The 72089-nt window shown below is 47.4% G+C and overlaps 1 protein-coding gene across 2 annotated transcripts; it reads right to left on the reverse strand.

Moving 5' to 3' along the window:
* Window positions 1–1502: 1502 nt before the first annotated feature.
* On the reverse strand, window positions 1503–42342 carry LOC135229052 (CD99 antigen-like). Of its 2 annotated transcripts, XM_064278817.1 has the most exons (10): window positions 42234–42342; window positions 25741–25773; window positions 23302–23346; window positions 20119–20160; window positions 18947–19015; window positions 16642–16695; window positions 13842–13880; window positions 12788–12901; window positions 3386–3439; window positions 1503–2075 (listed from the first exon to the last, which is right to left on the reverse strand). In XM_064278817.1, the coding sequence occupies exons 1-10, from the start codon at window positions 42292–42294 to the stop codon at window positions 2047–2049; spliced, it is 540 nt and encodes a 179-aa protein (XP_064134887.1). In that variant the 5' UTR covers window positions 42295–42342; the 3' UTR covers window positions 1503–2046. The 2 variants fall into 2 exon arrangements, with proteins under 2 accessions (XP_064134887.1, XP_064134888.1); XM_064278818.1 differs by lacking the exon at window positions 1503–2075 and having other exon boundaries at window positions 3390–6768.
* Between the last annotated feature and the right edge of the window lie 29747 nt (window positions 42343–72089).

Genomic DNA, 72089 nt, shown 5'->3' on the forward strand with positions numbered 1-72089 from the left:
TGATGCATCTTAGATGGCTGCTCGCAAGCTTTTAAGACCGCAGATGCTGCTCACCAAAGTGGGGTGCAGAACATTTTCTTAATAAACTTTGTTTTGCCAATTGACCTAGATGTTCCCTGAAACCATGGTTCCCAGACCCCAGCCCCTGCTACTCTGTCCCTCAAAGTGTTTGGTTGCATTCAGGAAACAGCTTTCGATTTAGTCCAGGGGTGCTGACCTCCCCGTATTGTGTAAAACACACATTTTAAAAGCCTTGCAGTGATTTTTTTAAAAAAAAAAGGCACAAAGAAAAATGACTTTAAATGTGTCGTGCCTGAAAAAATAACATGAAGATGGACTTGGGTCATTATCTGTCAAATTGCCTCATTTTAAATATGCGCTTTGAGGAAAATAAAAACTTCCATGTTCCAACCTAAGTATTAATCTTCATATAATTTCCAGTCGAGTTTACCACACATTTCACATTGACTGATGACTTTTTTCTCATAACGCTTCTCAACAAAAGATTGCTTAAAACAAAGCAAAACAAAAAAAAGTAGCCTTCCAGTATATGTGAGACCTTAAATGGGGAAATGCAGAAAAGCTCTCATTTTAAATGCAGAAGAGTTATAACTTTACTGCCAGGAGCGCAGCATGTATTCAGTGAGCCCCATGCTGTTGGAAGGTCCACAAAGCAAGTGGACTTCATGGTGAAACCAAGCTCCCACTTGGAAGCAGCTGCCATCTTGTACAGACTGTATAAACGCCTCACGGATCCATGACATTCACCCTCTTGACACCCATGGGAATGCAGGGAGAATCTGAACGTGGGAAGTATCTGGGTGCAGGACGCAGGGAGTATCCGTATGCTGAGGAGTATCTGGATACAGGGGAGTATCTGGATGCCGGGAGTACCTGGATGCAAAGGAGTATCTGGACGCAGGGAGTAACTGTATACATGATAAAGGAGAGGATTTGGATGCAGGGAGTATCTGAGTGCAGAGAGTATCTCAATGTAGAAGAATAGCTGTATCCGTGGGAGTATCTGGATATAGACTACTTGGGTGCAGGTGAGTATCTGGATGCAAGATACAGGTGAGCGTCTGCATATGGGTGAGTTTTTGGATGTAGGAAGTATCTGAGTGCAGGAAATGGATGCAGGCGAGTGTCTCAGTGCAGGGAGTATCTGCGTGCATGGGAGTATTTGGATATAGAGGACTACCTGGGCACAGGTGGGTATCTGGATGCAGGTATCTTGATGTAGAGGAGTATCTGGATACAGCTGAATATGTAGGTTCTGGGAGTATATGCATGCACAACGTATCTGGGTGTAGGGGAGTGTCTGCGTGCCAGGAGTACCTGTCCCTGACGTGGTAAGACAGCCAAAAGAAAAAGAGAAAGGACACCTTAGCTTGGAGCTCCATCTTTAAGCCTCCAGGAAGGGAGCAGGGAATCTGCCTGTTAATTTCTACAGCCTTCTTTCGGGAAGTCATCAGAAAGCAAAACACTCACGTAAACGATACTTGGTTTCTACTTTTTCTTTTTTATTAGTCTGGTATGTATCAAAACTCTTAACCAAGAAAACAACTATGGCGGTAACAAATGGAGGACTCGCCTCACTTAAAAACAAAAACAAAAACAAAAACAAAAACCAATGGCATGTAAATTTCAGATGCGTTCAATTTACAGGCAATTTATACAGGAGTACAGGGTCGGGAGTCCCTGAGTCAGGGTGGTATTTGAATGACTGGGACTTTATAATGGTCTGCTTTTCACATCCCACGGGAAACACCCGAGGGCTTTGGAGAAAGAGCCCAAGTTCCTTTTAGATAGAAAATTCCTCGTTAGTAAACATCATTGACCCAGCAGGGCAGCAGGCAAAGCACGTCTTAGGATTAAAACAAACAAACAAAAAAACCCCAATGTGAGCAAAGCGGTGGGGGGACAGGATGGGGCTCCTCCCAGCTTGTCTCTGCCCGTCAGGAGGTGGTGTACTTGGGGAATAGCAGAAGTCCGTCTTCTGACCCGGCGGTGAACACCTGGGTTGTTTTTTGCTGCCGGGACTCTTTAGACTTTGTCTAGAAGACTGTGTTGAACTGCCGGGTCAAAGAGAAAAAAAACAGAATTTAAATAGACAAGAAAAGGGAGTTTTAAAAGTCTTTAAATCCCTCAGGACAAATACTGCATGATTTCAGTGACATATCTAGAATAGATAAATGCATTCTAAACTCCCAAGTAAGATGGGTGGTTGCCAAGGGGTTGGGACGATTCCTCGGATGGTGCGAATGGTGAATCGCTTGACTACTAGCTGAAAGGGTGGAGGTTCGAAACCACCCAGAGGCGCCTTGGAAGAAAGTCCTGGCCATCACCTTCTGAAAGGTGATAGCCTTGAAAACTATACGGAGCACACTTCTACTCAGCACCCATGGGGTCTCTATGAGTCCAACTTGACGGCAACTAACAGTAACAACAACAAAGTGTTGGGAAGACAGAAGGATCATTGCTTAAGGAGTGCAAGTTTCTGCTCGGTGCAATGGAAAAGTTTTGGTTCTACAGAGATGAGAGCTGTACAACACGATGAATGTAATTAACCCCACTGAATTGTGCACTGAAAAACAGCTAAAACAGTAAATTTCACGTCACCTATGTATTAGAAAAATAGCTGCTGTCAAGATGCCTGGCGACCCCGTGTGTGTCAGAGTAGAACTGTGCTCCATGGGGTCTTCAATAGGTGATTTTTCAGAGGCAGATTGCCAGGATTTTCTTCTGTGCCGCCTCTATCTGGACTCAAACCTCCAGCCTTTCATATTAACTGAAGAAAGGTCAGGTGATCTACTTTAGAAAGTGAGCCAGTGAAAACCCTACGGATCACAATTGGTAACCAATTGTGAAGACGGCACAGAACTGGGCAGCCTTTGGTTCTGTGGCGGGTGGGGCCGCAGTGAGTCCCGGCCACTCATAAGCAGCTAACAATTACTGTACTTTTACTCATATGGCGCATATTTGTTTTACGCAAATAGCGCATATTTGTTTGTCAACCACTCCTTCCCCCCAAAGGTATTTTCATAAGCGTGCTATGCTAATTTTTTTTCACAGCAACATGTAAAAAAACTGGCATAGCGGCTTGCAAAAATACCTCGTGGAGGGAAGGAGCAACTGACAAACAAATGTAGAAGGTGCGCGTTATTTGTGTAAAACACGGCAGTTTGGCTCTGAACCTTAAAGCCCCAGATATTGTATACGTGGTCTCCTGAATGCATTCCGTTGAAAACAATGAGGCATAAACACATTTCAAATAATTAAACAGAGTTGAGCAAGTGGACAGGACAGCGGGACCTCAGTCCCATTGGTGGAAATAACACCCCAGCCCTGTGGAGCTTAGCTGGCCTCCTGTGTCCTTCCTTACCACGTGGCTCTGCCTTGTCTTGAATGTTCTCCATGTTCACGTCACCTTGTTCCCCTGAAAACAAGAAGAAAACACCCATATCTGAATGCAACAGAGAACACGTGCCTGCGAAATACATGTAAGTCATCTTATGTTTCTTTGAAGAGACAAAAACCATCTTGTGTGTTAGAATAGAACTGTGTGTTAGAGGAGAACTGTGCTCCACAGGGTTTTCAATGCCTGGTATTTTTCGATGTAGATCTCCAGGCCTTTCTTCTGAGGTGCCTCTGGGTGGACTCGAACCTCAGAGCTTTCAGTTAGCAGCCAGGCATGTTAATTGCTTGCACCACCCAAGAATCTCAGGAAAAGACAGCATAAGTCTAAACCCTAAGACCAAAGAGGTTCTTTTCATCCGTGTTTAGCAGCCAACCATTCTGCTGCTGTGTATGACTACTTGGCTGTATTTTTCCATACATGGTGCAGGAGTAAATGGTATTAATTAGTGGAACCCAAGCAATTTTGTTTTTCACTACATACACAGTAGCTTTCTTCCCCCTGAAAACCGAAGTACAAGCACAAGGAAACCCCCTACATTCAAACATGGACATGTATCTTTGAAAATGGTGACCCCCATGTCACGGAGTACAACTGCCCCCATAGGGTTTCCTTGGCTGTAATCTTTATGAAGCCAGGTTGCCAGGCCTTTCTTCCGCAGCACCACCACGTAGGCTCAAATCACCATCTGTTAGGTTAGCAGCTGATCGCAAACTGCTTGCGCCACCTGGGGAACTGTATTGATCAGATAAAACCAAACCAGTTGCTGTCACGTCGATGGGGACTCATAGCAGCCCTACAGGACACAGTAGAACTGTCCCCCATAAGGTTTCCAAGGAGCGGCTGGTGGATTCGAACTGTCGACCTTTTCGTTAGCAGCTAAGCTCTATATGCATATAAAATTTGTGCCAACCAGGAACCCAGAATCACCCTGAGCGCAATGGGTTTGGATTTTTTGGTTTTCTCTATGAAAAAACCTTACTTGTAACTGTGCCCAGTCCTCCTCAAAAGTCAATAAAGAGAATCTTCGCAGGGTAGTATGTTTCGGCGTCTGGGACAAGCGGACATTTTCCGCTACCACCTGATTGCTATTCTCCGGGGGGAGTTCGGCCCTCTAGCCGTCCTACCCACCTCCCTCAGGTGCAAGCTGAGTGGCAGCGTGTAGACACAGACTGCCCCAAACTGCCCTGGTCATCAGGGGAAGTTCAACCCACAGCAGGCCCTGAAGACAAACACAGAAACCCTCACTGCTGAAATACTCCATACAGCGTCTCCTCCTGTGGGCAGCACAGGACATACTGTGTTGTTCCTTTAATTTCCCAGACCTGAGCAGTGACAGGGTAGGAACCCCGTTGAAACCGAAATTTAAGAAAGTCAAATTTGAAGAAAATCCAAACAGTACTAATAGCTATCTTACAAAAGGGAGAATGTCTGCCCTCTACCCCACCACCCTGTCTGCCCACCCCTCTCCAGGTACAAGCGACTGTTGAGACATCTCTCCAACAAGTTTGCAGGCCACGTTTATACCCCTTGATAAAAACCAGGGCTTAAAGAACTGGAAAATAAATCCAAGAGGCGTGAGAGATTGACAGATAAAACATTTATTTCTTGGCTGCACTGTGGCTAATGAAAACATAAGCTACGCATTTCAAACAGCAGAGAAACCATTGAATACACAACAATTCATTTTCCATTGATGAAACTTTAGTATGTGTGAAGCTGTCCCACTTCTGAGGTTAAAATACCTCCGTGGACACGTGTGTACAGTCTGTGTCACTGCAACTTGTAATTAATTTGGATGAAATGATGCAGTGACGTAACCCCTTCTTCCAACCACGAAATGATGGTTAAATGCTAACGAGTCCAAGGTTCTAAGATAAAAACGAACCGCTGACGAGGAGAGTTCAAAGATATTTGTGAAAACAACCAAGGAGGTGACCGCAGAGGGTATTTTTTTCTGCAGGCAGAGGAGGCGGTCAGCTGTCAACACAGGCAAATTCTAACCTTGCGTTCACTTCATAGGACAAGAATTCCTTCCTAATAGGCACTGTGCAAGGTTCAGAGGCAAAGCCATTCTAACTGGGCTGAGGAAGACGATACAGATCCTGACTATGTTTACGAAAAAAAGCCCATTTGAAATCATAAAGTACCACGAGACCAAAACACAGCTGGGAAGCCTTCACCAGCTTTGCCCGGTCTGTGGCAATAAAGTTGGCGCCCGTTCCCTGCCCTGCTGACCGATGCATTGGGAGGAATGGAACTGGGGGTGACGAGCCTAAACAATACATGGAAGCTAGCCGCTCCATTTCTTCCTGTTGTATTTAAGTTTTTTAAAAAGTGCATTTATCTTCCCTTTCTGAAGCTACTTGTGCATGAATATAATATATATGCAATGTAATCACCTCTCATGATGTAACATAACGTAATGCAATGTAATCACTTCCCATAATGTAACCTAATGGACTTCTATAATGTAACGCAATGTAATGACCTCCCGTAATGTAACCTAATGGACTTCTATAATGTAATGCAATGTAATCACTTCCCATAATGTAACATAATGAACTTCCATAATGTAACGCAATGTAATGACCTTCCATAATGTAACCTAATGGACTTCTATAATGTAATGCAATGTAATCACTTCCCATAATGTAACATAATGAACTTCTATAATGTAACGCAATGTAATGACCTTCCATAATGTAACCTAATGGACTTCTATAATGTAATGCAATGTAATCACCTCCCATAATGTAACCTAATGAACTTCTATAATGTAATCTAATCTAATCACCTTCCATAATGTAATGTAATGCGATGTAATCACCCTCCATAATGTCATTTAATGTAATCACTTTCCATAATGTGATGTGATGTAATGGCCTTCCACAATGTAATGTCATGTAATATAATCACGTTCCATAATGTGATGTGATGTAATGTAATGACCTTCCATAATGTAATGTAATGTTCTTCCCTATGTAATGTAATGACACTGCATAATGTAATGTAATATAATATAATTGCCTTCTGTAATGTAATACAATATAACGTAATCATCTTTCATAATGTAATCGCCCTTCATAATGTAATGTAATCAATTTCCATAATGTAATATAACAAACTTCTTTGCATTAAGAAGGCAGGTAACACACAGAATTCAAAGTATGAAATTTGCTGAGAATCATACCGCTACACTGGTTTTCTAGAACAAGAGAGGAGAGTAATAATTGCAAAGTCTGCTTTAAGGGTAAGGACTCTGAGTCTTGGAGATAAACATTTATCAGGCCAGGTTGGTCTTGCCTCCTGGGCAGGGTTTCCTCCTTGTGCCTAGGTCTTCGACTCATCTGCAATGGAAGGTTGGAAAGAAGAAAGTGAGCTTTGGGTTGGTTGGCTCCAGGTGGGGCTGAGGCTCCAGGAAGCATCAGCTGTTAGAAGGCCATTCCTTGGGCTCAGAAGTCAAGGGATGAAGGCTTAGAGACCCAGGTAAACATGAAGCAAGAACTGGAAGTTCTGAGTGGAAACCAAAACAGAGAAAGGAAGGGAGGGAGAGAGGGAAGGAGGAAGAGAGAAGGGGGAAAAACAAGAGAAAGAGAAGGGAGGGACGGAGTGAGGGAGGGAAAGGGAGGGAGGGACAGAGAGAGGGAGGGAGACAGACAGAGGAAGAGAGATAAATAGACAAGGAGAAATTGAGATAAAGAAATAGAGAAGTATATAAAGAGATAAAGAACAAAAGAGAAAGAACAGAGGGAGGAAGGAGAAAGAAGGAAGGGAGAGAGGAAAGAAGGAGGGACGGAGGAAGGAAAGAAGGAAGAAGGCAGGGATGGAGGAAGGAAAGAAGAAAGGAGGGAGGGAGGAAGGAGGGGAGAGGGAAGTGGGCTAGCCAGAGGCTCATTCCATTAAAGCACAGGAAATCTGCCATCAGCCCTGAGACGCTGTAAACAAGAACCCATCAGCACAACAAAGACAGTGTCATCAGCACCAAGTGGTAACAGACAAAGGCCGGGCTCCACGTGGTCAGCGCCTGCACAGGTTACTTGAAGCAAAAGCCCCGACATGCAGACAAAGCCCAGAGCCCGGCCCAGCAAACAGCCTCAACACGCCAACGTACAGCTCAAGTAAGACCCAGGGGCTCAAACAGAGCAGTGATCGCAAAGCTGCAGTGGACTGGGCAACGTTTCCTTCTGTTCTTCGTGGGGTCGCTACACTCACAGAACTACAAGTTCAAATCTTTAGAAATAAGGGACAGATTGCCTACGAACTCTCCTATGAAACTCGCCTGTGAAAGTTCAGAATCCAGTTTGGGATTATCTAAAAGGCTCATCTTAATGTGCCAAATAGGAGTCCCAGGTGGTGCAAACAGTGAACTGGCTGGCCCTCAAAATGAAAGGTGGGCAGTTCGAGTCCACCCAGAGGCGCCTCAGAAGAGAGACCTGGAGATATACTTCTGAAAAGCCAACCGTTCAAATCCCATGGAGCACAGTTGTGCTCTGACACACCTGGGGTCACCATGAGTCAGCATCGATTCAATTGCAATTGCTTTGGTATTTTTTGGAATGTGTCTAATAACTTGAATTAACATTACAATTTTATCTCTGTTCATAAAGAGATGTAACGGAGTCAAGCATTACATTTATCTTACAACACCAATATAAAAACCAAACTGTGCTTCGGAGTAGTCAGAAGGATACTTCCTATGTCTGAATTTGGTTCTTGGCTTTTTATAGGAGAACCCAAAAAACCCAGTGCCGTCGATTCCGACTCATAGTACAGAGGAGAACTTCCCCATAGAGTTTCCAAGGAGCGCCTGGTGGATTCAAACTGCTGACCCTTTGGTTAGCAGCCCTAGCACTTAACCACTACGCCAACAGGGTTTATAGGAGAGTTATGGCTAATTTCAGTGTGAAGGCTGAGCTGAATTTTAGTGCTGGACACAAAAGCCCTAATTCCTCAAGTTACAATCACCAACCTTCTTCACTCCTTACACCTTGCTTATTTCTTCTTTTGTTTTGCTCTCTGCATTGATCATTGACCTCTTGAAAACTAAAAAGCAAACCAAGACTTAAAAAAAAAAAATCGCACTATATGTTAATTTAGTCTAAGAAGAATGAAAAACTGCAGAAAATATTCCACGAAAATTAACACAGCCTCTCGATAGTGTGTATACGAGTCTCTGGGCAGTGCAAACCATGAATGCTCTCAGCTGCTAACTGAAAAGTTGGAGGTTCAAGTCTACCCAGAGGTGCGTCAGAAGAAAGGCCTGGCAATGTACTTCTGAAAAACGAGCCACTGAAAACTCTATGGAGCACAGTCCTACTTTGACACACGGGGTCGCCGTAAGCCGGAGTCAACTCGATGGCAGGTGAATTGGTTTGGTCGTTTTTCTCTGCTATACAAATTTAATTCCAACTGCCCTGAGCCAATTCTTCTAGAAGAATGCTCTTATCTTTAAAAATTGCAAGGCAATGATTTCTACCCAGAGGGAGCCTTCTTTCTTCATGATCTACCCTCCCTGCAATGGACAAAATGCTTCATTCCCCAAAGATGAAGACCCAGGGGTGGGGGACACTTGGGTTTTTCTTTTCCCGATCCAATTTCCACACTTGGAAGCCAAGCCTGTTAAGATTCTTGGTTCCTTCCCCCAGGTCCTGTGTTTCAGGATTTGACTACAGAATAAACCAGTTTGCTATGGAGTGAACGGTGACTCTTAGCAACCCCATGGGTGCCAGAGCGGAGCTGGGCTCCACAGGGTTTTCAGTGGCTGATGTTTTGGACACAGATCGCCTACTTTTTGGTAGCAGCCGAGAGGGTTAGTTGTTCGTAGCAACCAGAGACTCTCTGATTACAAAATGCTGTTGCGGTTGTTAGGTGCCATCCAGTCGGTTCCAACTCACAGCTACCCTATGAACAACGGAGTGAAATGCTGCCTGGTCCTACACCATCCTCACAGTCGTTGCTGTGCTGAACCCATCGTTGAAACTCCTGTATGATTCCATTTCATTGAGGGTCTTCCTCTTTTTTGCTGACCTACTTTACCAAGCACGATGTCCTTCTCCAGGGACTGGTCCCTACTGAGAACTTGTCCAAAGTACATGAGACAAAGTCTCACCATCCTTACTTCCAAGGAGCATTCTGGTTGTCCTTCTTCCAAGACAGATTTGTTTCTTCTTCTGGCAGTCCATAAGCAAAAAACTAAACCCGTTGCCTTCAAGTCAATTCTGACTCATAGAGACCCTATAGGACGGTGTGGAACTGCCCCATAGGGTTTCCAAGTAGCAGCTGGTGGATTCGAACTGCCGACCTTTAGTTAGCAGCCTGAGCTCTTAGCCACCACTTCTTCCAAGATAGACCTGTTTGTTCTTTTGGCAGTCCATGGTATATTCAATATTCTTTGCCAACACCATAATTCAAAGGCATCAATTCTTCTTCAGTCTTCCTTACTCATTGTCCAGCTTTCCCATGCATATGAGGCAATCAGAAATACCATGGCTTGGGTCAGGTGCACCTTAGTCTTCAAAGTAACATCTTTGCTTTTCAACACTTTAAAGAGGTCCTTTGCAGCAGATTTGCCCAATGCAATGCATCTTTTGATTTCTTGACTGCTGCTTCCATGGCTGTTGATTGTGGATCCAAGTAAAATGAAACCCATGACAACTTCAATCTTTTCTCTGTTTATCATGATGTTGCTCATTGGTCCAGTTGTGAGGATTTTTGTTTTCTTTATGTTGAGGTGTAATCCATGTTGAAGGCTGTGGTCTTTGATCTTCATCAGTAACTGCTTCCAGTCCTCTTCACTTTCAGCAAGCAAGGTTGTGCCATCTGTGTATCGCAGGTTGTTAATGAGTCTTCCCCCAATCCTGACGCTGTGTTCTTCTTCATACAGTCCAGCTTCTCGGGTTATCTGCTCAGCAGACTACAGAACCGCCTAAGTCCCAGACACAAGGTAACTGAACTGTTTTGCAACCGCAGGATACAATTTGGGTTCATCCAAAGATTTCCAACAAGTAACAGATCTGAGACTTGTTTGTTTAAAGCAAAGCCTTCATCGCTGTCTGGGATTTTCAAAGGACCAGGAGCAACTCAAATAAAATAGCATGCAGCCTCCCTTTTGGGCAGCTCCTACACCTGTCCAGTATCAGACTCTACCTGTAGAAGCTTCAGGAAGAGAACAAAAACTATAATGTAAAAGGAAAAACGGTGACAGAGGCAGGAGGGAGGGGGAAGAGGGACTCACTGCTTAGAGGGCACTGAGGTTCTGTAAAATGTGACGGAAAATGATGGAAACGGATAGCGTGACGGTGGCATGACAAAATGAATGTGATCAATGTCACTGACGTGCACACGGAAAAAGTGCCGAAATGGCAAATCCTTTTTATATGTATATCACAGTCCCCGGAGAAGGACATCATGCTTGGTAAAGTACAGGGTCAGCAAGAAAGAGGAAGACCCTCAATGAGACGGATTGACACAGTGGCTGCAACAATGCGCTCAAGCATAACGACCATCGTGAGGATGGTGCAGGACCAGGCAGTGTTTCGTTCTGTTGTGCATGGGGTCACTATGAGTTGGAACGGACTCAACGGCATCTAACAACAACATACATACATACATACGTGTATATATACATATATATACACATACATATATACACACACAAATAAACTCATTGCCATCAAGTAGATTCCAACTCACAGGGACCATATAGGACAGAGAGCGGCTCAATAGGGTTTCCAAGGTTATAATGTTTATGGAAGCAGACTGCCACATCTTTCTCCCCAGGAGCAGGTGGCAGGTTCGTACCTCTGATCTTTCAGTTAGCAGTGAGCACTTAACACACTGTACCACCAGGGCACCTTTATATGTATATATACACTTGACATGATAAATAAAAAAGGAGAAACAAATTTACTTCCACCAATTCTCTATGAAAATGAGGAAGACCCTTGATGAGGTGGATTGACACAGTGGCTGCAACAATGAGCTCGAACATAGCAACGATTGTGAGGATGGCACAGGACTGGGCAGTGTTTTGTCCTGTTGTACATAGGGCTGCTATGAGTCGGAACCTAACAACAACATACACACATATATATACACATATACATATATAGATTTCTCTCAAAAACCCACTACCATCAAGATGATTGCAACTCATAGTGACCTTACAGGACAGAGTAGAACTGCCCCATTGGGTTTCCAAGGCTGTAATCTTTACAGAAGCCAACCGCCACATATTTCTCCCGAGAAGCGGCTGGTGGGTTCAAAGCTCCGACCTTTTGGTTAGCAGCTGGGTGCTTCACCCACTGTGCCACCAGGGCTCCTTCTATATATACATCCCTACATATTACCACAATCAAGCAATCGATCAATAAGGAGAAACAAATGGACTTCCACTGATTCTCTAAGAATTTAATTTCTCAGCTATTTCTAGGGGAAGCACAAGAAAAAGGTGTGTTTCGCTTTTTCTTCTTTTCTCCTCATTCCGATCTTAGGTTTTCCGGAGGCACCTCCTGGAATTTGCTCACCTCTCCATTTGGGAACCACTCAACCCTTGCTCCCAATCCACCAAGTAAACACTGCGTCCCGAGTGCCTGCCAGGTGGAAGACACCAGGTCCCAGGTGGGAAATAGGACTCAATCTGCAGCCTCACGCCTTCACGGAGCCGCAGAAAACCTACAGCGAATGTATCGTGATCCCACCGCTTTGTAAACGCAAACAAGGCTGTGGGGTTCTGGGGTGGAATCCTCACCTTCCATGCGGGAGACCTGGGTTCAATTCCCGGCCAGTGCACTTCATGCGGAGCCACCGCCCACCTGTCAGTGGAGGCTTTCGTGTGGCTGTGAAGCTGAACAGGTTTCAGCAGAGCTTTCAGACTCAGGTAGACTAGGAAGAGAGGCCTGGCGATCGACCTCTGAAACTCAGTGAAAATGCCGTGGATTATAATACTCCAATCCACAAGGGACCCTGGGAACAGGGCAGTGTTTCATTCTGTCGTGCGTGGGGTCGCCACGAGTCGGGGCGGACTCAGCGGCGGCTATGAACAATACACACACACACACACACACACGCGAGCAGTGTCACCCATGGTGGGCAGGTTTCAGTGGAGTTTCTGGAATAAGACTAGGAAGAACGGCCAGGTGGGCAACTTCTGAAAATGAGCCAATGGAAACTCTATGGATCACAACAGTCTGATCTGCAAGCAATCATAAGGAGACCACAGGACTAGGCAGTGTTTCGGTTCACTGAGCATAGGGACCCACGAGTCAGGGCTGGCTCAAAAGCAGCAAACAACGGCAGCAACAATAACCACAATAGCACAGATGTGAAACCCAAGAACTGGAGTGGTTAGTAACTTGGACACCTTACCATTTTCTTTGAAGCACAACTTCTTTTTCTGGTAAGCAATGAAGCTGGAAACAGCCCCGGCCACAGCAACCACTATGGTCCCTATGATCCCAGGGATGACCCCAGGGGAGTCACCTGTGGAAGGAAGCGCAAGGCATCATGATTGGGAGCACTGGTGGGGAGAATATGCCAGGACGGGCACCTGGTGGAGAATCTTGGTCGTGAGAGACACACGAAATAACCAAGGGTTATGGGCTGTATTGTGTCCTTCCCAAAATGTGCTGGAATTGTAACTCCTATACCTGTGGATGTAATTTAATATAACACAATGTAATGTAATGATCTTCCATAATGTAATGTAATGCTCTTCCATGATGTAATGCAAGGCAATGACTTTCCACAATGTAATGTAATCATCTTACATAATATAATATAACCTAATGATCTTCCATAATGTAATGCAATGACCTTCCATAATGTAATGCTCTTCCATAATGTAATGCAATGTAATGACCTTTCATAATGTAATGTAGTCATCTTCCATAATGTAATGTAATAACCTTCTATAACATAATGTGACCCAATGCCCCTCCATAAAGTAATGTAATGACCTTCCATAATGCAATGTAATATAATATAGACCTTCCCTAATATAATGCAATTACCTTCCATAATGTAACCTAGCATAATGTAATGACATTCCATAATGTAATGTAATATAATGTAATGACCTTCCCTAATATAATGTAATCACCTTCCATAATGTCATCTAGCATAATGGAATGTATAATCAATCAGTTGAGGTCATACCAGTGCAGGGTGGGTCCTAAACCTAAAAACCTCTGAGTTATATAAGGAGCAGAACAGACTGAGAGAAGTACACAAGAGGACGACAGAAGCCATGTGACGATCGCCCGGAAGCCAAGGAGTGCCCCACACTGAGTAATCATCCTTCCCGTTGGCATCTCTACGATGATGGCGAAAACTCTAAAGGTTACGTCTTGAACAATTTAAGCCACTTTTCTCAGCATGAACAGGAGATCCAAAGAAAGGCATCAGAACCGCGTATACGTACCCTGCTGGTTCCCGTCATCTCTGTGGCTCCCCCCTCCACCTGCAAGACAGGACGAAGGCTTGTCAACAATGCGCTGGCAAGGCGTTTGGTAAAGACGAACTCATACCAGACGTAGATGGTACCCAATATCAAAGAATAAGGATACGCAAAAAAGTAAACCAGTTGCCATCACGTTGACTCCCGCCCACGGTGACCCCATTGTACGTCAGGGTAGAACTTTGCTCCATAAAGTTTCCAGTGGCTGATTTTGTGGAAGTACATCACCTGGACTTTCTCCGTGGCGCCTCTGAGTGGACTCGAACCTCCAACCTTTCAGTTACTCGTCAAGCGCTTAACTCTTTGCATCACCCAGGGAGTCCACAGTGCAGGAGTATTATTTTACAAGAACAACCAATGGGATAACCCAAATGCCTAATGATGCAGGATTGTTAAATGAATTTTAACATGAAGGGGAAGACTCGGCCTAAGGGGGAAGATGGGAAAGCCATGTGCGAGTGAACTCTTTGCACCTCTCTGGGAAGTCACCTTTGGGAGAGGAACGCACCTCTGTGAACAGCAGGTGACAATGTGAAAAACCTTTACCCCGTTTTATTGCTATTCACCGTTCATGCGCAGTTCTTGAAGAAGAAGAAGACGACAGCCAGGGCTCAGTGATGGAGCAGGAAATCAAGTATTTCCCAGGACCAGTGAAGAAGGCCCAGTTTGTACCTGGGGCACGGGCATCACAGGAGTTAGTGAGATGCACATGTCATTATACCTGCAGGAAGGTACCATTCTTTTTTTTTTTTTTTCAAGGAACAGACATTTATTTCCTCACAGTTTAGAAGGCTAAAAGTCCGGATTTAGGATACCAGCTCTAGGGGAAGGCTCTCACTCTTCATCGACTCTGGGGGAAGGTCCTTGTCTGTCTTCAGCTCCTGTCCCTCAGTTCCTCAGCCATCTCCACATGGTGAGATATCTATCTCCCTCCATCTGTGCTTCCTTGAATCTATGCCTAATCAGCTCTTTTTTTTTTTTTTTGTGCTTTAAGTGAAAGGTTACAGCTCAAGTTAATTTCTCATACAAAAATTTATACACATATTGTTATGTGACACTAGTTGCAATCCCTATAATGTGACAACACACTCCTCCTTTCCACCCTGGATTTCCCCTGTCCGTTCAGCCAGCTCCTGCCCCCCTCGGCCTTCTCATCTCGCCTCCAGACAGGAGCTGCCCACTTAGTCTCATGTGTCTACTTGAGCCAAGACGCTCACTCCGCACCTGTATCATTTTCTGTCTTACAGTCCAGTCTAATCTTTGTCTGAAGAGTTAGCTGCAGGAACGGTTTTAGTTTTGGGCTAACAGAACGTCTGGGGGCCATGGCTTCGGGGGTCCCTCCAGTCTCAGTCAGACCATGAAGTCTGGTCTTTTTACGTGAATTTGAGTTCCGCACCCTACTTTTCTCCTGCTCCTTCAGGGACTCTCTGTTATGTGCCCTGTTAGGGCGGTTACTGGTGGTAGCTGGGCGCCATCTAGGAAGGTACTGTTGTCCTCTGTCCAGGGGAAGGTGGAGAAGAACTAAGTTTAGAATGTAAATAACCCTACCAGGAAGCAGTGGGATCAAGACTGAAGCCCCAAACCAAGGCGGGTGACAATCTCTTTCCACCTCAAGAGAGCTACCCCCAGCTCAAGCTCTCGTATAACCCTGGTAGAGGAGACCCTGAAAAGTTTGTGTCCAGCTACGTGTTCATATTCATCAAGACACTGCTGTCCGCCATCCTGTGGTCAAAGTTCTAGAGAGAGGCAGGAAACCTGCTCTCTATTGTAACGCTGCAGCTGGGGCCGCTTGGGTGGGTCTCTCTTCTCCCGTCTTTGGCCTTCTCTTTCCACATTCATTCAATGAGTATTTAAAATATGAAATATCTCCACACTTAAATTCAGTGAGTATTTAAAATAGGAAACCGTGGCGAGTGCCTCGGTGGTGCAAAAGGTGGACACGCTCGGCTGCTCACCCAAGGTTGGAGGCTCCAGTCTACCCAGAGGAGCCTCAGAAAAAAAGGCCTGGCCATCTACTTCTCAAGAGTTAGCGATTGAAAACACTATGAAGCACAGATCTACTCTGACGCACGTGGGCTCAGGGTGAGTCAGTTGGAATAGACTCCATGACAACGGTTTTTTTTTTTTAAATATTGTTGTTGTTGAGAATATACCCAGCAGAACGTATTCTAACACTTTCTACACGTACAATTCAATGACATTGACGACATTCTTCAAGTTGTTGGACCATTTTCACCCTCCTTTTCTGAGTTGTTCCTCCCCCATTCACATAAACTCACTGCCCCCGAAGCTTCCTATCTCATCTTCTGAGTTGCCGTTGTCAATTCGATCCCCTATAGATAGACCTTAAAAGAGCACGATACCCATGACAGACATTCCTTACTAGTGAAGCTAAACTATTGTTCAGTTTTAAAAAGACTTGAGGGGCTACTTCTGTTTTCAGGTTTAAAGATTATCTCAGGGCAATAGTTTCGGGGGTTCACCCAGGCTAGTGGTGTTTTCTGAAGGGTATCCATCCCGCCGACCTCCATACCCTGGAGAGGGAAGGAGGCCTTCTGAACCATGAACACAGGTCTGGGGCCAGCCTCTGGGGGGCAGATTTTGCATTTCCCAACCCCTAACGCACCTGCATAGACAGAGACCCCACCCCTTGGCTGTGGTGGTTTTCCTGAGGACTAAGAAGGACGAACCTGCAGCAGTTCTGCAGAGCAGCCGGGCCATGTGGCTGGAGGGAAACGACACAGAATGAAGCTAGACACCCTACCTTCGCCGGACGTCCCAAATGTCCCATCAGCGAGGTCAGCATCTGAAAAGCCACCTTTGGAGACAAACCACAGCATCACTGTTCACGTGGAAAGTACCGAGAGGGTCTACATATCATGGGATGAAGGGAAACCATCACAGGACTCAAAAGCAGATTTGGGGTGCTGTGGAATGAATTTGGTCACCCCTCCAAAGTTGTGCTGAAGTCCTAACTCTGGTACCTGAAAATATGACCCTTTTGGAAATCAGGGTTTGTTATGGATTGAATTGTGTCCCCCAGCATATGTCCTGGAATCGTAACCCCTGTACTGGTGGATGTAACCTCATTTGGGAATAGGGTTTTTTTTTTTTTCTCTTGTTACATTTATGAGGCCATAGCCGTGCAGAGGCCAATCACTTTTAAGATATAAAAGGGCAGAGTAGGCACGGAGAGAAGCAAGCAGAGATGGGAAAATAGATGCCACGTGGAGATCACCCAGGAATCAAGGACCAGGCACTGAAAGAGACAAGGACCTTCCCCCAGAGCTGACAGAGAGAGAGTCTTCCCCGAGAGCCAATGCCTTGAATCGGAACTTCTAGCCTCCTGAACTGTGAGAAAACGGATTTCTGTTCTTGGAAGCCACGCGCTGGCGGTGTTTCTGTTACTGGGGCGCTAGAGGACTCGGGCGGGACCCCAACAAAAGTTCTGCAGGAAGGAAGCAGGCTTTCAAATACGCAGTTACAGTGAACCCTGGTCCTATTTTAAAGCTCCTGAAATTCATTCTACCTGAAACTCTGCCACTAAAACCTGAAAAAGATGGGACAGAAAATAGAAATCACAGGCACCTCCTGTTGACGACTATAAATATCAGCAGTAACCGGGAGAAACGGACGCATCAGAAGTCTGAACCCCGTGGAAAAATCTAAATTTTACAAATATGTCAACCACTCTCCCAGTATGTACAAAAGACAGACTTTTTTTTTTTTCCTTATAAATGTTTTCATTTAAATCGACATACGGTATGCTGGAAGGAATGACCACCAAAATGGTAACAGCATTTTTTTTCATCGTATTAGGGTATGGAACACCGTTATATTTTTCTGTGGAAAAAGATGAAAACAAATACATAAGGAAAAAAAAAAAATGGAGGTTTCAGCAGCTGTTCCATGCAAAAAACTGGGGCCATTCAGACTTTCTCTGAGAATAAAGAGTCAGAAAAGCTGATTTAAATGGTCCCCAGCAGCGGGTTAAAACTTACTAACTTCTCGACAGGGTATGTACAAGCTGATACTTTTCTCCATTATCCATTCTACATATTTAAATTCCTGTAAGCCATCTTTTAAAGATTCTACAACACGGAAAGACACCCCTGGTGGCCCAACCATTAAGCGCTCAACTACTAACCAAAAGGTAGGCTGTTCGAACCCACCCAGCGGTTCCTTGGAAAAAAAGACGTGGCAATCTGCTTCTGGTAAAGACCACACCCTAGGAAACCCTATGGGGCAGTTCTACTCTGTAACATATGGGGTCCTTATGAGTCGGAATTGACTGTACACCACCCAATCGTGAACAACAACTATAGAACGTTGGAAATAAAACCAGCAGCAAACTAAACGTCCAACGCAAACCAAACATATCCTTTTGAAAACTAGGTTTTCTATGACTTGAAATTTGTAATTACCTTGTACCAAGAGTTAACCAGAAGCACGTGTGTTTTAGTTACCTAGAGCTGCTATAACAGAAAGACCGCAAGTGGACGGCTTTAACAAACAGAAGTTTATTCTGCCACAGTCTAGGAGGCTACAAGTTCGAATTCAGGGTGCCAGCTCCAGGGGAAGGCTTTCTCTCTGTCGGCTCTGGCGGTAGGTCCCTGCCATAGATCTTCCCCTGGTCTAGCAGCTTCTTAGCACAGGGACCCCGGGTCCAAAGGACTCGCTCTGCTCCTTGCTCTTCTTTCTTAATGACAATGAGGTCTTTCTTTCTCCCTGCCCACCTCTCTCTTTTATATCTCAGAAGACATTGATGCAAGACACAATCTGATCCTGTAGACTGAGTCCTGCCTCGTTAACATAACTGCCTCTAACCCTGCCTCATTAACATCATAGAGGTAGGATTTACAACACAGGATAATTACATCAGATCACAAAATGGAGGACAACCACACAATGCTGGAAATCACAGCCTAGTCAAGCTGATACACATTTTTCAGGGGACACAATTCAATCCATAACAACATACTAATCTGAAATGAACTGCTCTCAGATGAAACAGAAATCAGAGAAGTCCGAGGAACACCCAAAGGGCCCGAGGAAGGAGAGGGTCTTACCGGAGGAGCCGGGCTGGCGAGGGTTTGGCTCCGGCTTTGGTTTGGGTGGATTAGGCTGTGCGGGGTCATCTGTTCATGAAAGATGAACGTTACAATCGTAAGCAATTTGAAATCAAAACAACAAAACCTCAGTTAGATCTCATGCTTTGTCACGGTAGGGATATACATACACATAGCCACTTGCCAGTATATCTCCATCGCCTTGCAGACACAATCAACCCAGTTGTCACTGAGTCGACGCCGACTCATGGTGCCCCATGTATGGGCCAGAGTAGAACTGTGCTCCATAGGGTTTTCAGGGGTGATTTTTCTGAAGTAGATCTCCAGATCTTTCTTCCAAGGTACCTCTGGGTAGATTCAAACTGCCAACCTTTTGGTTGACAGTGAGCATGTTAACCTTTCCAACAGAAACTAAAGCAAAAGTCGGACGAGCTGTAGAATCTGTGGGACCCAGTGAAAAATGAAAAGGTGGGGCTCTTTGTTCAAACTTTATTAAGAATTCCAAGACGGCACCGCAGGGGGGTACCCCAACGCAGGGTCCCCTTCTGGGCGTGAGTACACACATTACGTGGTTATGAAGCTCCCCTTGGCAGTGGTACTCATATTTGCCTTTGTCATTCCACAGCTTGTTAGAGGTTTAACGTTCAAATACGTACATCAGTAAAAATAAAACCACGACAATAACGAAATACCGATTCTCCATGTTTTCAGTGTAGAAACTGATTCTTGATATCATTTAAAACAAATAAGGCTCTTTTGAGGCAGTGCTTGTTCAGTGGTAGAATTCTCGCCTTCCATGCGGGAGACCTAGGTTCAAATCCTGGCCAGTGCACCTCATGTGCGGCCAACACTCATCTGTGGGTGGAGGCTTGTGTGTTACTGTGACGCTGAACAGGTTTCAGCAGGGCTTCTAGACTAAGACCAGGAGGAAAGGCCTGGCAATCAATGTCCAAAACATCAGCCGATAAAAACCCTATGGACCATAACAGTCTGATCCAAGCCAACCACGAGGATAGTGCAAGACCGGGCAGCGATTCGTTCTGCGGCGCGTGGGGTCGGCATGAATCAAGGTTGGCTCAACGGCAGCTAACAACAACAACGAGCCTTTTAAAAATGATAACAGTTTGGTGACAAGGATTTGGTGACATAGAAGAAGTAAACTATATACTCACATTCCCCTCCACTAAGGGCATCTTCTAAATTTAAGTCTTGTCCTAGAGAGGGAAAAGGATTGTTAGTATTGAAGTTGTGAGTGGAAGGAGCGAGGGGTGCCCTCCTGCACAGACGCACCCTGAGTTCTCACATCCCCAGAATATTTTTCTGAGTTTCACTCTGCCCCAGTCTCCAGGTGCTGCTATAACAGAAGTACCATGTCTTAGTCATCTAGCGCTGCTATGACAGAAAATACCACAAGTGGATACCTTTAACAAACAGAAGTTTATCTTCTCACAGTAAAGTAGGCTCTAAGTCTGAATTCAGGGTGTCAGCTCCATGGGAAGGCTTTCTCTCTCTGTTGGCTCTGAAGGAAGGTCCTTGTCCTCAATCTTCCCCTGGTCAAGGAGCTTCTCAGGTGCAGGGACCCCGGGTCCAAAGGACGCACTGTGCTCCCGGCACTGTTTTCTTGGTGGTGTGAGGTCCCCTGTCTCTCTGCTGACTTCTCTCTTTTATATCTCAAGAGATTGCCTCAAGACACAATTGAATCCTGGAGGTTGAGTCCTGCCTCACTAAGACAACTGCCACCCATCCTCCCTCATTAACACCATAGAGGCAGGATTTACACCATATAGGAAAATCACACAATACCAGGAATCATGGCCCAGCTCAACTGATACACACATTTTGGGGGGACATAATTCAATCTGTGACATACCACAAGTGGGGGGCTGTCATGAACAGATACTTATTTTCTCACAGTTCAGGAGGCTAGAAGTCTGAATTCAGGGCACCAGCTCTAAGTGGAAGGCTTTCTCTCTCTGCCGGCTCTGGGGGAAGTCCCTTTCTCTTCAGCTTCTGTTCCTCGGCTCCTTGGTGAAGTCCACGAGGCATCTGACTTACCCACATTTGAACAGGCTCCCTGTGTATCAGACCTGCTCCTTATAACTCAGAAGTCATGAGGGTTAGGACACACCCTACGCTGATATGGCCTTGTTAGCATAGCAAAGAAACCCCTGTTCCCAATTGAGATCACGACCCCAGGTAAACCCGAAACCCGATGCCATCGAGTTGATTCCGACTCATAGGGAAACCCTATAGGACAGAGTAGAATTGCCTTATAGGGTTTCCAAGGAGTTCCTCGTGGATTCGAACTGCCAACCTTTTGATTAGCAGGCATAGCTCTTAACCACTGCACCACCAGGGCCCCCCGGTAAAGGCTACAGCCTTGGAAAGCCTATGAGGGAGGTTCTGCCCATCCTATAGGGTTCCTATGAGTCCGAATGGACTCGACAGCAACAGATTTGGCTTTCTGGTTTATTAACTTTATTTTTTAATCAGATGGAGATAAGAGCTGAGCAACTTCTGGCATTGATTTTACTCCGGGTGGCCAGCTGTTATGCATTGAATTGTGTCTCCCCAAAATATGTATCGGAATCTTAACCCATATACCTGTGGATATGATCCTATTTGGAAATAGGGTTTTCTTTGTTACGGTAATTAGATCATAATTGAGTTAGGTGGGCCCTAAATCTAATCAATTCTGAGTTATACAAAGAAAAGACTAGATATGTGCACGTGCTCCCACCCCTGGGGGAAGACAGAAGCCATGTGAGAATGTTCTGCAAGCCAAGGAACCAAGGATCACAGGGGCTACCTACGAGGAAGGAAACAACATGGCCAAGACCCTGGTTTGGACTTCTAACCTCCAGAACTGTGAGAGCATAAACTTCTGTTCTTGAAAGCCACCCCCTTTTGGTATTTGTGTCATGGCAGCGCTAGGAGTCTAAGACACTAATCAACAATGACCACTGGCACAATTCCATTATCTGTCCATCCCATGGTGCAGTGGTTAAAACACTCCTCGACTGCTAACCAGAAGGATGGCAGTCTGAACCCACCCAGCGGCTCTGCCAAAGAAAGGCCTGACGATCGGCCCCCAGTAAAGATAACAGCCTAGGAAACCCTACAAAGCAGTTCTACTCTGTCATATAGGGTTGCTATGAGGTAGGCTGCTAACCAAAAGGTCGGCAGTTGGAATCCACCAGCCGCTCCTTGGAAACCCTATGGGGCAGTTCTACTCTGTCCTGTGGGGTCGCTGAGTCGGAACCGACTTGACGGCACCTAACAACAGCAACAACGTGAGTCGGAATAGACTCCATGGCAGCCTTTTTTTTTTGGTCCATTCCATTACTGACTTTTATTCGAAAGCGTCAATTATAACAAACAGTATGCCTGTCCTACAAGCTGAGGTCTGAGTTCACGGGTTATACGGGTGCCATCTCCCCAAGTATTCTCTCTGCCGGGAAGTGGACACCCCGAGACAGACTAACTCAGATGCTATTACGGACTGAATTGTGTCCCCTAAAAATGGGTGTCAACTTGGCTAGGCCATGATCCCCAGTATTGTGTGACTGTCCACAATTTTGTCATCTGATATGATTTTCCTATGTGTTGTAAATCCTAACCTCTGTGATGTTGATGAGGCAGGATTAGAGGCAGTTATGTTCATGAGGCAGGACTCAATCTACAGGATTAGGTTGTATCTTGAGTCAGTCTCTTTTGAGATATAAAAGAGAGAAGCAAGCAGGGAGACATGGGGACCTCATACCACCAAGAAAGAAGAGCCAGGAGAATAGCGCGCCTTTGGATGTGGGTCCCTGCACTGAGAACCTCCTTGACCAGGTGAATATTATTGACAAGGACCTTCCCCCAGAGCCGACAGAGAGAGAAAGCCTTTCCTTGGAGCTGGAGCCCCTTGACCAGGTGTATATTATTGACAAGAACCTTCCCCCAGAGCCGACAGAGAGAGAAAGCCTTCCCTTGGAGCTGGAGCCCTGAATTTGGACTTCTAGCCTCCTAGACTGTGGGAGAATAAACTTCTGTTTGTTGAAGCCATCCACTTGTGGTCCTTCCATTATAGCAGCACTAGGTGACCAAGACAGACCCTCAGAATAAAAGCAGCTGAAGAGGCTGTCAAACGACCCCAAAGCACTGCCCAGAGGTCTCTGCATGCATTACGGTCATCTCTGGACACAGGGTCAACATCACGGCACGATTCAACCACCGACCAGGTGACACCAGGCCCCTGTGGCCTCTCTCTTACTCACATTCACCTCAGCCCCACCCTGCTCTCGGGGGACCAGACATGACCGTAATGACCTCATCCCCCTCCTCGCACGCTGAGACCATTTCCTTCTTACCTGGTTGGGGCTTCTTGGGAGGTGCTGTGGGCTTCTTGTCATCCTCTGAAGAGAAAGAAACCCTGGTTAGTAAAACTTGCACCTGGAGAAAAGATTGTCCATTCTCAAGGACATTTCAGGTCCTTAAAAAAGCACCAGGGTTCACGGTAACACTGTTCCCAGTGGCCACAAGGTGGAAATAGCTCAAGTGTCCATCAGCAGAGGAATGAATAAACACAATGTGGAGCATCTATGTAAAATATCCACACAGTGGGATACTAACCCAAAAAAGAAAATGTTTTTTCATAGAGACCCTCTAGGACAGAGTAGAACTGCCCTTAAGGGTTAGTGGAATACGACTCAGTCAGCCTGAAGACTAAGGTGCGCCTGACCCAAGCCATGGTGTTTTCAGTCATCTCATATGCGTGTGAAAGCTGGATGATGAATGAGGAAGACTGAAGAAGAATTGACGCTTTTGAATTGTGGTGTTGGCAAAGAATACCGAATATACCGTGGGCTGCCAAAAGAACGAACAAATTCATCTTGGAAGAAGTGCAACCAGAATGTTCCTTAGAAGCAAGGATGGTGGAACCATGTCTCACATACTTTGGACATGTCATTAGGAGGGACCAGTCCCTGGAGAAGGACATGATGCTTGGTAGAGGGTCAGAGAAAAAGAGGAAGACCCTCAGCGAGATGGACTGACACCGTGGCTGCAACAACGGGCTTGAGCATAGCAAGGAATGTAAGGATGGTGCAGGACCAGGCAGTGTTTTGTTCTGTCGCACGTAGGGTCGCTGTGAGTTGCAACCACTGTGATGGAACCTAACAACAACAACAACTCAGGCATAAAGAGAAACGAAGCCTTGTTGCATGCCACACCATGGATGAACCGTGAAAACGTGATGTGGAGTGAAATAAGTCAGACACAAAAGGACAAATATTGTCTGATCACACTTACACAAAATGTCTACAATAGGCAGATGCTTAGAGACCTGCCCTTTGCAACAAGGTGTAGATTATAAATGAAATGAACGCACTTAGAACACAAAGCGGCCTGCCTTGCTTTACGGTTACCAGTTGCCAGGGAAAATCACAGGTGTTGGCAAGGATTTGGAGAAAACAGAACCCTCCACCACTGCTGTAGGGGTTGTAAAATGCTGCAGCCGCTGTGGAGAGCAGCTTGGTGGTTCCTCAAATAGCTGAACATACAACTACCACCCAAAACCGAACCAAACCAAACCCAAACCCTTGCTGTGGAGTCAATTCCCACTCACAGTGATCCAGCAATTCCATTCCTAGGTATAGACTCAGAAGTGAGAGCAGGAACACAAACAGAAATCTATATACCAATGTTCATTGCAGCAGGATTCACAATACCAAAAGGTAGAAATAACCAACTGTCCAGCAATAGATGAATGGATGAACACCGTGGGGTCCACCCACACAATGGAGCATCACTTGGCCATAAAGAGAAATGAAGTCCCGAGACGGGCCACAATGTGGATGAACCCTGAAAACGTATCCTGAGCGAAAGCAGTCAGTCATGAAGGACCACATACTATGTGATTTCTTTTATATGAAATGCCCAGAAAGGAAAATCCATAGAGACAGAAAGCAGATTAGTGGTTGCCAAGGGCTGAGGGCAGGACAGGGAATTGACTGCAAACAGGCTCATGAGAATTTGAGGTGACGAGGTGATGGACATATTATAAATGTACTAAAAATTGAATCGTACACTTAATCGTACACTTAAAATTGTACACTGCTCACAATAGCCCAAAGGTGGAAGCAACCCAAGTGTCCGTCAACAGACAAATGGACAAACACAACAGGGTCCACCCATACGATGGAGTATTACTCAGCCGTAAAGAGAAATGCAGCTGTCTTACACACCACCACGTGGATGCACCTTGCACTGTGTAGCTAAAAGACTGGCTCACAAAATAAAGACTATCACCCAGAAGTACTGTGCTCCTTTAAAAAAGTACTGAGATGAGACCCAACGGCCAACAATGACTTGAAAACAAAGGTGAGAAGGTAAGGGGGCAGGGAAGCTAGATGAATGGAAACAGGACCACCAGAATGGAAACAGTGAGAAGGTTCACGCATTGTGAGGAACGTAACCGAGGTCGCTGAACAGGTTGAGTAAAAATCGTTAAATGGAAACCTAAATTGCTATGTCAACCTTCATCAAAAACACAATATTATTTGAAAAAAAAAAAAAAACATATATATGTGAACCTTGAAAACATCATGGTGAGTGAAATAAGCCAATCACAAAAGGACAAATACTGTATGACACCATTTATATGAAATATCTTCAACAGGTAAATATACAGACACAGAAATTAGATTGCTAGTTATCCATCAAAAAATTCATGCATCCACATGTGAAAATATATTTACTGCGTTAAAATAAAACACTGTGTTTTCTAAAATGCTCTGATCATGACTTACCACCAAGAGCGTCGGACAAATCAAAATCTTGGCCTGGAAAAAAAAAAAAGAGTTACGTTAGCAATAAGAAAAATAAAAGGAAATTTGAAAATTAAGGAAATAATAAGAAATAGTATGCTGTTTTCCGGGATGTGGGGATTTGTGTGGTATTTATCAGCTTTTAAAAAATTATATAGGCGTTGTGAATTCTTTCCTCATTCTAAATATTCACTTTCATGCCTAAACATAAGACTACCTTTGCCTATTTTCACCATAATTTATTCCCTTGGTATGGCTTCGCAGAAATGAAAACAATGGGATAATCTTTGTGTATTATTCTTAAAAAGTAGATACATAACAATTTGCATACAATGGGAAAAAAAAACACCCACAAAAGGTAAAATGCTTCCTTTTTTTACCAACCTTTCCCTAACCACAAAAGCAAACTGTACTTGCCGTATAAATATTAAGACAATCCAGAAAAGCAGAGAAAGAGAAAAAAAAAGAAAAAGAATCTGTGAGTCTACAGAATAAGAAAACAGCCATGATCACAGTGCTATTGTTTATCTTACTGACATTAGTTGGTTTTAAAAATCCCAGTGTTATTTCTTCAAGGACATTGTTATGGATTAAACGTGTCCCCCAAAATACGTATCAATTTAGCTACGCCATGACTCCCAGGATTGTGTGGTCGTCCTCTATTTTATGGTCTAAAAGAGAGAAGCTAGCAGAGAGACAGGGAGACCTCATACCACCAAGAAAGAAGAGCCAGGAGCAGAGTGCTTCCTTTGGACCCGGGGTCCCTGTGCTGAGGAACTCCTAGACCAGGGGGCGATTGATGACAGGGACCTTCCCCCAGAGCCGACAGAGAGAAAAAGCCTTCCCTGGAAACTGACACCCTGAATTGGGACTTCTAGCCTCCTGGACTGTGAGAGGATAAACTTCCGTTTGTTAAAGCCATCCACTTGGGGTATTTCTGTTATAGCAGTGCTAGGTGACTAAGACAGATATCTTTGAAGGATTAAAGAAAAAGGCAAGCTTAAGGAAAATGTGAAATACCACTTGCACTGTCTGGTGGGTGAAAGGAGAGTGAAGGTCAAGCCTCTCCACCCTCAGGACTAGACGGAGGGCCACCTCTCAGCAAGCACTGGGTGGAAGCCTAACAGGGTGCCTCTGCACATTTGGGTGGCCCCAGTTCTACAGGCATGCTGTGTTCTGTAACTGTGGGTACGCGTATGCACACATGCATGTGAGTTTGTATATATGTGTGCAAGTGTTTGTATGTGTGTGCACGGTTTGAGTGTGAGCATATGTACATGTGTGTATATATGTAAATACACATGGGTGGGTGCTCCTGTACTGTATGTCCTGTGTGTATACGTTTGAGTGTGTGTGTGTGTGTGTGTGTGCGTGTGTGTGTCTGGGTAGCACCTTGTCTCGGGCCTGGACCTCCGTCCTGATCCCCGCTTCTCCCCTCCTCCGTCACCAGGCCCCCATACCCCCTCCACTGCATAGCTTCATCTGGGTCCCCTTATAACCACTGACTTAAGGCCCAGTTTCCCTAAAAAGCCACTTTCTCCACCAGCCCAACCTGCTCCCCCAGGCCCTCACTGTTCCAGGGGTCACCCTTGACCTTAGCACACTTGGCTGACCCCCTACACGTGTGCCTTACACAGTGGGGACCCAGCGGGGGCTGGCCTCCCAACCACCTTCAATGCCCTCTGGCCTTAGACAGTGGGGACCCAGAGGGTGCCGGCCACCCAACCACCTTCAGTGCCCTCAGGCTGAACCCCATGGCCTTACACAGTGGGGACCCAGAGGGGGCCGGCCTCCCAACCACCCTCAGTGCCCTCAGGCTGAACCCCATGGCCTTACACAGTGGGACCCAGAGGGGATCAGCCTGCCAACCACCCTCAGAGCCCTCAGGCTGAACCCCACAGCCTTACACAGTGGGGACCCAGAGGGGGCCGGCCTCCCAACCACCCCCAGTGCCCTCAGGCTGAACCCCATGACCTTACAGAGTGGGGACCCTGAGGCTGCGGCTGTGACGAGAACTCCGTTCCTACCCTTTCCTTAGGGGCACAAGACATACCAGCATCTGGGGCCCCAAACCCACTCAAAGGCACTGATCCCTGACCCCCTGCTCTGCCCAGGAGGTGGCTGAGCCAGGACAGAGAAAGGCAGGGGCAGATGGAATGTATCCTCCTTGGGGCATCATTCCCTTGGCCCACCCTCCGCATCCAGCCCCAGCCCTACAGAATCCCACACCTCAGCTCTGCAGAATCCCCACAACCCACCCCACCCCTACAGAATCCCCACACCCCAGCCCTACAGAACCACACACCCCAGCCCTACAGAATCCCACACCCCAGCCCTACAGAACCCCACACTCGAGCCCTACAGAACCCCACACCCCAGCCCTACAGAACCCCACACCCCAGCCCTACAGAACCCCACACCCCAGCCCTACAGAACCCCACACCCCAGACCTACAGAACCCCACACCCCAGCCCTACAGAATCCCCACACCCCAGCCCCACAGAACCCCACACCCCAGCGCTACAGAACCACACACCCCAGCCCTACAGAATCCCACACCCCAGCCCTACAGAATCCCACACCCCAGCCCTACAGAACCCCACACCCCAGACCTACAGAACCCCACACCCCAGCCCTACAGAACCACACACCCCAGCCCTACAGAACCCCACACCCCAGACCTACAGAACCCCACACCCCAGACCTACAGAACCCCACACCCCAGCCCTACAGAACCCCACACCCCAGCCCTACAGAACCCCACACCCAAGCCCTACAGAATCCCACACCCCAGCCCTACAGAACCCCACACCCCAGCCCTACAGAACCACACACCCCAGCCCTACAGAATCCCACACCCCAGCCCTACAGAATCCCACACCCCAGCCCTACAGAACCCCACACTCCAGCCGTTAAGAGTCTCACACCCCAGCCCTACAGAACCCCACACCCCAGCCCTACAGAATCCCACACCCCAGCCCTCAGAATCCCACACCCCAGCCCTACAGAATCCCACACGCCAGCCCTACAGAATCCCCCCACCCCCGCCCTACAGAACCCCACACCCCAGCCCTACAGAACCCCACACCCCAGCCCTACAGAACCCCACACCCCAGCCCTACAGAACCCCACACTCCAGCCGTACAGAATCTCACACCCCAGCCATACAGAACCACACACCCCAGCCCTACAGAATCCCACACCCCAGCCGTACAGAATCCCACACCCCAGCCCTCAGAATCCCACACCCCAGCCCTACAGAATCCCACACCCCAGCCCTACAGAATCCCACACCCCAGCCCTACAGAACCCCACACCCCAGCCCTACAGAATCCCACACCCCAGCCCTACAGAACCCCACACCCCAGCCCTACAGAACCCCACCCCCCAGCCCTACAGAACCCCACACCCCAGCCCTACAGAATCCCCACACCCCAGCCCTACAGAACCCCACATCCCAGCCCTACAGAACCCCACACCCCAGCCCTACAGAATCCCCACAGCCCCAGAACCAAAGCTGGTCTTCCTGTGTGACCTCGGCGCTGCCCCCCCCACCCAATATCACTCTGGGACCAGAAAATCAGACGACACCCCTAAGTTCTCACCTGTGTGTGTGTCCTTGTTTAGAAATAAGGCCTTGGCAAGTGTTATCCCTTATGTTAACTGGAGTAGAAAACAAAACAAAACACCAGTTGCCCTCGAGCTGACTTGGACTCACAGCGACCCCCGGGTGTCACAGTAGGGCTGTGCCACAGGGTTTTCAGTGGCTGGTATTTCGGAAGGAGATTGCCAGGCCTTTCTGCCAATGCTCCTCTGGGTAGACTTGAACCCTTCTCTTTTGGCTAGCAGCTGAGGGCGTTAACCATTTGCACCAGCCGGGGACTACTTAAATATGTAGACTATAAAAACATACATACAGAGACAAACAAACAAAACGAAACCAGTCGCCATGCAGTCGAGTCCGACTTGTGCTGGCCCCGTGTGTATCAGAGAACTGTGCTCCACAGCGTTTTCAACGGCTGATTTTTCAGGAGTAGGTTGCCAAGGCTCTCTTCTGAGGTACCTCTGGGTGGACCCAAACCTCAGTTAACAGCCGAGCACGTTAATCATTTGTGCCACTCCGGGCCTCCTCGGTTTCCTAGGAAACTTGAAAACAGACCAACCTGTCAGCAAAACACCCCATGGTTTCCAACAAGCCCTGAGTCAACCCCAGATGTTCACCGGAACCTCACGATGACTCAGGCAGGGCATGGCCACCACCCTTCCGAGCCGTATGAGTCATCCTTGACAGGACACCCAGGTTCTAACTCGCTCTCTTTTTTTAAAAAATCAGTCAGCCATTTTGAGAACTAGGGTGAACACCAAGCTCAAGGCCACAGGCCGTACTGAGGTGACCTGGAGTGGTGCCTGGGACTTCATCCATGTTACAAATATGCTCCACTGTTCCTGTGAGGCAGTCACTTGTCACACGCCACGGCACGTCAAGGCCTGGAATCTGGTTTCTGGTATGTAGAGACATGAAGTTCCACCACGAGGGAATACCAGTATTTTACACACACACACAAAAAATACCAAGGAACTTAAGAGAGTACTGCACTACCAGCCGAAACATTGGCGGTTCAAAACCACCCAGAAGCACCTCAGAAGAAAAGCCTGGCTTATAAAAAGACCAGACTTAATGGTCTGACTGAGACTGGAAGGACCCCGGTGGTCATGGCCCCCAGACCTTCTGTTGGCCCAGGACGGGAACCATTCCCGAAGCCAACTCTTCAGACAGGGATTGGACTGGACAGTGGATTGGAGAGGGATGCTGGTGAGGAGTGAGCTTCTTGGATCAGGTGGACACTTGAGACTATGTTGGCATCTCCTGCCTGGAGGGGAGATGAGAGGGTGGAGGGGGTTAGAAGCTGGCGAAATGGACACGAAAAGAGAGAGTGGAGGGAGAGAGCAGGCTGTCTCATTAGGGGGAGAGTAATTGGGAGTGTGAAACAAGGTGTATATGGGTTTTTGTGTGAGAGACTGACTTGATTTGTAAACTTTCACTTAAAGCACAATAAAAATTATTTTAAAAAAAGGAAGAAGAAGAAAGGCCTGGCAATCTACCTCCCAAAGGCCACAGCCTTGAAAAACCTATGGAGCACAGTGCTACTCTGCAAACATAGGGGTTGCAACTAACAACAACAACAGTAGTGATAACAGCACTATGGGGGCAGTGGTGTTCCAGTGGTAGAATCCTTGCCTTCCACGTGGGAGACCTGGGTTCGATTCCCAGCCAACGGACCTCACGCGCAGCCACCACGCGTCTCAGTGGAGGCTTGTATGTTGCTGTGATGCTGGACAGGTTTCGGCAGAGCTTCCAGACTGAGAGAGACTAGGAAGAAAGGCCTGGCAATCAACGCCTGAAAATCAGGCAATGAAAACCCTGTGGGTCACAACAGAACACTGTCTGATATAGTGCTGGGAGATGAGCCCCCTAGGTTGGAAGGCACTCAACATACACAGTGGCCGCAACAATGGACCCAAGCATACCAACATTTGGGAAGACGGACTTTAGGAAATATTTCATTTTGTTTTATGTAAGGTTGCACTGAGTTGGAACTAAGTCCATGGCAACTAACAATGAAGACAAAATTACATAAGAGTGGTGTCCTTAGAAAAGAGGAGACGAAGAGACACAGAGACGGGGGGAGACAGCCATGTGAAGACAGAGGCAGAAGTTGGACTGATGCAGCCACGAGCCCAGGATCGCCAGCCATCACCAAAAGGTGGGAGTGAGGCATAGAACAGATTCTCCCTCAGAGCCTCAGAAAGGGCCAACAACAGCTCATGGCTCTGATTTCAGGCTCCCGGCCTCCAGAGCTGTCAGACAATACATTTCTGTTCTCACAAGCGCCCCCCCCCACCCCATTTGCAATAATACACCAAAGTTCCTAAGGGGCCCAAGGAACAAGCTAGTTGGGGGCTCTTGAATTAGTCCAGGAAAGACGTCAAGAGTGGGAGGTGGTCTGAAATAAGGAAGCAGAAATGGAAAAGCGGGGGTGGGTGGAGAAATATTTAAGAGATTAAATCAACAGCGTTTGCCAACAAATCAGATTTGAAAGGGAGGAGCTGGTAGGAGTGGAGGGAAACATTTCTATTTGAGAAGCCAGGCAAACGGTCATATTATAAAAGATAGGGGTAAGGGAGGAGATGCAGGCCAGGGAGAAGATCATGAGACGTTTCAGATAGGGAGTGTTTGAGACATCATTGCTCCAATCAGATGGAGCCAGCTGGTCGGCGGTTAGCCACAAAAGTCTGGCCTACAGAGAGATTTGGGTGAGACCCTGAGGGCCCAGCGCCAGCACCCCAGACGGTGGACGGGGGGCTCTATTAGCTGAGCAAGCACCCCAGCTGAGGCCAGTCTTCCTCCGAGCCATTCCAATTCCATCCCCTCTGGCACTCCACATCGTTGTCTTGTCTGAATGCAGACATGGCAAGCCAGGGCCCAGTGACCTGGGCTGAACTTGTACCTGCTTGTGGCTCTGAATAAGATAGCAGACATCTCTCTGCAAGCGGGTGCTGTTCGGGACAGGCTGCTGCAGCTCGTTCCCAGGCAAGAGGGGACGCTGCACAGAAATGTCAGGGCTGGAAGCTCCGGGTGTGAAATCCAGGTGACACCTCCGCCCAGGTAGGCCTCTGGCTCTCAGGTAAGCACCTCTGCAGCCAGGGAGAGCTCCACCTCACCCCTAAATGTGGCATCCCGTCCTCTCAGGGGCTCCAGGAGACTGCGTTATTAACCACCTCTCATCACTCCGAGGAGTAGTGCAAAAGGTTAACGTGCTCGGGTGCTAACTGAAAGGTTGGAGGTTCAAGTCCTCCTAAAGGTGCCTCGGAAGAATGGCCTGGTGATCTACTACCCCCCCCCCAAAAATCAGACATTGAAAGCCCTATGGAGCATAGTTGTACTCTGACACATGGGGTCGCCATGAGTCTGAGTCGACTCAAGGGCAACTAATTACTGGTTATTACGGGGCAGCTGTGTACAGTGCGTGTGTCTGTGTGTATGTACGTGTGTGCATGCGTGTGTGTGTGTGTATAAGGTCCCGGGGTGGCACAGTTTGCGTGCACTCGACTAGTAACTGAAATGTTGGTAGTTCGAACCCACCCAGTAGCTCCACAGAAGAAAGACCTGGCAATCTGCGCCCATAAAGATTACAGCCAAGCAAACCCTATGGAGCACAGTTCTCCTCTGTAACCCACGAGGTCACCGCGAGTCGAAGGTTCAAGTCCGCCCAGAGGCACCTTGGAAGAAAGGCCTGGCAATCTACTTCTGAAAAATAAGCCCATGAAAACCCTGTGGAGCACAGCTCTACTCTGAGACACACGGGGTCACCGTGAATTGGAGTCAGCTCAACGGCAACTGGTTTGTTTTTTTTTTTTAAATTACTAAGAAGTAGCTCCTGGATGGTGCAAATAGTTAAGCACCCAACTGCTAGCTGAAGGGTTGGAGGTTTGAGTCCACCCAGAGGCACCTCAGAAGAAAGGCCTGGCGATCTGATTCTGAAAAATCAACCGCTGAAAATCCCATGAAGCGCAGTTCTACTCGGACACACATGGGGGCGCCGTGAGTCGTGGTCAACGCCACAGCAACTTGTTAACTGGATCAGTCTGAGACTCAGTCTCCGGGCCCTTCCCGCTTTCCGCCACGCCCTGTCCTTCCGGGTTGACGTCTAACCAGCCTCCTCACTACGCCCCTGCACCTGCTGAAGTACCTTTTGTGCTGACCAAACAGAAGCCTGCTCCGTTTTAATCCACGTACGCAACCAGAACCACTCACGTCTCTAAGACAGAGAACAGCCACCGTAACGGCAGCCAAAGATGACTGAGCTAAAAGGGTGATGGGGGCCGCAGTCCCAGGGGTTTCTCCCGTCTCCGTCAGACCAGTAAGTCTGGTCTTTTTATGTGAGTTAGAATTTGGTTCTACACTTTTCTCCTGCTCTGTCCGGGACCCTCTATCGTGATTCTCGTTAGAGCGGTTGGTGGTGGTAGCTGGGCACCATCTAGTCGTTCTGGGCTCAGGCTGCTGGAGGCTGTGGCTCGTGTGGTCCTTTCGTCCTCCGAACTCATATTTTCCTTGTGTCTTTGGTTAACTCAGAACTTATGCCACTCCCGAAGCTCACCCTTCAGCTAAAGATTAACTCCCCCCGCACCACCCAATAGTCAACTATGACTCATAGCGACCTTATAAGACAGAGTAGAACTGCCCCATAGGGTTTCCAGGGAGTGGCTGGTGGATTTGAACTGCCAACCTTTTGGTTAGCAGCCAAGCTTTTAAACACTGCACTACCAGGTCAGCCAAAGATCAGACAGGCCTATAAAACAAACAATAACACACGTGACCGAACGTGCTTCTTACTTTGATCAAGCCTATGAGACCAAATGAGCAACTCCTGCCCCAAAGCAAAGACAAGGAGGCAGGAAGGGACAGGAAAGCTGGACGGATGGACACAGGGAACCCGGGGTGGAAAAGGGGACAGAGTGTTGACACACTGCGGGGATTGCATCCAATATCCCAAAACAATTTGTGCATGAATTGCTAAATGAGAAACTAATTCGCTCTGCAAACTTTCGCCTAATGCACAAGAAAAAACCAAAATAAAACACAGATTTTCAAGCGTAAACAAAAACAGAACGTTGACTCTGGACACCGGGGCTCTTGCGGTATTTAGAAGGGCCACACTCCTCCGAGTCCACTTCCCTAAAAACAGCGCCAGCTCTGTATGTTCAGAGCCCCGTTCCTGTTGAGACTGGAGGGTCTTCTGGTCCGTCTTCCGTTTAGATAGAAGGCTCCCGAGGTCAGCTCCGAATCCTCCAGCCACACGGAGCGACAATGACTCACGAATTTGAAGCCCCAGGAATGTGACAACTCAGAAACATGGTTCAGCTCAACCACTTTAAATTCATTTTTGTTAAAAGCTGCCCCTGGCGTGATGACTCTGCTACCGGAAGGTACTCAGGTGAGCCCTCCGTGCTAAACCGCTTCTCAAGACCCAGGGGTTCTATCAAGCGACTCCCCTCAAGGACAAAGCCAAGAACGTGAGAAAAGTAAGGTGATTCAAAGAAGGGTTGGTTTTGAAACGGCTTTCAAATCATCGTGTCTTCGTTACCAAAAAACAAACCAGACCTGCTGCTGTGAGTCGATTCTGACTCATAGCGGCCCTATAGGACAGAGTAGAACTGCCCCATAGGGTTTCCAGGGAGCGGCTGGTGGATTTGAACTGTGCACCTTCTGGTTAGCAGCGGAGCTCTTAACCACTGTGCTACTAGGGCTCCTTAGTTACCCAGTGCGGCTGTAACAGAAATACCACAAGTCGGTGGTTTTAAAGAACAGAAACTCGTTTTCTCAGACTTCTTGTTGGATGCTGTCTGAGTTGATTCTGACTTGTGAGGGCCCCCCGGGACAGAGTAGAACAGCTCCATGGGGTTGCCTAGGGTGTGATCTTTACAGGAGCAGATCGCCAGGTCTTTCTTTCACGGCACTGCTGGTTGGGGGATCGGAACTGCCAACCTGTCAGCAGCTGAGTGCTTAACCCCTACGCCATCAGGGCTCCCTGGCGCTGGTGATAACCCCGTGTATTTGAGGTGGGGGACATCTTAGTCTCATAGTGTTTCCATAACAGAAATATCACACGTGGGTAGCTTTAACAAACAGAAATTCATATTTTTTCACAGTTTAGGAGTCTAGAAGTTGGAATTCAGGGTGCCGGCTCTAGGGGAAGGCTTTCTCTCTCTGTTGGCTCTGAGGGAAGGTCCCCGTTCATTGGAGATACGTGGCCATCTGTCTTTCCCATCTCTGCTTGCTTCTATGGCTAATTTGCTCCTTTTATATCTCCAGCAACGGTTTTTTTTTATATCTCAAAAGTGATTGGTTTAAGACGTGCTGTATGCTGATATGGCCTTATTCACATAACAAAGAAAACCCTATTCTATTCCCAAACGGGATGCCATCCACAGGTATAAAACCAAAACCAAACCAAACCCATTGCCCTCAAGTTGATCCGAACTCACAGCAACCCTATAGGACAGAGTAGAACTGCCCCACGGAGTTTCCAAGGAGCTGCTGGGGGACCCAAACTGCTGACCTTTTGGTTAGTAGCCAAGCTCTTAACCACTGCACCACCAGGGGTCCAGGTATAGGGGTTAGGATTTACCACACGTATTTGGGGGGAAAGGGGACACAATTCAGTCCGTAACAATGAGCATGGACAGTAACAAACGTATTTCACATCACAGCACAACTGTCCCCAGCAGACAGACGGGCACATAAAGCCTCCCAACCATGCTGACTGAGCAAGCTGGGCTGTTTTCTTCTCTAATCTACCTCATTGTGTCCTCTCTCTCTCTTTCTCTTTCATTCCGCCAGCTGAGTACCACTTCCTGGCCCTCCAATGAGTTTCAGAAGCACTGACTCGAGGGTTTGATGAGACTCGGTGTAAAAGGAAAAGGAAGTTCTGATTTCCTGTTTAGGGGAACATTTACTAATGACTGGTGCGGCCACATGAGAGACGGAATAGTACTGACTACTGACTCACCCTAAAACAGAGCTGAGACACACCCAAGTACAATCTGCCAAAACTGGAATGAGAAAGAGGCAGAGTATCTAAACAGGAAAGCCCAGAAGCAGGAGCCTTACGGCCACCATGGAAAAATGAAGAGATACTATTAAAAGGCAAACTAGGATCACCTCCCGTCTTTCATCCAAGAGACTGGCACAAAGGAACGAGAGTACCAGGTATTGGAACGTCAGCTGCAGCCCAGTGGCACCGCCAAAGATAAAGCCAATGGCATAAGCAATATGGCGGCATCTATTGGACCCACCAAAGCATGGGTGGTTCAGTCGTGCAATTCTCACCTTCCATGCGGGAGACCCAGGTTCGATTCCCAGCCAAGATGTCTCGCGCACAGCCACGACCTGTCTGTCAGTGGAGGCTTGCAGGTTGCCATGACACTGAACTGGTTTCGGCAGAGCTTCCAGACTGAGATGGACTAGGAGAAAAGGCCTGGTGACCTACTTCTGAAAACCAGCCGATGAACACCCGGTGGGTCACAACAGAATATTGCCTGATATAGTGCTGGAAGATGAGCCGTCTAGGTTGAAATAATAGCATATGCTTACACGGGCTATGTGATAAGGGGCCCTGGTGGTGCGGAGGTTAACCACTTGGCTGCTAAGTGAAAGGTCAGCAGTTCGAACCCACCAGCTGCTCTGCAGGAGAAAGATGTGACAGCCTGCTTCTGGAAAGACTATAGCCTTGGAAACCCTACTGGGTAGCTCTACCCTGTTCTACAGGGTCACTAGGAGTGGGAATCGACGGGAGTGGGTTTGCGTTTTGGTTTGGCTGTATAAGGGGCCGTGGTGGTCCAGTGGTAGAATTCTCCCCTTCCATGCAGGAGACCTGGATTCAATTCCCAACCAATGCACGTCACGCACAGCCACCGCCCATCTGTCCGTGGAGGCTTGTGTGTTGCTGTGGTGCTGAACTGGTTTACGTGGAGCTTCCAGGCTGAGAGAGACTAGGAAGAAAGGCCTGGTGACTTGCATGGCAATAATTAGCCAGTGAAGATCCTGTGGATCGCAACAATCCGATCCACAACCGATCACGGGCATGGCGCAGGACCGGGCAGTGTACTGTCCCATTGTGTGTGGGGCCACCACAAGTCGGGGGGCAGGTTCAACAGCAGCTAAGAACAACAGCCAGACTTTGTCAGAGTCAGACCTGCAGGTGGTACATGAAGGCAAACACCTCGGTGCACTGAGGTTGACAGACAATTAAAAAAAGTGCTTCTTCTGCCCAGATGGTGGAGACAGACGGTGAACGTCGACCAACACCCACAGCAGCACAAGACAAGGGACATGAAGAAATGTTGAAAACAGCACACGAAACTGGGGAAGCCTGCACAACCTGTACAAGACAAGGCCCGGGTAGCTCCACAGACACATTCAAACTCCCTGAGGGACCGCACTGCTGGGCTGAGGGCTGTGGGGACCACGGTCTCGGGGAACATCTAGCTCAAGTGGCATAACAGTTTATAAAGAAAATATTCTACATTCTACTTTGGTGAGTAGCGTCTGGGGTCTTAAAAGCCTGTGAGCGGCCCTAGGATACTCCACTGGTCTCACCCCTTTGGGAGAAGGAAGAATGAAGAAAACTAAAGATACAAGGGAAAGATGAGTCCAAAGGACTAATGGACCATAACTACCATGGCCTCCACCAGACTGAGTCCGGCACAACCCGATGGTGCCCAGATACCACCACTGACGGCTCTGACAGGGATCACAATAGAGGGTCCTGGACAGAGCTGGAGAAAAAGGTAGAACAAAATTCTAAGTTATAAAAAAGGACCAGATTTACTGGCCTGACAGAGACTGGAGAAACCCTGAGAGTATGGCCCCCAGACACACTTTTAGCTCAGTAATGAAGTCACTTCTGAGGTTCACCCTTCAGCCAAAAATGAGACAGGCCCACAAAACAAAACAAGACTAAAGGGGCGCACCAGCCCAAGAGCAAGGACTAGAAGGCAGGAGGGGACAGGAAAGCTGGTGATAGGGAGCCCAAGGTCAAGAAGGAGAGTACTGGCAAGTCATGGGGCTGTTAACCAATGTCATAAAACAATATGTGTGCTGTTTACTGAGAAGGTACTTTGTTCTGTAAACTTTCAAGTAAAGTACAATAAAAAAATTAAATAGAAAAAAAGAATTGTTGAACAAAACACCCATAACTCCTTCGTTCGGTGGGCGGGGGAATGACTGAAGAGTTTCTGGCTTCACCGAGTATCTGGGTCCTCACACAGCATGGCGCCCCTGGGCAGAGCCCAGAACAAAGCGGCCTTTGCTGATGAGTCACTGTGTGGCCCTGGGCTGATCCTTCCCTTCTGTCACTCTGATTACTGGTTACCAGAGATCCCCTGGGCGGTGCGAAAGGTGAATGTTCCTGGCTTCTCACCAAAAGGTTGTAAGTTCAAGGCTACCCAGAGGTGCCTTACAAGAAAGGCCTGGCAATGTACTTTTGAGAAATCAGCCATGGAAAACGCTGCACAGTCCTGTTCGAACACACACAGTCGACTCCATGACAATTGGTTTTGGGGTTCCCGGGCACTGCAAGTGGAGAAGGCACTCGGCTACTAACTGAAAGGTTAGAGGTTTGGGTCCACCCAGAGGCACCTCAGAAGAAAGGCCTGGCAATGTACTTCCAAAAAACCAACCACTGAAAACCCCACGGAACAGAGTTCTAGCTGATGCACACAGGGTCGCCATGAGTCGGAACCCACTAGATGTCAACTGGTTTTGGAGTCCCTGGGTGGTGGAAATAGTGAACGTAGTTGGCTGTGAATCAAAAGGTTGGAGGTTGGAGTCCACCGAGATGCACCTTGGAAGAAAGGTCTGGCAATCTACTTCAGAAAAATCACCCACTGGAAACCCTGTGGCGCACGGTTCTGCTCTGACACATTTGAGGTGCCAGGAGTCAAGGTCGGCTCCACGGATACTGGTTCTAGTCGCTAGAGAGACGGCTGAGTCTGGAAAGGGTGGGACTCTCCCAAATGGAGGAAGGGTGCTGGCCAGCGCACCCACCCACCAGTAGCCTTCACCTTCAACGCATGCAGATGCCAACCTCTCTCCACCAGGGTCTCTCAGCCTCAGCGCCACTGACATCTACGGTGGGTAACTCTTTAGGGTGGATTCTGGCCTGTGTGTTCCGCAGCGTCCACCACTAGATGCCAGCAGTCTTTCTCCCCTAATTATGACAACTGAAAATGAGTTCAGACATTGCCAAGTGTTCCCTGGGGGCAGAAGTGTCCCTGGTTGAGAACCATTGTGATGGATGGGTGGACGGAGACGGATGATAGATGGATGGATGGATAGATAGATAATGTAGATCGCTACCAAAACAAGACAAAACAAAAAAACCGAGCTGTCGAGCCCATTCTGACTCATAGCAACCCTATAGGACAGAGTAGAACTGCCCCACAGGGCTTCCAAAGAGTGGCTGGTGGATTCAAACTGCCGACCTTCTGATCCGCATCTGAGCTCTTAACCACTGCGCCCCCAGGACCTTATTCGAGGAAACAGCAATCTCAGCGTACAGCTGTCTGCACCCAAACCTGGTGTTCCCAGGCTAACATTGCTATGGGGTTTACTTGGAAATCACATCATGGAGACCCAAAGAATATAAGCCTGCTCCGGTTATGCCGTGGTTAAGAGCTCAGCTGCTCACCAAAAAGATTGGCAGTTGGAATCCACCAGCTGCTTCCTGGAAACCCTATGGGGCAGTTCTGTTCCTATAGGGTCACTATGAGTCAGAATCAACTGGAAGGCAACTGGGTTTGGTTCTTTTGTTTTGCCTGAACATGGCAAAACTGTTCCCAGCGCTTCCCAAGCCAAGCCCCCAACTTACCAAGATGCACCACCTTGCCCCCCGCCACGTTCCTTAATTATGTGACTATTAGAACACTCCTTGGCTTGTATCCTCTTTGCCTGTTTAGATATCTCTCTTTCCCACTCCTGTCCCTGGGTGGTGCAAATGCTGAACAAGCTCGGCGGCTAACCAAAAGGTTAGAGGTCAAATCCACCCAGAGGTGCCTGAGAAGAAAGGCCGGGCAACCTCTGTCCAGAAAACCCCATGGGACACAGTTCTGCCCGGAGACACACTGGGTCACCGTGCCTCAGAGTCAACTTGGCAGCAACTTTTATTTTTTTCTTTCTTTCCTACTAGGCTATAAATTCTTGAACCATCTCTGTCTCTTTTCCCTGGTTCCAGACACACAGTAGGCATTCAGAAAGGAACGGATGCATGGATAGGTGGCTGAATCAGTGAAACACTCGACTGCAGCAGATAAAACCATATGTGGAAACTATCTCTGCAGAAGCAGCTGGAGTGAGGAAAGACATCAGGAAGGAAAAAGGGAAGCGGAGGGAGCTCAGTTCTGGACCTCTCCAAAAAGCTGAGTCCCCGGGTAGCACAGATGGCGAAGCACCTGACTACTAGCCCGGAGGCTGTCGGTTTGAATCCACCCACAGGCACCTAGGAAGAAGTGCCTGGCAATCAGCTTAGGAAAATCCAGCCATTTAAAACCCTATGGAGCACCATTCTGCTCTGACACACAAGGGGTCGCCATGAGTTCGAGTTCACTCCTCGGAAAATAACAACCAGCAAGCTGTAAGCTCTTCCCGTCCCTCCCCCCATCTCCAAGTCAGCCAACCGTAAGCACAATTTCATGGATACAGGGAACACATTTCAAAAGTGCTGGAATCTACTGAAATCGTCCCCAGAAGCAGACTGCAGACGCACAGCTCAGCTCGAGGCTGCGGATATTTCACTGCCAAAACGGGTCTCCTTCGTCCTGTTCTTGCGTAGCCACCCGGGCGCTTCTCATTCTTAAAATTGGTCAGGCCAGCCCCAGACCACACCGCCTGCAAGCGCGTCTGTTAAAAGTCTGGCCATACTTATTCTGGGGTAAATGCACCGTTAAGTGGAAAAAGTAACTTATAAAACGCCATCCCCAACGTTGTTTGACAAAGGCGGTAGATAGAAAAAACCGTTAAGCAGCAACCCAAAACACGCACGGTTCTCCCTGGGGGTGGGCCTACGGTGGATTTTCACTCTTTCTACCGTTTCTAGACTTTGCGGCTTATCCGTAGGAGCACAAACGTCATCTGGGAAGAGGAACACATTCCTTCCCTGAGTCACCGTGCAGTCGCGCAGGAGGCGCGGTATCGCACTCCATACCCCCAGTATTTTTTCATGTTTTTCGGGCTCAAAGTCCTAAGTTTCCGTCCCCTCCCCCCAGGTTCCAGGCTCAGAGCTGATTCCAAATTTAGGCCCCGGGACGCAGGGTGTGGCTCCCCGACGCGGCCCGGGCGCCTCTGCGCCCGCGGCCAAAGGCCCCAGTCCCCGGACTTGGGGGAACCCTGGGAGGACCCAGTGTGCTGCCTCGGGGGGCGGATGCAAAGGGCGCAGAGGAGCTAAAGCGAGTCTGGGAAAGTTTAAGGAGCGGAGAAAGGACACCTCCCCCTCCAGTCTGTCCAACTCCTAGCATCTCTAAGTCTGAAAACAAACACTGACATTTGGGCTCTGGAGCGGCTCCAGGCTGCCCTAGCAGTTGGACGAATATTGCACCTCCTCCTTGGGGCGTTGGCGGGGCCATTGCACAGTGCGTCCACCCGGCCAGGAGGGGACCCGGCCCGTCCCCCTAGACCGTGGGCCCTCCCCCCGTACGTTCCCAGCGAAACGACCCTGGCCATGCGCCCCCAACGAAGTGCCCCCTCACCGTGCCCCCCCCAGGTTAAACCCTCTCCTGGGGAGGCGTCCCCACCCTCGGTCCCCTAGGAAGTGGGCCCCACACGATGCGCCCCGGCACTGTTTACCCTCCCTCCATAATATTCCCCCTCCCGGCGAAGCGCCTCTGCCCTCTCCAGGTTCCGGCCTCCGCCGACTCACCCCGGGACAGAGCGCCCAGCAGGCCGAGAAGCAGCAGAGCAAGGGCGGCCCGGCGCGCCATGGTGCGCCCCGCGCCGCGGAGGGACAGTCCACCGAGTGGCGCGCGCGGGCGGCGGCTGCAGGAGGGACCGGGGGGGCGGGGCCGGGCAGAGGGCCGGGGTGGGTGGGACAGGACCGAGTGGGGAGGGACAGGGTGCCTGCGCTCCCGCCTCCGCCCTCCCGGCCCTATCCAGTCGCGCCCTGCTGCCTTGCCCGTTAAGGGAGCTGAGCTTGGCCGTGCAGGGGGGGGGGGGGGGGCGCGGGACCACCAGGCCGGCGCCGACAGGGAGCAAATGAAACTTTCTTCTCGGAAAATTGTGGCGCCCTCCTGGTACCCACCCCGGCCCAACAGGGACCCCCAGGATGGCCCCCCCGGAGCAAAATGAAAACCCCTCCTTTCCCAGGGAAATGTGAGCCCCCTGCCCTCAAAACCCTCTTCTTTATCCACCCGAACCCCCAGGGCAGCTCCAACCGAAACAAAGTGAACCCCCCTTCCCAGGAATGTGTCGGCTCCTCCCCATTCCCCAGAGCTAAAGGGGATCTCCAAGAGAGAGGCTAACTTGAGCAAAGTGAAACACCCGCCCTTAATGAAAGTGTGGGCTCCTTCTCCGTGCGCAGGTCCCCGCCCCGCCCCGCCGAGACAGACACCCCCCCAGGGCAGCAAGAACTGGGAGTGAAGAGAAACTCTCTCCCAGGTAGCGGAAGTGTGGGTCCCTCTCGCCCCAGTCGCCCTCGGCGCTCCTGGGCCCGGGTGCTCGGGGAGGGAGTTGGCAGCTGGGGCTTTGGCGGATAGCGTGCGCCGCACTTCCTATTTCCTGTGCCGCCAGACCCGAGACCTCCCTGGAAGCAGCTTCAGCTCGTGTGCCATCTCCCCCAAGCTGGGGCGCCCGGGGGAGCGGCGCTGCTCCCTGCGCTCCCGGCGGGGTCCCTGTGGACTTGCTCACGGGGGTGGGGGTGGGGCTCTGACTCTGGAAGATCAGCCCTGTCACAGGCCACAGGAGGAGTAGTGTACCACCCCCCACCCCAGTCGCCAGTCTGACGACAGCTTTTTATTAAGGTGTTGGCTCAGAATCCTATTTGTTCCCCTGCAGGTTACTAGAACCGCATTGCGTCTAGACTCCAAATTCGACCCCAGCTCCTGCTCGGAGCCTCGCCACCCACCCCCCCACCCGGTCTGAAAGGAGTTCCGTCCCTTCTCCCTGCCCTCCTATCACCTTCCTGGGCCCCCATGGCCACGTGCGCCCTTGGGTCGCCCGTGTGCATGGGGCTGCTGGCCGTGCGCCCCCGGTGACTAACGGACACATGTCTTAAGGAGACGGCCTTCTGACCACACACTTCACCGAGAGAGGGCGAGGGCTTTTTTTTTCCTTTGGCGACTTGAAGAAAATGTGATCATTTTTCATGGAAAAATAACTTTGAGAGCATTACCTCTTGTAGTGGATATGAGTTGACTGCCCAACCACAGCACCCTCCCTGCACCTCTCCTATCTCCTTCTGACCCCTCTTCCTCCCCAGGAGCCCTGCCTCTCAGCCCTTCCCTGGGCATGGTCTGGGGGATCAATGATGGGTGTGGACCCTGGGCCTAGGCAAATAGGAGGACCCCAGGGAGTCTTCTTCAGAACCAGGGAGTCTGGCGCTGCTGCACCCATTTTGGCACCATGAGGGAAGTCAGCCTCAAGACAAAGCCTTGCAGTGAGAAAAGGCAGGCACTTGGTGAAATTGTGAAGCCCTGAAAACCCCTCCCTATGAACTTCCCAGTTCACCCCCATTACCTGCAAAAGACAGCCCTCAGCTGGCAAATCTCCAGCCTCCTAAAACTGGGCTCCCATCCTGTCTGTTCCTTTGTCAGATTATGGTGGCTTGTGTGTTGCTGTGATGCCGGAAGCTATACAACCAGTATTTCAAACACCAGTAGGGTCACCCTTGGAGAACTGTTTTCAGTGGACTTTTCAAACTAAGAAAACTAGGAAGAAAGGCTTGGCAAACTACTTCCAAAAATCAGCTAACGGAAACTCGTCCCATATAGTGCTGCAAGATAAGCCCCTGGGTTGGAAGTCACTCAAAATACAGTGGCCACAACAACAGACTCAAGCATACCAATAATTGTGAAGGCGGGACAGGACCGGGCAGTATTTCCTTCTGTTAATGCGTGACATTGCCATGAGTCAGAGTCAATGGCAGCTAACAACATTTATATGAAATAATTATTTTAGACGCTCTCGTCTGTGAATGTACTGTTTGTTGTACTGTGGCGGCTTGCATGTTGCTGTGATGCTGGAAGCTATGCCACCAGTATGTCAAACACCAACAGGGTCACCCATGGTGGACAGGTTTCAATCGTGCTTCCAGACTAAGACTAGGAAGAAAGGCCTGGCAATCTGCTTTCAAAAATCAGCCAGTGGAAAGTCTGTGGATCATAACTGAACATTGTCCGATATAGCGCTGGAAGATAAGCCCCCTAGGTTGGAAGGCACTCAAAAAACACAGTGGTCACATCAGTGGACTGAGCGTACCAACAATCAGGAAGATGGCACAGGACCAGGCAGCCTTCCTTTCTGTGGTACGTGGGGTCGCCATGAGTTGATGGCAGCTAAACAACAAGATAATTGCGTTCCACTGTGGCTGAGGCTTTCCCCTTCCACCTCCCATAAAGTTCTGGAAGGTTCTGAAGGTTGGGTACATTGTATCTCTGAGGGCATAGGCCACCATCATCAGCCATAATAAATCCACATCTTTGCTGTCTGAATGCTAAGCTTTCAGGCTTTTTATTTGTCTTTCTACGGAGTCATTTTAAAAACTCTTTCTAATTCATTAAGACATTGTTCTGCCTTTTTTTTTTTTTTTAAGTGCCAGCATTCTTGACTCAAAATAGACATGTTCATTATATTTTGCAGACGTTCTGAAAGTGGCTTCGAGAAGCTCCAACTTCCAGAATGAAAATTCAAATAATTGAAAAGCCTCTTGAGCTGTAACTCAATGCCAGGAAAGCCACCCTTTGAGGCTGTGAACTGGGCCAAGGGTAGGACGTGTGGCGCGGGGACGGGGCCTGTGTCTTTACAGGCTTTCCCAACATCCTACAGGTTGAGCCTCGTGAAGTAATGATGTCGGACCTCTTCTGACCCAACTACGACAATTCCGTGAGGTTCAACCTCACACCCAGTGGCTCCTAGCCTTATGCAAGGGCTCCCACCTCACTCTTCAGTTTCTATGTTTCATTTTGTTTTTAAATTGTGGTGGTTGTTCTTGTTAGTTGTCATCGAGGAGTGACAACTCATGATGACCCCATGTGCTGCAGAGTAGGACTGTGCTCCATTGGGTTTTCGTGGCTGTAATCTTAACAGAAGCAGATCGCTGGGCCTTTTTTCTGAGGCACCGCTGGGTGGGTTTGAACTGTCAATCTTTTTTTTTTAATGTTTCAATGTCTTTTTATTTTTTATTGTACTTTAGATGAAAGTTTACAGAACAAACTAGCTTCTCATTAAACAGTTAGTACACATATTGTTTTGTGACATTGGTTAACAACTCCACGACACGTCAACACTCTCCCTTCTCCACCTGGGGCTCCCTATTACCAGCTTTCCTGTCCCCTCCTGCTTTCTAGTCCCTGCCCCTGGGCTGGTGTCCCCCTTTATTTTCATTTTGTTCCATGGGCCTGACCAGTCTTTGGCTGAAGGGTGAACCTCAGGAGTGACTTCATTGCTGAGCTGAAAGGGTGCCTGGGGGCCATACTCTCGGGATTCTCCAGTCTCTGTCAGGCCAGTAAGTCTGGTCTTTTTTGGGAGTCAGAATTTTGTTCTGCATTTTTCTCCAGCTCTGTCAGGGACGCTCTATTGTGATCCCTGTCAGAGCAGTCAGGGGTGGTAGCCAGGCACCATCTCATTGTTCTGGGCTCAGTCTGGTGGAGGTCGTGGTAGATGTGGTCCATTAGTCCTTTGGGCTAATCTTTCCCTCGTGTCTTTAGTTTTCTTCATTCTTCCTTGCTCCCAGAGGCGTGAGACCAGTGGAGTACCTTAGATGGCCGCTCACAGGCTTTTAAGACCCCAGAACCTACTCACCAAAGTAGAATGTAGAACATTTTCTTTACAAACTCTGTTACGCCAATTGAGCTAGACTTTCCCTGAGACCACGGCCCCCACAGCCCTCAGCCCAGCAATTCAGCCCCTCACAGAGTTTGGATGAGTTTGTGGAGCTTCCAGGACCTTGCCTGGCACAAGTTGTGCTGGCTTCTCCAGTACTGTGTACCGTCTTACCCCTCACCAAAATTACCACTTATCTATTTAGTCTACCCTGGTGGTGTAGTGGTTAAGTGCTACGGCTGCTAACCAAAGGGTCAGCAGTTCAAATCCGCCAGGCGCTCCTTGGAAACTCTATGGGGCAGTTCTACTCTGTCCTGTAGGGTCACTATGAGTTGGAACCGACTTGACAGCACTGGGTTTGGTTTTTGGTTATTTAGTGTCTTACTCCAACCACTCCCCTTCCTTGTAACCATCAACGATTGTTTCTTTTTGTATGTAAACCTCTTCATGAGTTTTTTTAGTAGTGGTCTCATACAATATTTGTCCTTGTGTGATTGACTTATTTCACTCAGCGTAATGCCCTCCAGACTCATCCGTGCTGTGAGATGTTTCATAGATTCATCATTGTTCTTTATCATTGTGTAATACTCCATTGTGCGTATGTACCATAATTTGTTTATCCATCCGTCTGTTGACGGGGACGTAGGCTGTGTGTACCCATTGCGAATAATGCTACCATGAACATGGGTGTACGTATGTCTATTTGTGTGACGGCTGTTATTTCTCCAGCGTATATTCCTAGGTGAACTGTCAACTTTTTGGTCAATAAAAAAAGTCTAGTGCAAACCATTTATGCCTCCCAGGTGTCTTTATATATATATAAATATAAAGGCATACACATGGAAACAGACGTATACATAGATACATTGTTGCTAAGTGCCATGGAGTCGTTTCCTACTCATTGTGACCCTCCGTACAACAAAACGCAACACTGCCTGCAGCATCTTTACAATCATTGCTATATTTGAGCCCGTTGTTGTAGCCACTGTGTCAATCATTGTCCTTAGAAGCAAGGATGGTGAGACTTTGTCTAATGTGCTTTGGATATGTCATCAGGAGGGATCAGTCTCTGGAGAAGACATCCTGCTTGGTACAGTAGAGGGTCTGCAAAAAAGAGGAAGAGCCTCAACGAGATGGATTGACAAAGCGGCTGCAGCAATGGGCTCAAGCATAACAACGATTGTGAGGGTGGCGCAGGACCAGGCAGTGTTTCGTTCTGTTGTGTACAGGGTCGCTATGAGTGGGAACCGACTCGACGGCACCTAACAACAACAACAGTAGGCACAGACACAGGTATATAGGTACAGATATAAACTATAGATACAGACATGTCAGCCAGTCCCTTATTGGATTACCGTCAGTTCAAGGTTTTGACCTCAGGCCAGGTGTGTTTACGAGGGCAATACCCACTGGTGAGCCCCTCCCCGGTACCCCCACCTGCTCCTCGGCCTGCTCTCGCCTTTGTCCTGCCTTCCCAGGGCCCTTGGATGCCCCAGTCTTGGGGTTCCAAAGCACATCAGTCCTCTAACGCATGCTCCCCGACTGCCGCTGTGCGGGACCCGGCAGTGAAATCACCTCTAGAGGGCAAATATTTATTTTAATAGCCCTTGATGTGAGTTTAGTTACCTGTGTTTGCTGAGTGTCCCAAGAGGCTGCGAGTAGTCAGTCTCCTCTTTGTCTCTACTCAGCACCTGGCTTAGAGCCCAACACAGAGAGGCGGCCCTTTAGATGTTTAATGACTCAGCGGAATGCAGGAGAAGGAAAATGCGGTCACAACAGAAGACTGCGCGTTTAGATAACCAAGTGCCTTACCTTTGTTTTTGTCCTGCAAGCACACGGACACACACGGTATACATATATCCATCTGCATATACACCCCTACACATCTATCCATCCGCCTATCCATTCATCCAATCGCTCACCCATCTAGCTATCCATCTATCCTTCTATCTACCTACTATCTTCTACCTATCGTCTACTCATTCATTCATCTATCCATTCTTCTATCTATCCAACTATCTACCCACCCACACATCCAACTATCTACCTATTTATCTATGTATCTATTACCCATATATCTATCCATCCATCCACCCACCCATCTTCCATTCGCCCATTCGCCTGTCCGCCCGCCCGCCTGTCTGTCTGTCCGTCCGTCCATCCATCCATCCGTCCATCCACTCACCCATCCACCCGCAAATCTATCCATCTATCCACTAACCCATGTACCCATTCACTCATCCACCCATCCATCCATCCACACACCCATCCATCCGTACACCCATCCATCCATATACCCATCCATCCGTACACCCATCCATCCATCCATCCATCCATCCATCCGTCCATCCATCCTTCCCTCCTTCCTTCCATCCATCCATCTGTCCGTCCATCCGTCCATCCGTCCATCCATATATCCAACCAAGCTTCCACTAACTCAGGAAATTTCTCTTTAACATTTTTGTGAAGCAGGCACCGTGCAGGATGCTAAGACACCTCTTCACTGCCCTGAGGACCTACAAAGACCTCACAGTAGGTCTTTATTATAAATTGGGCTCAGCCTCTGGTGATGGAGACTAGAAATAAAAAAAAATAAAAGTGGCTTAAATAAGACTAAAGCAAGCCAGGCTTTAAAAAAAAAGTAAGATAAAATCTTATTCTCTTGCCCCTAAAAGAGGTTAGGAGAACGCCAGTCTGGGCCATTGTTCAGTGTCTCAGCAATGCCAGCTCCTCCAGTCTTTACGTTTTGCCAATTTTAGAATGTGGTTTCCATCCTCCAGGTTACCCATGGCTTCAAGGTAGCTGCTGGAACTCCAGACATCTCTTCAGCATTCCAGGCAGGCACAGGATGAAGCAGGGAAAGACAAAAGTGACACTTTACTCTCACCTGTTCTCCTATTAAGAAAAAATTTTTAAAAGTTTTACCCAACAACTCCTGCTGATACTTTTTCATTGACCAGATCTTGTTTCATTTTCATGCAAAAGGGAAATAGTTTTTTAGCTGGCATATTGCCACCCCCAATAAAACCAAGGTCCCTGAATACGGAAAAAGGGATATGGGATGGGCAACTTGTAGTCTTACACGTACACAGGTAGAGGGTGGGTGGGTGGGTGGGTGGAAGTGTGGACGGGTGGACGGGGGGGTGGGTGGATAGATGGATGGATGGAAGGATGGATGGATGGATGGATGGATGGATGGATGGGTGGGTGGGTGGGTAGATGGATGGACGGACGGACGGACGGATGGAAGGATGGATGGACAGAAGGACGGATAGACGGATGGACGGATGGACGGATGGACGGATGGATGGATGGGTGAACAGATGGGTGGGTAGGTGGGTGGGTGGATGGATGGATGGGTATGTGGATGGCTGGAAGGATGGACAAATAATTTATTCTTTTACTTGGTATTCATGTACTATTTTATAACTTACCAAGTATTCTCACACTAGGAAACAGCCAAGAAGCAGGGATAGTGGACTCAGTAGCTCATTTCTGGTAATGAGGAAGCTTTCCAGGGCCACCAAGCTCACAAGTGGTGGGCTGGGATTAGAAACAAGAGCTCTTTGATTCTGTGTCCAGGCCCTTCGTACCACATTGCCTCATAACTGGTTCTGAGCCACTGGTGTTTTCCTCCGACTGTTCACAGCAGCCACAGATAAAGAGCACATTGTAGCCTGAAGTTTATATGTTGGAAAACTCATGGTTTGTGCCATCGGCATCGCAACCTGCTTTTAAAACACCAACTTAATTAACTTAGCCAAATCTCAAATACATGAGCTTTATGTGGGTTTTTCCCTCTTAACTGTAACACAGGTTGGGTTTTCTGCAGAAATTCAGAGGTAAAGGAAAGCTGCCCAACATACAAACACCTTCTTTGTTGGTGGAGCTAAAGCTTCAGGGTTTTCTGGCTCAAAATCGAGAAAGGTCAACATCCCAAAATTCTGTGTTGGAAACCTGAATCCTGTTTGCCTCTAAGTCAGCTTCGATCGATAATCAACCGTATGGGTTAGAGTTGTATTGGCTGCTAGCACAGTGCCCTGGAGCAGGTGTGGGGCCTTATAAATGGCAAGTGCTGGCTGCAATGGTCATAGTTTTATGGGCAGGAAGGAGCAGGTGTGTGATGTTCCCAAACACACAATGTGACAAAATTATGCGCGGCAAAAGTCAACTTACATGTCGTTGTTGCTGTTAGCTGCCATCGAGTTGGCTCCAACTCATGGTGACCCCGTGTACAACACAATGAAAAGTTGCCCAGTCCTGCTCCATCCTCACGATTGCTGGCATGTTCGAGTCCATCATTGGGCCTGCTGTGTCAACCCATCTGACCGAGGGTGTCCCTCACCCTCGCTGGCCCACTGCTTCACCAAACATGACGTCCTTCTCCAGTGATCAATTCCTCCTGATGACATGTCCAAAGCAAGTGAGTTAAGGGCAACTGGATCACAGGATCACAGGGATTAAAAGGGATGAAAAATGTAAAATGCCTTGTAAATAGTATGCCATCTACATTTAAGGTCTTACAAGGTAGGATTAGTCTAAGGGACTACTGGACCACAACTAACACAACCTCCACCACACTCAGTCCAGTACAACCAGATGGTGTCCGGCTCTGACAGGGATCACAATAGAGGGTCCTGGACAGAGCTGGAGAAAAATGTGGGAGAAAATTCTAACTCACAAAAAAGGACCAAACTAACTGGTCTGACAGAGACTGAAGAAACCCACAAAGTATGGCCTCCAGACATCCTTTTAACTGAGTACTGAAGTCACTCCTGAGGTTCACCCTTCAGCCAAATATCGGACAGACCCATAAAACAAAACAAGACTAAAGGGGCACAGCAGCCCAGGGGCAAGGACTAGAAGGCAGGAGGGGACAGGAAAGCTGGTAATAGGGAACCCAAGGTGGAGAAGGGAGAGTGTTGACATGTCGTGGGGTTGGTAACCAATGTCACAAAGCAATATGTGTTTAATGAGAAGCTAGCTTGTTCTGTAAACTTTCATCTAAAGTACAATAAAAAAATAAATATATAGATGAATTTAAGGTGTTAATGCATTAGAAGAAGAGGGCTATGTGTCTTACAGTCCAATGAACACAATCAACACCCACGGAAGCAGCAGTCAAGAAATCAAATGATGCATTGCATTGGGAGAATCTGCCACAAAAGAATTCTTCAAAGCATTAAAAGAGCAAAGACGTCTCTTTGAGGACTCAGGTGCTCCTGACCCAAGCCACGGTGTTTTCAATCGCCTCATATGCATGTGAAAGCTAGACAATGAAATAAGGAAGACCGAAGAAGAATTCATGACTGAATTAAAATGGTGTCGGTGAGGAATACTGAATATGCCACGGACTGCCAGAAGAACAAACAAGCCTGTCTTGGAAGAAGTACGGCCACAATGCTCCTTAGAAGCAAGGATGGCAAGACTATGTCTCACATACTTTGGACATGTTATCAGAAGGGACCAGTCCCAGGAGAAGGACATCATGCTCGGTAAAGTCATTGAATAAGAGGAAGACCCTCAACAAGATGGATTGACACAGTGGCTGCAAAAACGGGCTCAAATATAGCAATGATTGTGAGGATGGCACAGGACTGGGCGGTGTTTCGCTCTGTTGTACATAGGATCACTAGAAGTCAGAACCAACTTGATGGCAGCGAACAACAACAACAACAGTCTAAGCCACCGTTCACTGGGTTCTGTTTGTGTTTGTCTGCACACATTTGACCAACCTAGGCCTGGAGGGACCGCCAAACTACAGACCAGTCTGTTTGACTCTGGTTATCATTGTGCTTACAAAAGACCATTGGGGAATTGGTAAATGCCCAGTAACATCAGTCCTAGAAAAGGCAAGCCTGGGTCCTGAGCTCCTTACACTGTCCACGAGCTTTCGTGGCAGAACGAACTTCCCCAAAGCTACCAGTTGAGTTCAAGTGGGCTGAGGCTCATGGCGACCCTACGTGTGTCAGAGTTTCATTCTATTGTACATGGGGTCACCATGAGTTGGAGTCAACTCAACAGGAACTAACAACAAGGATAAGCTCCTGGTCTCACCCTCAGGGGTCTGTAAGCTGGATGGACAATAAGTCAACCCACAGACTCTCCTAAATTGAAGCTTTGCTGTAACGAATTTGGTCCTATTTGAAGCTAATGCTGTGGGGTCGAGGAGACCTGGACAGGAAGGGGTTGCAAACATGTGAAGGAACAAGGCTCTGATCTGGGGATGGAGCCACAGAGAGTGCAGGAGGGTCTTATCTTCTCCGTGTCAGGAATGCCTCAGGGGACCGTTAAGGAGAGAAGGGGGCCATGTTTCCTGGGGCTGGTATCAGACTCTCCAGCCACAAGGCATATCGCCAGAAACCACCAACCCTTGTAAGTCCTTTATGTTCATCCTTTGGTGGAGAGGAGCCTGGTGGTACAGTGGTTAAAAGCTCAGCTGCTAACCAAAAGGTCAGCAGTTTGAATCCATCAGCTGCTCCTTAGAAACCCTACGGGACCCTTGTATTCTGTCCTGTAGGGTTGCTATGAGTTGAAATCAACTCAACAGCAGTGGGTTTCTTTTTTTGGTTTTCTGATGGAGAAGGATCTACTTATTAACCCCTGGTCTTCTGCCCTGTTGTAGATTGAATCGTGTCCTCCAAAATATGTGTCAATTGGCCAGGCCATGATTCCCAGTATTGTGTGGTTGTCCTCCATTTTGTGATCTGATAAGATTATCCTATGTGTTGTAAATCCTGCCTCTATGATGTTAATAGAGCTCTGGTGGCACAGTGGTTTAGGGTTCGGCTGCTAACCAAAAGGTCTGCAGTTCAAATCCACCAGCCACTGCTGGAAACCCTACAGGGCAATTCTACTCTGTCTTATAGGGTCACTAAGAGTCAGAATTGACTGGAGAGCAATAAGTTTGATTTTTATGATGTTAATAAAGTAGGATTAGAGGCAGTTATGTTAATGAGGTAGGACTCAGTCTACAGGATTAGGTTGTACCTTGAGTCAATCTCTTTTGAGAAATAAAAGAGAGAAGCAAGCAGAGAGGAGAGAGACCTCATGCCACTAAGCAAGAAGAGCCAGAAGCAGAGTGTGTCCTTTGGACCCAGGGTCCCTGTGCTGAGAAGCTCCTAAACCAGGGGAAGATTGATGATAAGGACCTTCTCCTAGAGCTAACAGAGAGAGAAAGCCTTCCCCTGGAGCTGGTGCCCTGAATTTGGACTTCTGGCCTCCTAGACTGTGAGAGAGTAAACTTTTGTTTGTTAAAGGCATCCCCTGTCACTAGATGACTGAGACATACCCCTAGCAAACCGGCATTCCAGCCAGGACATGCTTCCAGCCTGGAGAAGTTCAGGGAAAGCCAGAAGAGCTGGCAAGGACAAAAGGAAATTTTATGAACAAATAAGCAAGAAATAAAGTTCCTAAAAAGCTGGGAAGATAGGGTCTTCACACTGTCATCCTCTACTTTGGTCATAAATAACCCTCATCTGAAAAAAAAAAAAAAAGAAGTGCTTTCCACCCTTCCCCACCCTGAACCCTTCCCTGGGAGTCAACTTCAGCTCTACTCTGACACGCTCCATGGCAACTGGGTTTGGTGTGTGTGCTTACACACGTGTGAACAAACCACCAAAACCGGTTTCCTGGGAGTGGACTTCAGCTCATGGTGGCCTCATGCATGCCAGAGTAGAACAGTGCTCCACAGGGTTTGCACAGATTGATTTTTCAGAACCTGATTGCCAGGCCTTTCTTCCGAGGCGGCCCTGGGTGGATGTGAACCTCCAAACTTTCAGTTAACAGCTGAGCGCATTCACTGTGTTTGCACCATTCAGGGACTCCAGAAAGTTGCCTAGCCTGGAGTTTTATGTTTAGAAAGGAAAATTCAACCGTTGAAAATGAATGACTGTTTCTCATCCCAACTCACAGAATGATATTTCTTTTTTTAAGTCACATTAAAAGCTTTATGTCTGAAAGCCTTCTCAAATGCTTTTTGGAATAAGAATGAGTTAAGTACAATAAATAAATAAAACATGGGTCCACAAACAACGCCCACAGAAGCAGCAGCCAGGAAATCAAACCACGCGTTGCGTTGGACAAATCTATTGCAAAAGACCTGTTTAAAGTGTTGAAAAGCAAAGATGTCACTTTAAGGACTAAGATGTCCCTGACCCAAGCAAGCTGTGGTGTTTTCAATCACCCATATGCATGTGAAAGCTGGGCAATGAATAAGGAAGACTGAAGAAGATTTGATGCCTTTGAATTATAGTGTTGACAGAGAATATTGAATATACCATGAATTGCCAAAAGAAATGAGCAAATCTGTGTTGGAAGAAGTACAGCCGGAATGCTCTTTAGAAGTGAGGATGGCAAGATTACGTCTCACGTGCTTTGGCCATGTTATCAGGAGGGATCAGTCCCTGGAGAAAGACATCAGGTTGGTACAGTAGAGGGTCAGCAAAAAAGAGGAAGATGGATTGACACAGTGGCTGCAACAGTGGGCTCAAGCGTAACAACGATTGTGAGGATGGCACAGGAGCGGGCGGTGTTTCGTTCTGTTGTACGTAGGGTCGCTTTGAGGTAGAACTGACTTCATGGCACCTAACAACAACAGGGTTTCCAGAAACAGGTCACCAGGCCTCTATTCTGCCGCACCTACCAACAACAACAGGGATTCAACTAAGGTTTAGAAAGGGCTGGGTAGGTCAGGAAGCCAGTAACCTGGACATAACTGTGATGTTTGTGCTGCTCAGAAGAGCAATAGCTAATTTATTATTACTGTATTATTACTAAAAAGGGACTCAATCCAATCAAAGGGACAAAAATCGGTTACTTTTTAATTTTTTTTTTTTGAAATTTCTAACTCTCCCAGCAAATTCCTCTTGCGCAGTGTTTATTTGGGTCCCTGTACCTAACTGGGAACCCTGATGGCGAAGTGGTTAAGAGCTCGGCTGGTAACCAAAAAGTTGGCAGTTCAAATCCACCAGGCGCTCCTTGGAAACTCTATGGGGCAGTTCTACCCTGTCCTGTAGGATCTCTGTGAGTCGGAATGGACTCACGGGCAATGGGTTTTTTGGGTTTTGGTACCTAACAGGATAAAAAATGAACTCATTTAGGTGGTAGCAGTCTGCTGACTTGTACCATGGCAGGATATTGAGATGCCTAGGGGTTCTAATGCCTCTGAATTCTGCAGTTTTCTTCATTTCTGAATTGACTTTTCTTGTCTTGGTGTTGGTCTCAAGGCTTAGGCGTGTGAAGAAAAAGAATGACGGGGATAGCAGTCTTGAAAGGAGACATACTGACATAATTAGAAGGAGGAAGAAAGGACATACCTATTCTGATATTTTGCTGTAGGGAGTCAGTTTTGCTTCTTGCAGGGAAAACTGACTCATCCATCGTGCTGGTTCTTGGGAACCGCTGTTGTAAATTGTTCATCAAGAGCTGAATTTTTAAAAAAAGGACCAGACTTGCTGGTCTGACAGAGGCTGGAGAAACCCCAAGAGTATGGCCCCCAGAAACACTTAGAGTTCAGTAATAAAGTCACTCCCAAGGTTCACCCTTCAGCCAAGATGGGACAGGTCTGCAGGGCCATTAATAACACACGTGAGGGACAAGCTTCAGAGCTCAATCATGCGTATGAGACGAATGGGCACACGGGACAAAAAAGCAAAGACAAGATGGCAGGAAGGGACAGGAAAGCTGGACGAATGGAAACAGGGAGCCTGGGGTGGAGAAGTGGAGAGTGTCGGCACATGGTGGGGTTGGCAACCAATGTCACAGCACGATTTGTGTGTTAACTGTTTAATGAGAAAATAATTTGCTCAGTAAACCTTCACCTAAATCGTACACACACAAAAAGAAGTGGACTTCACGTAGCCTTTTTGGGAATATGGAAAAGGAAGACAGCCACAGCGCTGCCATCTGGATAAGTCTGCATAAGTAAAAACGACTTGAAATTTACATCTACCGATCTGTCTTCAGTGAGTGAACGTTATACGATAACCCTCCAAACCCCATCACCATCGAGTCGATTCCGACTCTTAGCGACCCTACAGGACAGAGTAGAACTGGCCCACAGCGTTTCCAAGGAATGGCTGGTGGATTTGAACTGCCAACCTTTTGGTTCGTAGCTGAGCTCTTAACCACTGCGCCCCGGGGAATCCGAGAGCCCTCCAAAGTAGGGTTCGTTTCACCACAGATTTTCTGCTCATTTTATTTTTGCAATCACCTTACAGATTCCAGCTCCCTTTTATATATAAAGAGCCTTGGTGGCACAGTGGTTAAATTGTCTGACTGCTAACCGAAAATTCAGCCGTTCGATACCACCAGCGGCTCCTCGGGAGAAAGATGTGGCAGTCTGCTTCCTCCGTAGAGATTTACAGCCTTGGAAAGAAACCCTATGGGGTCGCTCTGGGTCGGAATCGACTCCACAAATAACCTTGTTTCGTATTTAAACCCCTTGCAGTAGTCAGTGATTCGTATTCAGCATTATTTCAACCATTTGCCATAACAGAAAGAGAAATGCTTATTTGTGCTTTAAATAAACTAGGGTAGGAAAGTTTTGAGGGGAAAAAAAAAAAAACCCGTGGAACTCTGTTAATTATTGTCAGCACTTCCTTTCGGTAGGAAACCCTTTGTCTTCATCAAGGGCTAAAAGAGTGCCAACTGCTTTTAGAAAATTATGATTGACAAAATGAAACTTGTAAGAGGGTCCGAAATATTTTTAATGATATCTAAAATATTGGTTTTTCCTTAATGTAAAGAGAGTATACAGAGCAAAAAAAAAAAAAATTCAGTCTGAAGTCATAGGAAATGTTTTCCACCTAGAACCCTAATTTTTTCATGTTTAAAAGCCCCTGGGTGGAAATGATGAGGAGGAAAAACATCCCCCATTTTCCACGACACAGGCTATGAGGCAAAGGTCAGCCACTGTGCTCATTTGGCTTTGATTTTACATCCTGAGGCTCACTTGCGGTCCAGAAAGGTTGTTAGCTATGACTTTTCCAGAAGGTCCCTGGGTGGCAGGAGCGGTTTGCAACCAGCTGGCAACCAAAAGGTTGGCAGGTTGAGTCCACCCAACAGTGCCATGGAAGAAAGGCCTGGCAATCTCCTCCCATTAAAAACTACAGCCAATGTGGGGACCATGGTTTCAGGGAACATCCGGCTCAATTGGCATAACATAGTTTATAAAGAAAATGTTCTACATTCTACTTGGGTGAGTAGTGTCTGGGGTCTTAAAAGCCTGTGAGCGGCCATCTAAGGTACTCCACTGGTCTCACCCCTTTGGGAGCAAGGAAGAATGAAGAAAACTAAGGGTATAAGGGAAAGATGAGTCCAAAGGACTAATGGGCCACATCTACCATGGTCTCCACCAGACTGAGTCCAGTACAGCTAGATGGTGCCCAGATACCACCGCTGACTGCTCTGACAGGGATCACAACAGAGAGTCCCAGACAGAGCTGGAGAAAAATGTAGAACAAAATTCTAACTCACACACACACACACAAAAAAAAACAGACTTGCTGGCCTGACAGAGACTGGAGAAACCCCAAGAGTATTGCCCCCAGACAAGCTTTTAACTCAGTAATGAAGTCACACCTGAGGTTCACCCTTCAGCCAAAGAGTAGACAGGCCCATAAAACAGAGAGACTAAAGGGGCACAGCAACCCAGGGCTGAGGATGAGAAGGCAGGAGGGGACAGGAAGCTGGTAATGGGGAACCCAAGGTTGAGAAGGGAGAGTGTTGACATGTCATGGGGTTGGTAACCAATGTCACAGAACAATATGTGTACTAACTGTTTAATGAAGAGCTAGTTTGTTCTATAAACCTTCATCCATAGAAAAATCAAAAAAGAAAGGGAGCAAAAAAGAAAAGAAAAAAGCAAAACATTTTAAAATTTCATTGCAAGAGACTATATTAAAAATAAAATATTTTATTAAAAAAAATAAAGGTGTGCTCTTTTAAGCTGTTAAACAGGGATGGATTACCCAATAAGCAAGTACGCACGGGCTTAACCGTGTTTACCTACTAATCCATAGTGCACAGTTTCACCTGGTTTTCACTACAGATTAGTAACTAAACACAGTTAAGCCCGTTCACACCTTGCTTACTGTAAGCCAGCACATACCTTGCTTAATGGGAACCTGCCTCTGCTGCTAAATTGGTAGTAATTTCCTACGTATCAACAGAAAACCAATATGATCAAAGGTTCAGCTTGGGGCTGTGCTGCCGAGAACATCCCCCAACATCAAACCACAAAACCCATCCCTATCCACGCCACCAGGTCCACTCTCTCCGCGGGCCCTCTGTCTCACTGCCCAAGCCACGTCACCAGAGTTCCTTCTCACATCACCTAGCTCTGAGAACTCCGTGGGAAGCCTGGGGCAGGTGCATCTGGCCCAGGATCCCAGGTATCAGGACCTCACCCTGGCTCCAAGGGAGGCTGGGGAACGGGCAGGGTCACGTTTACAGGTGGCGGAATGTTTCAGGTCTAGGAAGGGTGTGAGACACCAGGCAGCCCCCAAACGACCAGTGGACCTTATATTCCACTCTCTGTTGTTGGTTGCTGTGGACTCAGCTCCGACTCATGGTGACCCCAGGGGCAACAGAACAAAGCATCGCCCCGTCCTGCACCATCTTCATGGTCATTGGCATGTTTGAGTCCATTGTGGCTACCGTGTCAATCCATCTCACGGAGGCTTTCCCTCTTTCTACTTTACCAAACGTGATGTGCTTTTCTAGTGATTGGCCTTTCCTGATGACATGTCCAAAGTGAGTGGAAATTTTGTGGAATTTGTTCTTGTTGTTAGTAGCCATCAAGTCTGCTCAGACTCACGGCTCTTTATGTACAACAGAGTCAAAACGTTGCCCAGTTCTGTGCCATCTTCATGATCGTTGGTATGTTGGAGTCCATCGTTGGGGCTACTGAGTCAATCCATCTCATGGAGGTCTTCCCTCGTCTTTGCTGACCCTCTGTTTTACCAACCACGATATCCTTTTCTAGCACTTGGTCTTTCCTGATAAGTCCAAAGTAAGCGAGACAAAGTCTTGCCATCCTCACTTCTAAGGAGCATTCTGGTCGTATAATTTTTTCTAAGACTGATTAGTTCATTTTTCTGACAGGCCCTGGTATATTCAGTATTCTTCTTTGAGAGCATTCTGTTGTTGATGTTAGTTGCCATTGACTTGGCTCCGAATCACAGTGACCTTACCTGTAGCAGAATGAAATGATGCCCGGTCCTGCGCCATCTTGATCATTGGTAAACTGGAGTCCATCGTTGAGGCCGCTGTGTCAGTCCATCTCATGGAGGGTTTCCCTCATTTCCACTGACCCTCTACTTTATCAACCATGATGTCTTTTTCTAGCAATTGGTCTTTCTTGATGACGGGTCCAAAGTAGATGAGCCGAGGTCTCAGCGTCCTCGCTTCTAAGGAGCATTGCAGCTGAATTTCTTCTGAAATTGGGTAGAGAAATGCTTCTCTACAATGGCCCTAAAGTCTTTATGATTTTTTAAAGGATCATGTAGCCAACCTCCCCATGAAATCCCTTACAGGGCCTTGTAGTCTGTTCTTCAACATTTGTATTAAAACAGGGTTTCACCATCTCCTGGGACAAAAGCATCAACTCTTTGAATGTTTCCAGCGGGCAGAAAGGCATTCAAGAACACATGTTAATCATTACTCATGAAGAACACTGCCACTCAAGCCAGAGTTCGTATTCCCCTGAAAAATCCTTTTCCCTGCCCAAAGCTATCTCTTCTTGAACCATTTCAATGGCTTCCCTCCCGTCTTAGAAGGTTCAAAAAGTCTGAACCAATGAATGCCTTTAAAGATGAATTTAAGCAAAGTCGGTGTTTACTCACTGCTGATGAAAACAACCCACCCAAGCTTTCAGTGTGATTTTCTAAAGGGAAATTAATATTTTTCATTAAAAAACCCAAAACAGAGAGTCACACCAGGATGAATCATCCAGCATCTGGAAGACATTTGGACTCTCTTGTTACAAAAAATTGTGCATTCTTCATGTTCTATGTTATGGATTGAATTGTGTCCCCCCAAAGTGTGTGTCAACTTGGCTAGGCCATGATTCCCAGGATTGTGTGGTCGTCTGCCATTTCGTCATCTGATGTGATTTTCCTGTGTATTGTAAATCCTACCTCTATGATGTTAAGGAGGCAGGACTAGTGGCAGTTGTGTTAATGAGGCAGGACTCAATCTACAAGATTAGGTTGTGTCTTGAGTCATTCTCTTTTGAGATATAAAAGGGAGAAGTGAGCAAAGAGACAGGGGGACCTCCTACCACCAAGAAACAAGCGTCAGGAGAATAGCGCGTCCTTTGGACCTGGGGTCCCTGTGCTGAGAAGCTCCTAGACCAAGGGAAGACTGATGACAAGGACCTTCCTCCAAACCTGACAGAGACAGAAAGTCTTCCCCTGGAGCTGATGCCCTGAATTTGGACTTGTAAACTACTAGACTGTGAGAGAATAAACTTCTGTTTGTTAAAGCCATCCACTTGTGGTATTTCTGTTACAGCAGCAGTAGATGACTAAGACCCTCCATATAACGCGTCTGTTTGGCAACCAATATAACCCAATAAGGCACACATACCCATTAGGCTTCTTGAGGTATAGATATGTGTTGTTGTCTTGTGCCATCTAGTTGACACTGACTCATAGTGATCCTATATGACAGAGCAGATGCCCCATAGGGTTTCCAAGGCTGTAAATCTTTTCTTTTTATTGTACACTAGATGAAGGTTTACAGAGCAAAATAGATTCTCAGTAAACTGTTAGAATACATATTGTTTTGTGACATTGGTTAACAACCCCACGACAAGTCAACACTCTCCTTTCTTGACCTTGGGCTCCCTATTACCAGCTTTCCCGTCCCATCCTGGCTTCTTGTCTTTGCCCCTGGGCTGCTGTGCCCCTTTAGTCTCATTTTGTTTTATGGGCCTGTCTAATGTTTGGCTGAAGGGTGAACCTCAGGAGTGAATTCATTACTGAGCTAAAAAGGTGTATGGGGGCCATACGCTCCGGGTTTCTCCAGATTCTGTCAGGCCAGTATTTCTGTTTTTTTTTTTTTTTTTTTTTTGTGTGTGTGTGTGTGTGAGTTAGAGTTCAAGGCTGTAATCTTTTTGGAAGCAGATAACCAAGACTTTCTCCCACACAGTGGCTGTTAGGTTGGAAGGACCAACCTTTCAGTTAGCACCCTAGCACCACTTAACTATTACACCACCAGGGCTCATTCTCTCTCTCTACTTAACACAAGAATACATGTATATATGTTGTTGTTAGGTGCCACCTTGTTGATTCCAATGCAGAGTGACCCCACATACAGCAGAACAAAACACTGCCCGGTCCTGCGCCATCATCACAATCCTTGCTATGTCTGAGCCCATTGTTGCAGTCACTGTGTTAGTCCATCTCGTTGAGGGTCTTCCTCTTTTTCTCTTATCCTCTACTTTTCCAAGCATGAAGTCCTTCTCCAGGGACTGGTCCCTCCTGATCACATGTCCAAAGTATGTGAGATGAAGTCTTGCCATCCTTGCCTCTAAAGAGCATTCTGGTTGTGCTTCTTCCAAGACGGATTTGTTCGTTCTTTTGGCAGTCCATGGTATATTCAATATTCTTCGCCAACACCACAATTCAAAGGCGTCAACTCTTCTTCCGTCTTCCTTATTCATTGTCCAGCTTTCACATGCATATGATGCGATTGAAAATACCATGACTTGGGTCAGGTGCACCTTAGTCTTCAGGGTGACATCTTTGCTCTTCGACACTTTAAAGAGGTCCTTTGCAGCAGATTTGCCCAATGCAATCTGTGTTTTGATTCCTTGACTGCTGCTTCCATGGCTGTAGATTGTGGATCCAAGTAAAATGAAATTTTTGACAACTTGAATCTTTTCTCCGTTTATCATGATGTTGCTCATTGGTCCAGTTGTGAGGATTTTTGTTTTCTTTATGTTGAGGTGTAATCCATACTGAAGGCTGTGGTCTTTCATCTTCATCAGTAAGTGCTTCAAGTCCTCTTCACTTTCAGCAAGCAAGGTTGTGTCATCTGCATAAAGCAGGTTATTAATGAGTCTTCCTCCCATCCTGATGCCCTGTTCTTCTTCATACAGTCCAGCTACTCATACTGTTTGCTCAGCGTACAGATTGAAATAGGTATGGTGAAAGAATACAACCCTGACACACACCTTTCCTGACTTTAAACCACTCAGTATCCCCTTGTTCTGTCCGAACAACTGCCTCCTGATCTATGTACAGGTTCCTCATGTGCACCATTAAGTGTTCTGGAATTCCCATTCTTCACAACGTTACCCATAATTTGTTATGATCCACACAGTCGAATGGCTTTGCAGTGGCAAACACATTCCTGTGTGGTGCAAACAGTTAACACGCATGGTTGCTAACTGAAAAGTTCAAGTCCACCAGGGGGGACTCAGAAGAAGGACCTGGTGATCTGCTTCCGAAAATTCAGCCGTTGGAAACCTGTGGAGCCCAGCTCCACTCTGACAGGCCTGCCTCCTCCCGATTCAGCCCTGCTCGGGGGCAGCAGGAACCTGCTCTGTGGGCTTAACGCTGATCAGAAACACCGCCTCTAGTGTGAGTTTAAAAGGAACAAGAGTCCCCGCAGGGAAATTCTAGGTCTTCTACCCTGCAGAGGAAGCCCTGGTGGCGCAGTGGTTAAGAGCTCAGCTGCTAACCAAAAGGTCGGCTGTTTGAATGCATCAGGCGCTCCTTGGAAACCCTGTGGGGCAGTTCTATTCTGTCCTCTAGGGTCACTGTGAGTCAGAATCGGCTCAGTGGCAATGGGTTTGTTTTTGTCGTTTTCCTACTCTGCAGATGGGGTGGAGCCTGATTTAAGTCACTGGGGAAGGCCAATCCTTAGAAGAGGATGTCATGTTTGATGAAGTAGAGGGTCAGCAAAAACGAGGGAAACCGTCCAGGAGATGGATTGACACAATGGCCTCAACATTGGACTCAGCGTACCAAAGATTACGAAATGGCGCGGGGCCTGGCAATATTTTGTTCTGTTTCGCCCGTGGTCGCCATGAGTCGGAGGAGACTCGATAGCTACTGATGACAACAACAAAAACATAATATCCCAAGACAGCACCTCAGGTGTAGCCCGGCAGGGGACTTCCCCTGGAGGCACCTGGGAACGGAGGTCTGATGTCCGTGTGTGGAGCCGGGCCCTGTGGGAGGCTCGCCGGGAACATCTGTCACCCGTGGTCGAGCACTTAGCTGTTTTGGGACTTCCTAAGAACAGCTCGGAAGAGGCCCTGTAGGACCAGGCCACCCAGGACGAGGGCAGGCAGGAGAGGCTTAGATGAGAGGGAAAGAAGGCTGAGTTCCCGAGTCAGGCTCACTCAAAAAACGTGGAATGTTCAGTCACAAAAGGACAGAAGTATCGTCTCATCTCACTTATATGAAACACCTAGAATAGGCAAGTAGATAGAGATCGAAGTTCTACTGGGGTGTGAAGGTCACTGGGTGGCTAAAACGCTTTGCAGCTGACTACTGACCTAAAGGCTGGCTGTTCGAACCCACCCAGTGGCACCACAGAAGAGAGTTCTCGTGATCTGCTTCTATAAAGGTTATTGCCAAGAAAGCCCTCTGGAGCACAGCTCTATTTGTCACACGTGGGCTCACCTTGAGTTGGAATCAACTCCACGGCAACTGACCAACAGCAACGACAGATCTAAAGGTCGGCGGTTTGAACCCAGCCAGCCGCGTGGCAGAAGAAACACCTGGTGATCTGCTTTCGTGAAGATTACGGCCAAGAAATTCCTACGGGACGGTTAACCTTTAACACATGGGGTCAGCCTGAGTGGGAGTTGACTGGATGGCAACGGGGTGGGTGGGAAGGAGGAGGAGAGGCGGAGCCACTAAGCTGCTGTTAAGGGTGACGGGAAAATTTGAAAACGGTAGTGGGTGATGAACATAGTTAATGACACTGCACTGTGCATGTGAAGACTGTTGAAATGACAAATGAGATTCCTTACAAACGCACTTTCCACAAGAAAACAAACAAAAGACTAGTTGTGTTGTAGGAGAAAAAACATCACACAATTTACTAAAGCAAACAAAGTTTTATCCGGCATATATTCCAAAGGGCAAAAGCGGGAAACCGGACAAGCACGCTGCCACAGCCACGTCTGCCCCAGTCCAGAGAAGGTTAGAGTCATCTGTATCTATTAACATTACAAATGGGCAAAACCACTGAAAGCTTCACCTTTTCACAGATTGGCTGGAAACTGTCATCCTACATTTTGAATTGTCGTTCTTAACCATCATTGGTGCGGGACTCAGTAATGACAGTCAGGAGGGTCTTCACCGGTCCAGCAAATTTCTATTCACTACATGCTAATAGAAAAAGAGAAGCCTGGAATGCCTTTTGTGTTCTGTTTGATTGGCTTATGTAAAAGGTACCCTAAAAGATATTTTCCAAGATTATCCTAGCTAGCGTCTTTATACCTCAGGGCCCAGTTGATGTGTCCTTGTGAGTCCTGCTCCAGTTAGGTCAAATTCTAGAACAAGGAATAAGGGCTCCAATATGACCTACTGAATCAGTTGTTAACTATCAGAGAGGACTGTTGTTGCTAGCGACCCCCAAGCACAACAGAACGAAACACTGCCTGGTCCTGCGCCATCCTCACAATCGTTGTTATGCTTGAGCGCATTGTCGCAGCCACTGTGTCAGTCCATCTCATTGACGGTCTTCCTCTTTTTTGCTGACCCTCCACCGAGTGTTACGTCCTCCTCCTGATAACATGTCCACAGTATGTGAAACGTAGTCTTGCCATCCTCGGTTTCAAGGAGCACTCTGGCTGTACTACTTCCGAGACAGATTTGTTCATTCTTCTGGCAGTCCATGGTGTATTCAACATTCTTTGCCAACATCACAATTCAAAAGCGTCAGTTCTTCTTCAGTCTTCCTTATTCATTGTCCAGCTTTCGCATGCATAAGAGGCAATTGAAAACACCATGACTTGGGTCAGGTACACCTTAGTCCTCAAAGTGACTAAAGGACTAAACCAAAAAAAAAAAAAACGCTAAGCAAGGCTTTACGCTCAGATGTACCAGAGAGGTCTGCGTGCCCAGGTTGATGGCATGCTAGCCCATAAACCCCCATTGCCATCGATTCGATTCTGACTCAGAGGGAAATCCTTATCATCTCCTGATCTGACAACTCTTGGTATTTTTGTCTCCTCCACAGACATCAGTAGGGAAAAGAACTCACCACCTGGGAGCGTGGAGTCTTCTCATACAAGTGATGTTCTGTCTCAGCGCTTGGTGGGGGGATACGCAAGGAACCAGAAAGAGCCAAATGCACCCCATTGCTCACCCGGGGTGGGGAGGGCAAAGGACAGCTCCAGGAGAGCCAGGGCAGGAACACACAGATCCTGGGGCAGACATGGGATGCCCAACACACCTCCATCATCCTCTCATCAGCTGCCAGCTCCAGCCTCAGCCCCTTAATGCCTGGCTCCAAGGACACACACAAAGCCTTCTGGCCCCTGCTTATAGAGGGACATCTCAGGCCAGCCCCATATGCAACACACACAGCCCCTCGCCACTGAGGTCAGAGCAAAGGGCAGGGAAAGCGAGGGTTCAGGGAAGAGGAAGGAATGACTTGTGCATTTGAGGACAGGATGTAAATGACCAAGGATTCTAATGACTTTGTTTTGTTTTTAAATTATCTATCTCACAAGTGGGCCAATAAGGAGCATCACGATAAATGGAGAAAAGATTGAGGTTATCAAGAATTTCTTTTTACTTGGATTCACAATCAACAGCCATGGAAGCAGCAGTCAAGAAATGAAAAGACGCATTGCATTGGGTAAATCTGCTGCAAAGGACCTCTTTAAAGTGTTGAGAGCAAAGACGTCACCTTGAAGACTAAGGTGCGCCTGACCCAAGCCATGGTATTTTCAATCGCATCATATGCATGTGAAAGCTGGACAATGAGTAAGGAAGATAGAAGAAGAATTGACACCTTCGAATTGTGGTGTTGGTGAAGAATATTGAATGTACTTTCAACTGCCAGAAAAATGAACAAATCTGTCTCGGAAGAAGTATAGCCAGAGTGCTCCTTAGAAGCGAGGGTGGCAAGGCTTTGTCTTACACACTTTGGACATGTTGTTGGGAGGGACCAGTCCCTGGAGGAGGAGATCATGCCTGGTAAAGTAGAGGGTCAGCAAAAGAGACGAAGACCTTCAATGAGATGAGTAGACAGAGCGGTTACAATGATGGGCTCAAGTATAGCAACGATTGTGAGGATGGTGAAGGACCAGGCAATGTTTCATTTCGTTGTGTATAGGGTCGTTATGAGTCAGAACCAACTCAACAGTATCTAACAACATCCATCTATCTAATCTATCCATCCGTCCGTCCGTCCGTCCGTCCATGTGTTGTCGAGAGTATACACAGCAAAACATACACCAATTCAACAATTTCTGCATGTACAATGCAGTGACATTAATTGCATTCTTTGAGTGTACAGCTCTTCTCACCCTCCTTTACTGAATTGTTCCTCCCCCAGGAACATAGACTCACTGCCCCCTAAGTTTCCTATTTGATCTTTGTAGTAGCTGTTGTCAATTTGATCCCGTAGAGATAGTTCTTGAAAGAGCACAACGCTCAAGGCAGACTTGCTTTGCTAGTTAAGCTAGACTGTTGTTTGGTTTAAAAGAGACTTCAGAATGACTATTTACAATGGTGTCCTGAAGTTGGCTAGGCACTTGGCTGGCGGGATCCCCACATGGAAAAAGACTCCTACTCCTTACTTTGTAAACCCAGAACAAGGGCCCCTGTGTCAGGAAGCAGCTGTAGATGGTGGAGCTGCTGGCTAAGCAGAGAGAAGAGGGTGGGGTGGGAGTGCGAAGATGTTTGGTGAGTGGGGGGGCTTCCATAAATGACCTGGGCAGCTTAGATATGCCCCACAGAGGAGTCCTGAGCCCACTCTGGGGTCTCGGAGTGACCCCAAGAGGCAGGAGTTCAAATTCACCCAGAGGCACTACGAAAGAAAGGCCTGGCAACCTACCTCTGAAAAATCAGCCATTGAAAACCCTACGGAGGACAGTTTTGCCCTGACACACATGGGGGCCCCATAAGTCAGAGTTGTCGCCACAGCAGCTGGTTTGGAGTCTCCAGGTGGTGCAAACCGTTAACACTTTCAGCTGCTAACGGAAAGACTGGTGGTTCAAGTCCGCTCACACGTGCCTCGGAAGAAGGGTCTGCTGACCCACTTCCAGAAATTCAGCCACTGAAAACCCCACGGAGCACAGGTCTGTTCTGACAGCACAGCGGCGCCAGGAGCCAGAGTCAACGTGACAAGAAGTTTTGATTTTCTTTTTTTGGTTATGCTACAATCATCCCTACTGTGCTGTCCCCCAGGGCTGTCTGTCGTTATTATTCAATGGTGCCATCTCATCTTTCCAGAAATTGGGGTGATTGGCCCAAAAACAAACAAACAAAAAAAGTAATTATTATCGTGAAGTGTTTTTAAATGAGTAAAACTGGAGGACTATCATTTTAGCGACGGACACTTTATTCTTAAGCAGCGAAAAATGCCCTACCACAAAGCGACTGTGCTGCGAAGTGGGTGAGGCCCACCCAGAGAGAGAAGGACGTCTCAGTTCCCTTGGGACTGGACACAGGCAGCCGTGAATTACCACAGACATGACCGTGAAGGAGCTGTCCCTGGACGATGATAACATTCAAGACGCATCCAGCCTCATAATAGCTTTCGGGTTAGAGTTTCATCAGAAAGGGACACGCAAACCCTCAGACTCCAGCATAACTCAGCAGTGCTCATCACAGCCACGTGAAGGGCTTATTCCAGGGTGCTTCAGAGTGCCAAACGGATGGCCGGATGGCCAGATCTTTCTAAACAGATGGCTGCCTTATAGTTCCTTTCATGAAGTGACTAATGTGCTCCAGGCCAAAAGGCTGGTGGTTTGAACCCACCCAGAGGTACCTCAGAAGAAATGCCTGGCAATCTACTTCTGAAAAAAATCAGCCATTGAAAACCTTGTGGAGCCCAGCTCTGCTCTGACACACACGGGGTCCTCATAAGCCGGACAGCAACTGGTTTGAACTCAATCGCCCAGGACGAGCTTGTCAGTAACATGGGGGCATCTCAGGGAGCCTGTTACCCCCAAGAAGAGATGGAATCTCAGAACAACCCAGAAAGGAGATTTTTGCTCCGACACCCTGGTTCCTTTGTCTTGGAATGTACATATTCCCAACACGTGCTCCCCTCTCTTACCATGGAGAGTATTAGCCCAGTTCTTTGAATTTTTACACATGTACCCGGATCAAGGGTCCTTCCAATAAGTCACATTTAATTCCTCTGAGACTTGTGGCCTATAATTCATATTAATTTTAACCTCTTCCTTCCTTCCTTCTTCCCTCCTTTCTTTCTCTTTCCTTCCTCCTTCCTTCCTTTTCTGTATTTCTTTCTTTCCTCCCTTCCCTCCTCCCTCCCTCCTATCTTCTTTCCTCCCTTCCTTCCTTTCTTTCTCTTTCTATCCTTTTATTCTGTCTTTTTATCGTCCTGTCTTTCTACCTATATTTGTTAATTTCTTGACCACAAATGAAAACCCTGGCGGCATGGTGGTTAAGTGCTATGGCGCTCCTTGGAAACTCTATGGGGCAGCTCTACTCTGTCCTATAGGGTCACTATGAGTTGGAATTGGCTCAACGGCAGCAGGTTTGGCTTTTTTGGGTTTTGACCACAAACATAATGGACGAGAATAACTCACAGGTTTTCTGGAAGCAGATCTCACCCTATCCGCAGCAGGAAAAGGGAACCGTGGCCCAAAAGAGGAAGGACGTTGCTCCTTTGATGGACAGTGCACGGTCCTGGTGGAAAGCGGTTTGCCCTGCCTGGAAGGTGAAGTGACTCAGGGAAAGAATAGTCCCGTGGTCCAGGAAGGGAGCAGACACAGGGCTTCTTGTTACGGTCAGGTGCCATCAAGCCGGTTCCGACTCATAGCGACCCCATGTACCACAGAAGGAAACACTGCCCGGTCCTGCACCATCCTTACAATCGTTGTTATGTTTGAGCCCATTGTTGCAGCCACTGTGTCAATCCATCTCATTGAGGGTCTCCTTCTTTTTCTCTGACCTTCTAATTTACCAAGTATGATGTCTTTCTGCAGGGACTGGTCCCTCCTGACACCATGTCCAAAGTGTGTAAGACGCAGTCTCGCCATCCTTGCTTCCAAGGAGCATTCTGGCAGTAGTTCTTCCAAGACAGATTTGTTCATTCTCCTGGCAGTCCATGGTGTATTCAATATCCTTCACCAACACCATGATTCAAAGGCATCAAGCCTTCTTCGGTCTTCCTTCTTCGTTGTCCAGCGTTTGCGTTCATACGAGGCCACTGAAAACACCGTAGGACTTGCTTCTTGCTCTTGCTGTGTACCTTTGCGTCGGTTCAGGCTCCTAGCGACTCTGTAGGACAGAACAGAACTGCCCCACAGGGTTTTCTAGACTGTCATCTTTTATGAGAGCAGATCATCAGGTCTTTCTCCGTCTGCGCAGCTGGCGGGTTCAAAATTCTGACCTTTCGATTAGCAGCTTAACCATCGTGCCAAAAATCTCCTTAGGGAGATTTTTCAGTCATTTAAATATATGTCTGGTCTCTGCCCAAGGGTCTCCCCACCTTTTCATCCTTGAAAGGCAACACCCAAAATTCAACGGGGAAGCTATGTGACATCTCCTGTTTATGAGCTGCGCTGCTTGGTGAGGTACCCTAATTAATGGTTTTCTTTACTGCTGGATACAAGTGAGCCAGCTAACGCTACCCTCCACCAGTGCCTTGAAGCAGGTGCTGAAGATGGGCTTCTACCACTTAGTTCATATATTATTGTAAAAATTTAAAACAAAATCTAATCCATGATCAACCAGCCTGGCCAGAGGCAAGCTAAACCACCACCCCCCTTCCCTCCCCAATCTGGGGTCCCTTGAAAGTTTGCATTTTTAATATAATGGAAATATCCATAATGTTTTACTCGGCTAATGTGAGGTCAAGAGCTTCTTTATATTTTTGATATAAAAAAGAACATCTCCTGCCCCTGAGAAAATATTTATGAGAAAACAGAGCAGAGATCACGTTTTCTTTTGAATTTCCTCCTGTGTCTCAGATTCTCCTGTTGGCCCGGAGCACTGACTAATTAAATATTTAAAGCCACAGCCGACTAGAGATTTAGCTTCCTAAAATGTTTTGATAAACTGGAAAAGAGTGGGAGAGAGGTTGCTACCTTCCACACCAAGAAGGTGTCTGCTGGTATCAAAAGGCACTTTTTGTTGGTTGTGGTTGAAAGTCTACACAGACGAAGACACACAGTTTCAAGTTTCCACATGTACAATTCAGTAACATTGATTACATTCTTCTAGTGGTGGAACCGTTCTCACACTCCTTTCACAAATTATCCCTCCCACATTAACATAATCTCCCTGCCCCCTAAGTTTCCTGTCCACTCTTTTGAGTTGCTGTTGTCAATTGAATACCGTATAGATAGATCTTGAAAGACCACAATGCTCAAGGCGTTCTGTACTAATTAAGCTAAATTATTGTTTGTTTTTAAGAAGGCTTCAGGGAATATTTTTGGTTTAAAGTTTCAAGATTATCTCAGGGTAATAGTTTCAGGGATTCATCCAGCCTCCCTGGCTCCAGAAGGTCCGGAGTCCATGAGCATTTTGACATTCTGTTTTGCATTTCCCCCCCTTTTGGTCTTTTGATTCTTCTACAGAATCCTTGATCAAAACGGTCAGTAATGGTAGCCAGGTACTACTCAGTTCCTCTGATCTCATGGCAAAGGAGAAGTTGTTCATGGAGGCAATTGGCCACACATTGCATTTCCTCCTCCAATTCCTAACTCTTCTTTCTCTGCTGCTCCAGGCAAACAGAGACCAATTATTGTACTTTGAATGGCTGCTTTACAAGGCACTTTTGATGTGACTGGCTACACTTGGGTTGGTTATATTAGTGAGAAAGCATATAACTCTGAAGATTTATGTTTTTCAACTCAACCTCTCTGCTGGTTTCCATCGGCTGCTGGCCCGTTGGAAAACTGGCCTTAGCAGGGTGTGTTTTTTTTTTTTGCAGATGACCAAGTTAGCCACCTGCTGCTGTATCGAACATTTTAAAAGGCAGGTAGAAAAAAAGCAAAGGAGCTTTTGTGGTGCAGTGGTTAAATGTTGGGTTGCTAGCTGAAAGGTCTGCAGTTAGAGCCCACCAGCTGTTCCATGAAAAAAAGACGTGGCAGTCTACTTCCGTAAAGATTACAGCCATGGTAACTCTGTCCCGTAGGGTCACCATGAGTCCGAATCAACGGAACAGCACACAACAACAGTAAAAAGCAGGCTATGGATTCAATGAAAATTAAAATTCTATTCCACGTTTTCCCCTTTTGATCAGGGTTCTTCTTTAGAATCTTTGATCAAAACATTCCGTAATGATAGCTGGTTGGGTTGGTATGTTTTCCTGTGTATATTTTCGACAACAACAACAACAAAGAGGTAGAATGTGGGGTACTAGGCTTCTGTTTGGCATGTTGAAAAGCTTTAGAAATGAATAGTGGGGATGACAATATAGCATAGCGGTTATACTTACACAAAACGGGGGATATAATTATTGTGGCTGAATTGTACATCAACAAATGGTAAATGTTTTGTTAGACATATTTCACCACATTTTTTTTTTTAAGCAGTGTATTACTGGTAAGTATGAAAAAAAA

The sequence above is a fragment of the Loxodonta africana genome, chromosome Y, assembly GCF_030014295.1.
Source record: "Loxodonta africana isolate mLoxAfr1 chromosome Y, mLoxAfr1.hap2, whole genome shotgun sequence".
In the NCBI taxonomy this organism is placed as follows: Eukaryota; Metazoa; Chordata; class Mammalia; order Proboscidea; family Elephantidae; genus Loxodonta; species Loxodonta africana.

Bases quoted from the DNA above. Each gene is read 5' to 3' on its own strand.
- LOC135229052 (XM_064278817.1), bottom strand. From the start codon at position 42,294: ATGGCGCGCCGGGCCGCCCTTGCTCTGCTGCTTCTCGGCCTGCTGGGC. The intron at 20,161-23,301 runs GTAAGAAGGAAA...TTCCCTCTCTAG, and splicing joins TCCCAAGAAGCCCCAACCAG to GACAAGACTTAAATTTAGAA. The intron at 3,440-12,787 runs GTAAGGTGTCCA...TCTTGTTTTCAG, and splicing joins GTTGTGCTTCAAAGAAAATG to GGGAACAAGGTGACGTGAAC.